The sequence below is a fragment of the Zea mays genome, chromosome 7 (assembly GCF_902167145.1).
Source record: "Zea mays cultivar B73 chromosome 7, Zm-B73-REFERENCE-NAM-5.0, whole genome shotgun sequence".
NCBI classification, from domain to species: Eukaryota; Viridiplantae; Streptophyta; class Magnoliopsida; order Poales; family Poaceae; genus Zea; species Zea mays.
The window spans coordinates 31,006,374-31,077,586 of NC_050102.1; the positions used below are offsets into that span (position 1 = coordinate 31,006,374).

The following is a 71,213-nucleotide window of genomic DNA, read 5'->3' on the forward strand; positions in this document are numbered from 1 at the left end:
GGGGGAGAAGCTTAGGATGAAGATATGGAGATCAGCCTAGGAAACTGTGTTGTCTGTTCTGCGGTGAAGATAAGGGGCATACCACAAGGACGTGCCAAGTTACAATTCAGAAGCAGAAAGAAATTGCCGAAGCTGAAGCACGGTAGAATCAGCCGAAGCAGGTTCTACATACCGCTTCGTGCTACTCTCCCTACATCCCGGAGTATGTAGGCAATCAACAGCCTACGACCTCTGTCGCTTCGGCAAGCCATTCTCAAGCTTCCTGGGCCCAGTTGCCACCACCACCACCCTTAGCACCTGCCTTGGTTCGCAGTCAACAGCCAGAAGGGCATCACCACACTCAGCAACAGCGTGACCTTCGGGAGGAGTCCGAAGCTCGCACAGTTAATAGCATTGTGCCTGAGTCGAAGCACATCTATTAAAGGTGCCACGGTGATTCAATTAAAGAATATCCTAACCTGGTGTATCTTTGTTTTTCCACCATTTTCATGAAAAACAATTCACCAAGGATTAATCTCCAACATGATGTAATAATATTGTGGACACACCATCGAGTGTGGAGCGCATCCCCTTAACAATGCTTCCGAAGCTACAAAGTCGTTCCTAAGGGAGTGCAGAGTAAGTTTTGAAGCTACAAAGTTGTTCCTAAGGGAGCGCAAAGTAAGTTCCGAACCTCAAAAGTCGTTCCTAAGGGAATGCAGAGCTAAGACGCCACCGAAATAAAAGGTGAAGAAGCTCCAAAGTCATTCATAAGGGGATGCAGAGCTTAAATGCCACCGAAATAAAAGGTGAAGAAGCTCCAAAGTCGTTCCTAATGGGATGCAGAGCTTAGCTCCAAAGTCGTTCCAAAGGGGATGCAGAGCTGAAATATCACCTAAGTAAAAGGTGAAGAGACTCAAAAGTCGTTCCTAAGGGAATGCAGAGTCTGGGTGTTTTTTCGTGTGGGTGTGTGTCTTTGGCACAAACATCATGCTGCATCATATCATCGCATCATATCGCATAAGCATTACATCATACATCATATTGCATCAACAACAAAGCTACGAAGAAGGAAAGATGCTTCTTTCAAAATATTTGATGAATGGAACAATGTGCTAAAGCACAAAGTGTACCTTCGGCACTCATAATTTTACATACCAAGAAAATCTTCGCCGACAACAATATTATATAACAGCCATGGCATAGAAGGGGTGATTTTTTCTTTGCGAAGCATGAAAAGAAGGGAATGTGTTTTTCACCGAAGGCTAAAAAATGGTATGTACACAACTTTCATGCGTCACAAAGAAATATATTATATTAATATACATGTGTGTTGTTTGACTCATACATAATATTATATTTTTTGTAGCAAAACAAGAATCTAGTCTTCTTTGTGTATTTTCTTGGCAGCCTCATTCAGTAGCTTGTCGACAACTTCGTCGACGATTGTATTAGCAACATTCATCACATCCAAAGCTTCTTTCATACTGGGGTCTGCCTCAGGGTTATATGGCTCCGGAGGTGGCGAAAGGCCAGCTGCAGCAAAAGTATATGATAATAAGGTTTCGAAGCTAGGAATGAATAACAAAGCAAAAAGGCGTTAAATAAAAATACCTATAATTAATGCACGTTCATCAGCTTCTTCAGCTTTCTTTGCTTCTACCCGGGCATCATGGGATTCTTTTTCATTTTTCTTTATTGCTTCACCGGCTATCTCGTGGCCGCCCTTCATCCAAACGTTGGAATAAAATTTTCCACCCATTACAGTAGCTTTGGCTGAAGGTTCCTTTGTATCATCTATGAAGAAGGTAACTTCTGCCTGGGCTGCAGCTTTAACATGTTCACAGCCAGCTTTCTCCAAAACTGCTGCAACCCCTCGAGCACCGGCAAAGGCACAGAAATCCCCATGGTCGTTAAGTATTTCGTCAAAAGCTTCAGCTTCTTCGTCGATCCATTCAATGACTCCTTCGGAATCGCCTCGAATAAACTTTTGCTCCGATGAGTATGCACCCACCTTTGCAAAACTATCTTTCAGTTTCTTTGCGCAATCCAAGGATTTCTCATAACATCTCTCTTTTGATTCACGAAGCTCATCCACATTCTTTTGCAATCTTGAACTAGTACATTCGCTTATTTTTTGCTTCGCTTTCGCTACTTCAAAATCCTCATTCATTTCGGCAAGCTTTTTCTTTAGGCCTTCAACTTCGGCTTTATGAGCTTCGGATTGTGCATTAAGTTTTGCTTCGCTGCTCTTCAGCCTATCCACTAAGGAAAGTAGTATTTTATCTTTTTCAAGGGCTTCGTTCCTTAGCGTGATAACTTCTGACCGAAGGTTCCCAAGGGCTATTTGGCAGTTTTCGTCTTCCGCATTCTTTTGTGCCCTTAAGGCCTTGTTTAGGATTAATCCCTACAAAAAACGAAGGATGAGCACACAATAATAAGAAAAGATACAAAAAGTAATCTGCTTACAAGCTAAAACATCCTAACCTTCAGACTGTTATAGGCAAGGTTGTCTGCAAGGTCATCCTTCGACATTGCAGACAGGCCAAGCTCTAGCTTCGGGAATCCTTTATTTTCTGCCATCTCCCAGAAAACAAATATCTCCTTGTTGTCTGGAAGGCAATACAAAAAACCGTCTTCGTCAGTGCCATTAAACACCAGGGATCCTGGGGGATACTTTAGATCCTTAGCATATTGCCTAGCTTCGGCAACCTGGTCCTCTGATAGGTTTTTCCCTGCCGTGTGACGCACTATAAATTCCAATCCCTCAGTAGAAGCTTCATCGGCAGGGATTCAGATTCGTTGCTGGTTCCCTCTTTTTCTAACGGTAACGGAGCTTTTACAGCATCCGAAGGTTCTGGTTCAGTATCCTTTTCAACAAGCTCCGCAGGCCCTGTTTCTGCGGGAACTGAGGGTCCAGCTTCAGCTTCAACCCGAGTTATGACAGCTTTGGCAGTTTCCTTTGTATTTTTCTCACCCATGCTAGGTACTTCTGTAGAGACAGGAGTTAGTACCTTTGTCGATTCCATGACAACATCTAGTACACTAGCCATTCTCCTCCTTTTCGGAGTTATCAAAGTAGTTTTTTGAATCTTCGACAATTCTGCCTCTAGCAGTGAAAAAGTTTTTGTCTGCTCCGCTGCTGTCTTCAGAATTGGCTCTTCGGCTGATCCCACTATGGCTTCGGCAGTAGCGGGATGATTTGGTTCAGCGGCAGAAGAAGACCCTTCAGCAGGCTTCGGCACCTTGGCCGTTTCAGAGTGCCTGGGCCGGTGTGTCAAGACTTTAACCTTTTTTCCCTTCGGCGTGGCAGAGATTGCCGAAGCAGCACCCTTTATTTTCTTTTCCTGCTTTCGCGAGTGATAACAATAGTCTGGGTACACAAAACCAATTACATCAAAAACCATGTTTAATCACTTCTTGCCTCGTCCTCCGAAGGCCAATGTCATGGCATCGTCTTCGGGCCTTGTGTAGGCCCCGAGCAATTCGTCACTAGTTGCCTCAATACAATCCAACCAATCATCGTTCGGCTCATCAAACTGATCTTTGTATCTGAAGGTGTATTTTAGATAAACTAAGTTGCCTTGGCTGGACCCAGCAGCAACTTCCTTCGTCATCTCCCAGTCACTTCCAAGAGGCCACACTCTGTAAGCAATATGCTCCTGGACTAAGTCCCTGGTGCCAATATAAGTACATACAGTGTTAAAGGCCATCTGACATGCTTGAATATCATTTCCAAAGGCAGTGGCTGGCCTCCTAATGCCGAAGCGAGACCAGATAGGGCGTTGAATGATCCCCTTTATATCTTCTCTTTCCACTAAGTCGTTCTTCACATAAAACCACTCTTGCATCTAGGCTTCTGGCCACCTCTTCCAAAATGTTGGGACTAGATAGCTCACTTCAGAGCGAGGCATGAAGCCGTAACAACCAAAATTATTATGATATTGTTCTTTGCCAGTAGCCTTCGTCTCATAGGACAACTCATGCATGTTGCAGAAGCATTTTGCATTCGGCTCTAAACCCTGGCTTCTCATGGCCCAAATGAAGATCCCCATTCTAATGATAGCTTCAGGGGTAATCTGATGAAGGTAAATTTCAAAAGTCTTCAAAACTTCAACTAAAAATTTGTCCAGGGGGAATCGAAGCCCTGCTTTTATAAAACTTCTATAGACAACAACTTCGTCTGCTTCGGGCGCAGGGGCATTGCTATCTCCTCCAGCCCTCACGATAGAAATATCGTGCAAGTATCTTCCTTTCATTGCATCAATTTGACTCTGTTTGATGGTTGATTTCCTGAAGATGGTATGACTCGGCCACCAGGGCCGATCTTCGGCACCTTCGTTTCCACTTTCTAAGTCAAAACTTTCACTATCGCTGGAATCTTCAGATAACCCAGCTAGCATCTCATTGGTAATCTTCTCTATATCTGTCTTCTCCATAGCTTCATAAAACCCAGCCAATGCAGGGTCAGCAATCTTCTTCTTTTCAGCCATTTAGACAACGATTGCACGATTGCCGAAGCTTAAAACTCAACCAAAACTCGGTAGAGCAAGAAAATTCAGAATGCCAAAAATAGCGCAAGTAACTGAAATGGCACAACAAATGCTCTTGATGCAGGTTCCTATTTAAATGCCTACTGCCCCACGATTTGGTGGGTCCTTATGTCAGTGAATTCGCTATTGTAGCGAAGGGAAGGTGTTTTTTCGAACCTTCAGCTAAAGGCCCTCGTTCACGTCGCAGTTTGAATTTGTTACAAAGAAACAAATTAATACTGTGAGGGACTACTGTTGGGGGCCTTCCTCTTCCGAAGGTCCTCAAAAACATGACTAATCATATGTTTTGTGTAACATAGACTGTTACAGGAGGCTTCAAATTTGGGATGAAGGTTTTCTCCTCTGGTAAAGGCATGCGTGATATGAAGATACAGCCCGAAGGTGATATGACTGAACGCTGAAGCTATTGCTTAAGGAGCTTCGGCTTGATATGATAGCAAGGATGAAGGATGGAACCGACCTAAGGAGGAAAAGACTACTTTGTCCTTGATAACTCACATTATAATTAAGAGTAAATGTCAGGGGCATGGATGTAATCTTATCTGGGTTGCGTCTCGTGCCTATAAATAGATGAACAGTAGCACCGTACTGTTCACGCTGAATTGTAATCTCTCTCTCGCATCATCTTTGCATCCCTACCTTCTGGCGAACCGAAGGTACCATTGTGCTATAAATTTCATTAATGTTAATTTTGATATATGAATACGAATATAAATAAATTGTGAGGACTTGATCATTGTCTTTCATTCTTTAACATTCTTTTACATTCTTATTTATGTATGTATTCATATTTTATATACTGAGATGATGAAGGCATGTCCTTCATGACCTTCGTCTAAAGATCATTTTATTCGAAAGGAAATAATGCTTCGAAGGACGAAGGTCTTTAACCATTAACAATCGTGTTGCCTTGTTCTTGATCTATAGCATTTGAAAACAAGTGACCAACAAGACTCATCTCCATTGCTTCGAACCCCCAAGTGCTTAATAGAATCACTCGATGATTAGCATATGTGTTTTACAAAGTGCTTAGGCTAGCGCTTGCTCTAGGTTGTTCCTAGTAGATTGAGTGAGGTTAGAAAACCCGCACAAATCACTCCTCTTGCGTAAGCTGTTGTACTTGTACCGAGTGAGGCGAGAGTCTTGCAAGACCACATGTCACACCCGGTTTTAGAAGGCAAACCGAATGCGAACCATGTACGTGCCAGGATCAGTTATTCACGTACACAGCAGTTACATAATATGGACATCATCACACAGTGCTCAAAATAGTATTAAAAGGGAATAATAGTCGATTACATCGTACGTCTGAGACGTCCATATAGTTCTTACAATAAATCAAAGTGCGGAAAAGAAACGTAGATAACTGCGGCCTTCACAGGCAGCCGACTGGGGGTTGCCGCTAACCCACGCCTAGAACTCGTCGTAGTCTTGGAACTCCTGGAAGTCTCCTTCCACAGCTTCATCTTCGCCTGAGCAGTGGTTGCAATGCTGTCAACCTGGGGGGGGGGGGGGGGGGGTTTGGTGTGTAGAGCAAGGGTGAGTACACATCAACATACTCAGCAAGTATCCTGTTTGGCTGTAGTGGACTAGCTGTATGTGGGGATGAGTCAAGCAGTTGCTTTTAGTTGGTCAGATTATTACTTACTAGTAGAAAGCCAAGTTTTAACATTAACCCAAGTTATTAGCCCGATGTACCCTTTCCAAACGGAAAGAATACCACTTACCAGCACCATAGTCATAACCAGAACCATCGATCTCATAACCACCTGTACCACAATGTCTCTGATCAAGTACCACTAATCACTGGAGCTCCCTTGGCCGCTCATAACCGCGAGCACGGCTGATATATCAGTTTTCAAACACTCTGCAGAGGTTGTGCACTTTACCCACAAGCCGTGATTCCCATTCTGCCCGGAGATCATGACTCTCCATTGATCACTACCAAGGTGACCCAGCAGGGCATCACTACGTAGCCTTTACAAAGATTCCCCGGGGCTGTAGCCACCCGTTAGGTTTCCTAAATGTACCGCACTCCTCCCCAAGGGACAAATCAACCTTGGCAGAGCGAGCCGCATACACCGAGCCCCATTGACGGCACGACGGCTAAGTGAACTACACCCCGGATCCTCTAATTATTCAGCTAAGGGCACCCCATTCCACCCTCATGGTTGCACTGTTTTCCCGGGCGGTCATCCATAGAACAGGTCCTTACGGAGAGGCACTCGAGAAACCGCTCGAGCCCCCTTGAAGGTCACAAGTACAACATCATAATAAGAGAAGGGAAAACAGCGTATCATAAATAATCTCATCATGTTCATTGATTAGAGTTGAGCAATAGCATAAAGCTAAACAATAATAATCCAACCCAAATAGGTAATCAAGGATATGGATAACAAAAGCTAGTCAAACCTTGGGTATAAATATGTAAAGCGGGAGGTGAATTAAATAATGAGTAGGACATGGATAGGTCAAGGGACACTTGCCTCCACCAACCGACTGCTGCTCAGGGGCTTCTCCTGCGAGTTCCTCGGGCTCTTCAACCGGATCGTTCTCTAAGCGGGTGCAAACATACATACATCCATCCATTGAAATTAGGAAACCAACAGCACACCATACAAGAGAACAAGTAAAGCAAATATGCACAGAATACCACATACGATAATGAATTTACCTTGGTTAGAAAGAAACGAGGGAAAGTCTCGCAAGGGTTGAGGCTTATGCTCGAGGGACACTACGGGTAAATGAAAGACTAGGCGTCACGTGCTCTAGTTTTAATCAGTTCTAACAAAAGAATTAGCTACATGCACTACTGTAAACGCAATCACTTTTAGTAGATTAACATAGAATAAGATAGACGATTGAATATACAAATTAACTATCGTAACCAATTTCCAAATTAAGATTCCTACCTTATTAATATAAACGACGTGATTAGCGCATATAGGAGACGGGGGGGTAGACGAGGGGTTAGGGGGGTAGACGAGGCACGACGAGTCGTGCCAAGGCACGCGCACTACGCGGGCACGCACGCGAGGCCGCACGCACACGCCACGGACTAACCGTACGCACGTCGGGGCCGTGCGCTAGCCGAGCTCAAAGCCGCGCGCCATAGGCACGCTGGGCCGAACTCCAGGCTACGTCGGGGCCGACACGACGCGAGCAAGGCACGGCGGGCGGGCGGGCAAGCACGCCGGGGCCAGCGAGCGCGAGCGAGCGAGGACGCGGCCGGACGAGGCCGAGCGCGGGGACGGGCGGCCGAGCCGGGGCACGGGGCGGTTGAACCGGGGGGGCGCCGAGCTCGCCGGGAGGCGGGCGCGCGCGGGCGGCTAGCCGGAGCGGGCGCGAGGGCGGGGCCGAGCGGGGCCGGGCGAGGGCGGCGAGGCAGGGCCGACGCGGGCGCGGGGCTCGCCGGGGGCGAGGCAGCCGAGGGCGGCCAAGCCGGGGGCGGGGCCGAGGGGCGCGGCCGAGCGCGGGACGGGGCGGGGGCTCGCCGGAGCGGCCGGGCGCGGGCTCGCCGGAGGCGAGGCGGGGCGGCGCGGGGCAGCCAAGCTCGCCGGGGACGGGCGAGGGCGGCCGGGGCGGACGAGGGCGAGGGCGGCCGGGCGCGGGAGGCCGCGGGCAACCGGGGGAGAGGCGGCGCGGGCGAGGCCGAGCCAGGGGAGGTCGGGGCGCGGGCTCGCCGGGGCTGGACGGGGCGGGGGCGGCTCGCCGAGGCGGGGCGGGCGCGGCGGCGCCGGCCGAGGACGGCGCGGGGGAGGCCGGACGCGGGACGCCGGGGCGGGGGCGGCCGAACCGGGTGGCCGGGCGGGCGAGGGAGGAGGAGGGAGAAGGGGGGGAAGGAGAGGGGAGGAGGGGGGCCTCACCGGAGGGGGGCGGCGCGGCGGCGGCGCCGGGGAGGGGAGAGGCGACGGCGGCGGCGGCGCTAGGGCAAGGGCGGCGCGATTAGGGTTTGGGGAGAGAGAGAGCGAGAGAATGACGGGCGGGGCCCGCGGGGGGGATTTTTGGGAAAAAAGAAAAGGGTGGGGGGGCGGCTGGGCCGGATGGGCCCAAAGTGGGGGAAGGGGGGGGCGCGCGCGGCTGGGCCGGCCGGGGCCCACGCGGGAGGGGAGGGGGGGAGGGGGGAGGGGGCGGCTGGGCCGGCCGAAGGGGGGGGCTGGGCCGAAATGGGAAAGAGAGGGAGGGAGAGAAAAAGAAAAAGGTTTTCTTTTTCTAAAATCTAATTTTCTCGGGATGAATGCTTTCACATTTTAAACACCCAAAAAAATATGCATGGTTCGGCATGATGCTTCACACAAAATAAAGTAATTTAGGTTTTTTTTCTTTACACGGGAAATCCAAGCCAAACCCCGCTATAACTTTGGAAAAAATCAAGGTTTAGCGAGGGAACGAGAAAAAGAAAAGGGTAACGCCTAAATTTGGTAAGAGAAAAGAAGAAAAAATTCTACCCCCAAATTCAGGGCGTTACAAACCTATCCCCCTTAAAAGAATCTCGCCCTCGAGATTCAGGGTTGGCTAGCAAAGAGCTCAGGGTATTTAGCCATCAGATCATCTTCACGCTCCCAGGTTGCTTCTTCCTCAGAGTGATGATTCCATTTGACTTTGCACATTCTGATGGTCTTCCTTCGGGTGACTCTGTCTGCAACCTCAAGGATTTGCACTGGCTTCTCAACGTAGGTCAAGTCCTCTTGGACTTCAAGACCTTCCACTGGCAACTGCTCTTCTGGCACACGCAAGCACTTCTTCAACTGAGACACATGAAAGACATCATGCACAGCTGACAAATTCTCTGGCAAACTGAGCTGATAGGCCACTTCTCCACGTCTTGCAAGAATCTGATACGGACCAATGTAGCGGGGTGCTAGCTTGCCTTTCACTCCGAATCTTCTGACTCCTCTGATCGGTGACACTTTCAGATAGACAAAATCTCCGACTTCGAAACTCAGCTCTCTTCTTCTTGTGTCTGCGTAGCTTCGCTGTCTTGATTGCGCTATCTTCAGATTCTCTCGGACCATCTTGATGTTCTCTTCGGCTTCAAGCAAAATGTCTGGCCCAGACACTTGCTTCTCTCCAGGCTGATCCCATTGCAACGGAGTTCTGCAACTCCTTCCATAGAGCGCCTGAAATGGTGACATCTTCAAACTGGCCTGGTAACTGTTGTTATAGGAAAACTCTGCATAGGGCAATCGCTTGTCCCATCCGGACTGATCTTGCAACGCACAGGCTCTCAACATGTCTTCAAGAACTTGGTTGGTCCTTTCGGTCTGGCCATCTGTCTGCGGGTGATAAGCTGAACTGAAATTCAGATGCGTGCCCAAAGCTTCATGCAACTGCTGCCAGAAATGAGAGGTGAACTGCGTTCCTCTGTCTGATACTATCTTCTTTGGCACACCATGAAGACAAACGATCCGAGACATATACAATTCTGCCAATACGGCACTGCTATAGTTGGTCTTGACAGGTATGAAGTGGGCTGACTTGGTCAAGCGGTCCACTACTACCCAAATGGAATCGTAGCCGGCTCGAGTGCGAGGCAATCCGACTATGAAATCCATACCGATTTCATCCCATTTCCACTGAGGGATCTGCAACGGTTGCAACAATCCAGCAGGTCTCTGGTGTTCTGCCTTAATTTTTCGGCAACTATCGCACATAGCCACATGCTCTGCGATTTCCCTCTTCATTCCGTACCACCAGAATTTCTTCTTCAGATCCTGATACATCTTCTCACTGCCAGGGTGAATCGAATAGGCTGTCTCATGAGCTTCCTTAAGAATCAACTCCCGAATAGACTGGACATTGGGAACACACAAGCGGTCTTTGAACCATATCACGCCTTCTGCATCTTCTCGAAAATCTTTGCCTTTGCCATCTAGAATCAGTCGCCGGATCTCACTGATTTTCTCATCATTCTTCTGCGCTTCTTTGATTTCGCGCTCCAAGGTAGGTTCCAACTCAACTGTGACTCCTCGCGAATTGTTCAGAAATCCGAGACTCAACCTGTCAAACTCTTTGGCCAACTCATAAGGCATCGGACGAGCGGCCGTTAGATTGACTTGACTCTTTCTGCTCAAAGCATCTGCCACAACGTTTGCTTTGCCTGGATGGTAATGAATCTCCAACTCATAATCTTTGATCAACTCCAACCATCTTCGTTGCCTCATGTTCGACTCTGACTGAGTGAATATGTACTTCAGACTCTTGTGATCTGTGTAAACATCGCATTTCTGTCCATACAGATAGTGCCTCCATGACTTTAGTGCGTGAACCACTGCTGCCAACTCTAGATCATGGATTGGGTAATTCTTCTCATGAACCTTCAACTGTCGGGACGAGTAAGCCACAACTCTTCCCTCTTGCATCAACACACATCCCAAACCTGTGTAGCAAGCATCACAATACACCGAGAAGGGCTTGTGCACATCAGGCAAGACTAGGACAGGCGCTGTAGTCAACTTCTCTTTCAGCGCTTCAAAGGCCTCTTGACATTTCTGGGTCCACTTGAACTCAACCTTGTTGCCTAGCAATGCGGTCATTGGTTTCGCAATCTTCGAAAACCCTTCAATGAATCGCCGATAATATCCGGCCATTCCAATGAAACTCTTGATTCCTCGAGCATCTGTTGGCGCTTTCCAGTTCAAAATGTCTGCCACTTTCTTCGGATCCACAGCCAATCCTTCCTTGTTGATTATATGACCCAAGAACAGGACTTCATTGATCCAGAACTCACACTTGCTCAACTTTGCGTACAACTGGTGCTCTCGCAATCTCTGCAATACCATCCTCAAATGTTCTGTGTGCTCTTCTTCGCTTTGAGAGTAAATCAGAATGTCATCAATGAATACCACCACAAACTTATCAAGGTAATCCATGAACACACTGTTCATCAAGTTCATAAAGAACGCTGGCGCATTAGTCAAACCAAAAGACATCACTGTGAACTCATACAAACCATACTTGGTAATAAATGCCGTCTTCGGAATGTCCGAAGGTCGGATCCTGAGCTGATGATAACCTGACCTCAGATCAATCTTAGAGAACACACTGGCTCCCCTCAACTGGTCGAACAGATCTTCGATTCTGGGCAAGGGATACTTGTTCTTGATCGTGACCTCATTCAAAGCTCGGTAATCGATACACATCCTCTTGGTGCCATCTTTCTTCTCCACAAATAGGACAGGGGCGGCCCAAGGCGAGGTGCTTGGCCGAATGTAACCTTTCTCTGACAGCTCATCAATCTGCTTCTTAAGCTCAACCAACTCTGGTCCAGATATTCTGTAAGCTCTCTTGAAGATAGGGGCGGTTCCGGGAAGAAGCTCTATGGCAAACTCAACTTTCCGCTCTGGTGGCATACCCGGTAAGTCCTTTGGAAACACATCTGGGAACTCGGACACAACCTTGATACTCTCAATTGGGTCTGCTTCACTGCTATCAACAGCTAGCTGATAACAACTTCCTTTCTTTGGCTCAGGCGGGACTAACTCGGTCACCACTTCCTCTCCTAGTGGGGACACCAACTTGATTGTCCTCTTATCACAACTGATAACTGCCTGATACTTATCTAGCCAATTCATCCCTAGGATGACATCTATTCCCCGAGTACCCATTACTATAAGGTTGGCGGGAAACGCTATCCCCCTTATTTCCACACTTATATTCAAACAAATGCTATCGGCTCGAATTCTACCACCGGCTGAGTCAATTTGAATGGGGGTTGACATGGTAATAATTGGAAGATTATGTGCTTCTACCCATGATGCAGCAATGAAAGAATGTGTTGCTCCAGTATCAAATAACACTTCTGCAATATGGGAGTCGACTGGGAACATACCTACTATCATGCCGGGGGTCTCCTGAACTGCTTCAGCCTCCAAGTGGTTCAGCCTTCCATGATTATAGCGCGGCTGAGAACGGTTGCCTGCTCCAGGCTGAGGCACATTCTGCTTTGCTGGGGCATTGGGGCCTGACTGCTGCTGGGCTGCCTTCTTTGGACATTGCATCACCCAGTGGCCTTGCTCTCCACAGTGGAAACATGCCCTGTTTCCAACCTGAGCTGGTGCTGCCTGACTGCTCTGCTGGGCTGCTGGGGCAGGAAGACGAGGTGCTTGCTGATTCTGCCTCTGAAACTGACCTCCTGACTGATTGCTCTGACGGTTCTGGTACTGATGCTGAGGATACTGCCTTTGGAACTGCTGATGCTGAGGTGGACGCTGGTTCTGCCTGAACTGCTGAGGTTGATTGCCTGAGAAACGAGGACGACTGCTGCTTCCAGGCTGGGGTCCACTGATCTTGCGTTTACGATCTTCCATCTCCTTACGCTTCCTTTCTGTCATGATTGCTCTGTCAATCAGGTGCTGGAATGTTGGGAAGGTGTGATTCATCAGTTGGTACTGCAGAGGGTCAACCAAGCCTCTCAGGAAACGGTACTGCCGCTTGGCGTCAGTGTTGACATCTTCAGGAGCATAACGAGACAGCTGCAGAAATCTGTCTCGGTACTCACTGACAGACGATGACCCTTGCTTGAGGGCCAGGAACTCCTCCTTCTTCACTGTCATCAGACCTGCAGGAACATGGTACTGACGAAAGCTACCTCTGAACTCTTCCCAGGTGATGGCGTCAGGGTGGGCATGGGTGGCGAGGTAAGACTCCCACCATGACTGGGCTGCTCCTCTCAACAGACGGGGACCATACAGAACTTTCTCCCTGTCATCGCACTGAGCGGTATGCAACTCCCGCTCCACAGTGCGCAGCCAATCTTCAGCATCCATGGGGTCAGAAGAGTGAGCGAACGTTGGTGGATGACCTCTCATGAATTCAGCACGCTTGTCTCTGGGCATCTGAGGCATCTGAGGCTGAGGTGGGGCCTGCTGCTGTTGCTGCTGCTGCTGCTGAATGGCGGCCAAAGTCTGACCGATGGCTTGAACTGCCTGAGTCTGCATCAGAAACATCTACTCGATGGACATCGGGGGCGGGGGCGGCAGGTGCTGCTGCTGGGGCACCTCATCCTGCGGAGCGGCTCGCTCCTGCTGAGCACGCCTTCCTCCTCTGCGCCTGTTCTCTGACATCTGCAGAATGCAACCACACATCAGAACTGATCTGGCAAATCTTGCAGCATAAGAAAAGAGTAGAGGATTCTTCAACAGCACTGAACAGATGAGCATCTTCACTGATCTCCAACACAGACCACACAGCTTCTCAGATAAAGAGGAAAGTGGAATAAAAGGTTTCCCAACTATATAACTAACTTTATTAACATAATAGGTAAACCAAAATGCAGGGGATACCCACACTCTGGTGACAGTCATTACAAAGATCCAAACCAAACATAGTTCATCATGACAAACATAAATGCACAGGATATAGCAAACTACCCTGTCTAACTAAGACTAACTAAAACTGAGACTAACGCTAAGACTGAAGCTTCTATGTATATATTTTGTATTAATTACAAGATCCAACTCTAACGAGCTATAGTTCTAGAGTTATCTTGGTCTTGCAGTCGGGATTGCCATAAGACTGGTGTCCACGCTGAGGTGAGCGGTACGGGTGCTGAGTCCCGACGGGAGCGGGGGAACCACCGTCCAGGTGACGACGTTCCGCGCGCTCAGCCCGCAGCAGGGCGATCTCAGCACGAGCCCTACTCAGCTCGTCTAGTGCATGGTCCAGCTCCGTGTTTAGCACGGCGGCTAGGTTGACTGTGCTGCTCAACCTAGGATTGCCCTCACCGATAGGTGAGACAATCACGCCTCCTGTGCTGCCAGATGGACGGCGGGGGTAATACTTCAGGTCAAGACCGTCAGCTGCCCCACCGAAAACCGAGCAGTAGTGCGAAAGCGCACGCCGTGCAGCATCTTGCATGGCTGCCTCAGCTGAGTCCCGCTCAGAAATAGAATAGTGCTCTGAGCAGGCCTCTGCACCCTGGAGACTGTTCTCCGGACGGCGCACCAAGCAGGTTGCCTCCCAGCGGTCCGGGTAGACCCCGCGACTGTGCTGGTAGACCACACAGCGATACTCGACGGACCAAGTATGCCGGTCAAATGCCCGACGTAGCAGGGTGTCGAGCGCATCGTGGAAGTGACACCCGCGAGCAGCGTCGCGAGTGATGGGTCGAGCAACCCATCCTTCCGGCTCATGGTTAGCAGAGAAGTCGGTGTCGTGGCTCGAGCTGTCGTCGCCACCTCCGTCGTCTGGGTCTCCTCCAGCAGCTACTCCAGAAGCTGGGACGCCCAGTGGTGGTGCAGGGGGCGCCTCCAGGGGAAGCACAGGGGAGCAGCTCCTCACAGACTCTATCTCCTGGTGGAGCGAGAAGGAAGAGCCCTGCTGCTCCTGCTCCTGTCGTCGACGTTCCTGCTCCTCATGCAGGCGGTGGTGTAGTCTCTCCAAGTGGCTGGACTGTCCGGCCACGGGACGGCGAAGCGGACGCTCAGCAAGGCGGGAGGGTAAGAAGGGGATGACTGACTTTCGTGCAGTGTGTCTAAGTCGAGCCATCTACAAAAGACATCGCAAGCAAAAGGGTGAGAACAGAATTAATATGACCAGCAAATAATGAATCATAAGTAAATGAAGGATTAGAATAAAACATGATTTTCAGCAAGGTATAATATATAGTAGAACATAGGTTTGGTCGGTATGACCAACTTTTGAAGGGATATCAAAGTCAAGGCAGAGACAGAGGTCTATAGTCCTTAGAACGACCATTCTACTCTAGGCTAGCGGTCCTACAGTCAGCACGGCTTTGATACCACTTATGTCACACCCGGTTTTAGAAGGCAAACCGAATGCGAACCATGTACGTGCCAGGATCAGTTATTCACGTACACAGCAGTTACATAATATGGACATCATCACACAGTGCTCAAAATAGTATTAAAAGGGAATAATAGTCGATTACATCGTACGTCTGAGACGTCCATATAGTTCTTACAATAAATCAAAGTGCGGAAAAGAAACGTAGATAACTGCGGCCTTCACAGGCAGCCGACTGGGGGTTGCCGCTAACCCACGCCTAGAACTCGTCGTAGTCTTGGAACTCCTGGAAGTCTCCTTCCACAGCTTTATCTTCGCCTGAGCAGTGGTTGCAATGCTGACAACCTGGGGGGGGTTTGGTGTGTAGAGCAAGGGTGAGTACACATCAACATACTCAGCAAGTATCCTGTTTGGCTGTAGTGGACTAGCTGTATGTGGGGATGAGTCAAGCAGTTGCTTTTAGTTGGTCAGATTATTACTTACTAGTAGAAAGCCAAGTTTTAACATTAACCCAAGTTATTAGCCCGATGTACCCTTTCCAAACGGAAAGAATACCACTTACCAGCACCATAGTCATAACCAGAACCATCGATCTCATAACCACCTGTACCACAATGTCTCTGATCAAGTACCACTAATCACTGGAGCTCCCTTGGCCGCTCATAACCGCGAGCACGGCTGATATATCAGTTTTCAAACACTCTGCAGAGGTTGTGCACTTTACCCACAAGCCGTGATTCCCATTCTGCCCGGAGATCATGACTCTCCATTGATCACTACCAAGGTGACCCAGCAGGGCATCACTACGTAGCCTTTACAAAGATTCCCCGGGGCTGTAGCCACCCGTTAGGTTTCCTAAATGTACCGCACTCCTCCCCAAGGGACAAATCAACCTTGGCAGAGCGAGCCGCATACACCGAGCCCCATTGACGGCACGACGGCTAAGTGAACTACACCCCGGATCCTCTAATTATTCAGCTAAGGGCACCCCATTCCACCCTCATGGTTGCACTGTTTTCCCGGGCGGTCATCCATAGAACAGGTCCTTACGGAGAGGCACTCGAGAAACCGCTCGAGCCCCCTTGAAGGTCACAAGTACAACATCATAATAAGAGAAGGGAAAACAGCGTATCATAAATAATCTCATCATGTTCATTGATTAGAGTTGAGCAATAGCATAAAGCTAAACAATAATAATCCAACCCAAATAGGTAATCAAGGATATGGATAACAAAAGCTAGTCAAACCTTGGGTATAAATATGTAAAGCGGGAGGTGAATTAAATAATGAGTAGGACATGGATAGGTCAAGGGACACTTGCCTCCACCAACCGACTGCTACTCAGGGGCTTCTCCTGCGAGTTCCTCGGGCTCTTCAACCGGATCGTTCTCTAAGCGGGTGCAAACATACATACATCCATCCATTGAAATTAGGAAACCAACAGCACACCATACAAGAGAACAAGTAAAGCAAATATGCACAGAATACCACATACGATAATGAATTTACCTTGGTTAGAAAGAAACGAGGGAAAGTCTCGCAAGGGTTGAGGCTTATGCTCGAGGGACACTACGGGTAAATGAAAGACTAGGCGTCACGTGCTCTAGTTTTAATCAGTTCTAACAAAAGAATTAGCTACATGCACTACTGTAAACGCAATCACTTTTAGTAGATTAACATAGAATAAGATAGACGATTGAATATACAAATTAACTATCGTAACCAATTTCCAAATTAAGATTCCTACCTTATTAATATAAACGACGTGATTAGCGCATATAGGAGACGGGGGGGTAGACGAGGGGTTAGGGGGGTAGACGAGGCACGACGAGTCGTGCCAAGGCACGCGCACTACGCGGGCACGCACGCGAGGCCGCACGCACACGCCACGGACTAACCGTACGCACGTCGGGGCCGTGCGCTAGCCGAGCTCAAAGCCGCGCGCCATAGGCACGCTGGGCCGAACTCCAGGCTACGTCGGGGCCGACACGACGCGAGCAAGGCACGGCGGGGCGGGCGGGCAAGCACGCCGGGGCCAGCGAGCGCGAGCGAGCGAGGACGCGGCCGGACGAGGCCGAGCGCGGGGACGGGCGGCCGAGCCGGGGCACGGGGCGGTTGAACCGGGGGGGGCGCCGAGCTCGCCGGGAGGCGGGCGCGCGCGGGCGGCTCGCCGGAGCGGGCGCGAGGGCGGGGCCGAGCGGGGCCGGGCGAGGGCGGCTCGCCGGAGGGCGGCGAGGCGGGGCCGACGCGGGCGCGGGGCTCGCTGGGGGCGAGGCAGCCGAGGGCGGCCAAGCCGGGGGCAGGGCCGAGGGGCGCGGCCGAGCGCGGGACGGGGCGGGGGCTCGCCGGAGCGGCCGGGCGCGGGCTCGCCGGAGGCGAGGCGGGGCGGCGCGGGGCAGCCAAGCTCGCCGGGGACGGGCGAGGGCGGCCGGGGCGGACGAGGGCGAGGGCGGCCGGGCGCGGGAGGCCGCGGGCAACCGGGGGAGAGGCGGCGCGGGCGAGGCCGAGCCGGGGGAGGTCGGGGCGTGGGCTCGCCGGGGCCGGACGGGGCGGGGGCGGCTCGCCGAGGCGGGGCGGGCGCGGCGGCGCCGGCCGAGGACGGCGCGGGGGCGGCCGGGGGAGGCCGGACGCGGGACGCCGGGGCGGGGGCGGCCGAACCGGGTGGCCGGGCGGGCGAGGGAGGAGGAGGGAGAAGGGGGGAAGGAGAGGGGAGGAGGGGGGCCTCACCGGAGGGGGGCGGCGCGGCGGCGGCGCCAGGGAGGGGAGAGGCGACGGCGGCGGCGGCGCTAGGGCAAGGGCGGCGCGGTTAGGGTTTGGGGAGAGAGAGAGAGCGAGAGAATGACGGGCGGGGCCCGCAGGGGGGATTTTTGGGAAAAAAGAAAAGGGTGGGGGGCGGCTGGGCCGGATGGGCCCAAAGTGGGGGAAGGGGGGGCGCGCGCGGCTGGGCCGGTCGGGGCCCACGCGGGAGGGGAGGGGGGAGGGGTGAGGGGGCGGCTGGGCCGGCCGAAGGGGGGGGGGGGCTGGGCCGAAATGGGAAAGAGAGGGAGGGAGAGAAAAAGAAAAAGGTTTTCTTTTTCTAAAATCTAATTTTCTCGGGATGAATGCTTTCACATTTTAAACACCCAAAAAAAATATGCATGGTTCGGCATGATGCTTCACACAAAATAAAGTAATTTAGGTTTTTTTTCTTTACACGGGAAATCCAAGCCAAACCCCGCTATAACTTTGGAAAAAATCAAGGTTTAGCGAGGGAACGAGAAAAAGAAAAGGGTAACGCCTGAATTTGGTAAGAGAAAAGAAGAAAAAATTCTACCCCCAAATTCAGGGCGTTACACCACACGAACCGCGTTTGTGGTGTGGCTGCCACCATATACTAAGGGAACAAGGCCTACGGTGTTTCGGCCGAAAGCTCGATAGTGAAGACGGCGGGGAGCGTCCAAGAGTAGGCCAAAAGCAGAGCACCAATTGTGCGTAGAGAAGGCCTACGACTCTCTACGGAGTCACTCGACTAGGTGCTTGGCCCTCGCGTGGGCTTCCCTTTACGTAGGGGCACCAACGAGGATTAGTTAGAACCTTACGTGGTTCTAGATACCTTGGTAAAAATATTGTCGTGACAACGGGAGTTTGCATGTCTACCTTTATCTTTAAGCTTCCACATTTATTGTTTACATGAGTTGTGATATTTACTATTCCTAGTTTAGAATATAGGCAAGTCGGTAGGATTGGAACTTCGGTTGCTAAACTCCTTTTTGCTGTAGAGATAGCAACACTCAGACAAAACCTTAGTGCACACTCGTGTCCGGCTATTTGCATAGGTTTTGTTTCAGGGAATTATTATTGGCCTAGTTTAGAGTGCGAAAAATAGAAGTCATAATTCATCCCCTCTTAAGCGTCTACATTCCTTTCACAATGCATATAAATACAAACACCTAGTAGCACTAGATGATCGAATTATCTAATTAATCTCCCCTTAATAGTATGGCCACCTATCCTAAATCTGGTCACACACTTTATAAAGTTTTGATAGGTAAAAAATGTCTTAGCTTATATCTTTGTCTTGAGCACTTGCATTTTACTTTAACCCTTCCTTTTATCATGCTTAGCACATGATCAACCCTTATGAACATCATCATCATTTTCATAGTTGTTATACTTGCTCAAACTTGGATATGGACTTAGCCTATCTTATGTATAGTACTTAGAGTAGAGGTTAGTCCGCTAGTTTAACAATTACTAAAACCATACATAAAGCTTTCAAAAGGAAAACGAAAGGATTTCATGTGTGGAAACATTGCATATGATTGAGCCTTTGCTTCTTGGATTCTCTGATCATTTGGGATGAATGGTGAAGAGATTATGAAGATGAAAAAGGATTTGGAGCTGAGTGAAATAGAAAGGAAGTTTTTAGGGAAAAAATAGACAATAAAGATGCTTATTTTCTTCGCTCAGTTGATCGCTTATAAGAACTTAGCAGAGATTGTTATAACAATTTTGGAGTTATGCCCGAAGACGCTTATTGGGAGAAGGGAGATTTTAGTTTAGTCTTCGGCTAGCTATGTTCTCATTACGAGGATCTGCCAACTATGCTCTAGACGACTGGTAAGCTAAGTTCTATTTGACTTGGGCTTCGTTTTATCAGATGAAGGAAGCCAATGATTCGTTGTATGCGAAGCTATAGATGAATGTTATAAGTTTCCTCATGTTGAGTCTTAAAAGTTTCTGTAAAGGTTAACAAACTAGGAAAGAAAGTATTATCACTAATACTGGAATCTCGGGGGCGAGAGCTTTCCATTACAAAAGCCAAAACTAGAATACACAAGTGTTTTGTGAGTTGTTGGATTTGTTATTTTTTCAATTATCTCTTGTTGTCATCTTGTGATGTTTCCTTCTTACTACAGCTTGAGGGAAGAATCGACACTAGCTGAATCATGTTAGAAGAAGGCATACAAAGCTATTGTGGATCTCGCAATGCAAAGTGATGATGTTCGTGACCATATTATATAGTTTGTTTTGTAATTATTGAGGGGTGAGAATAAAATTGTAAATACTTAAACTTTAATAAACCTTGTGTTGGTTCCTCCTCTCAGGCCTGTGCAGGATGATGCAAAGATTATGCCTCTTTTGATGTATACGAGAAACTTCATTGTTGAACCTTCGAAATTAGTTGAATATTACGTTTAATGTTAGTGAAGATTTGTTTGATTCTCACATAAGGATTGTGTATTTTTAGCTTAGAAATGGTATTCTTACATGTTTGTGAGGATGAGTTTTTCTTAGATTGTTGTGAAGATATCCATTTGCATTAGCAAAACTAGGATTTAGCGTGATCATGTTGTTGATCTCTCTAAGGCAACCTGATGAATGATAGTTTTTGTCATTCAATGGAAGTAGACTTCCTTAATTTGTTTTGCTTTCCATGTAGTTGGAAGACTTGAGTCCTATTGACATGTCTGAAGATTTTCTTTGAACCAATGCTAACTGATAGTCGCCTAGAGAAGGCTAAATAGACAAAACTTAAAATTTAACTTAAAACAATCCAAACTCGATCTGAGATTATTATATTAAGTGCTTAGAACAAGATGAGTGGGTAGTTTAAGTACAATGCTTGCACAAGGTTTTAGTGAATATAAATACATAATTGAACTTTGCAACTCAATGAAAAATAAGATTAGTGCAAGTAGCTAAAAGACTAGGAAGGAAAGATGTAGAATAAATTGCAACACAAAAAAATTAATACACATCAATTATTAGCGGAGTTCGATTTTTTTTAAAAAACCCTACGTCTTCGTTGATCCACTACTAAAATTTAAACAGACGATAAAGTTTAATGGAAACAAACGGACCCTTCGGTTTGCTCTCGGGTCTCTTCCCCTTCGTCACTCTCTCTCTCCCCGACTCACTACTTATCTCCCGTCGGGCCTCGGCGGACGGCGACAGTGGCCGCGCGGAACGGCGAGAGGACGACGAGTGGAGGTTCACGTGGGGGGTGCCGCTCTGCTAGCGGGTGGACGGTCGTCTTGGACTTTGGAGGTAAATACCCGGAGCACGACGAGGGCAGCTGTTGTGGGTTTTGGTTGGGGTTTTGGAGCAAATAGGTTTCTCGATTTTCCTACGAAATTTCTGATCACGATTTGCACGGTTCCACCCAGTGCTTCTTGTGCTGCAGTGGACGCGTGGTGCCGCTATGGATGCAGGAGCCAAGAAGAAGAGGAGGAGGCTGGAGGAGGGGCAACGTGGTGGTCAAGAACTGCCGGTGCTGCCCCGGGGCCCGGACCTGATCAACAGCCTCCCCGACGAGATTCTTTGCAGCATCATCACCCTCCTCCCGACCAAGGACGGCGCCCGCACCCAGATCCTCTCGCGTCGGTGGCGCCTCTTTGGCGCACTGCGCCTCTCAATGTCGAGGTTGATATCAATTACGTTGGGCACATGTCGTCCTACTGCAGCCGTCTCTGCAACCTGTTGAGCACGCACGAGGGCCCTCTCTGTCGCTTCTCACTCACCTATCAGCTATTTGGCAACAACTTCCAGTTGGTCGACTCATTGCTGCAATCCCCCAGGATCAATGACTTCCCGGAGTTGGAGATTTGTTCATACAATGTACTTCCACCGTCTGTGCTCCGTCTTCTGCCTCTAGTCTGCGCCCTGCACTTAGGCAAGCGGGCTCCACCACGATATCGCGATCTCATTTTTTCCCAGACCTCAACCAGCTCAAGCTCCTAAATTGTAGTCATTTCCCCAACCTCAAGCACCTCACACTTGCTAGGGTCCATATATCTGACACTGCTCTCCATGCCGTCCTGTCTGCATGCCCTGTCCTAGAGAGCATGGTTCTGGATGGTAACATCGGTTGCCACAGTCTACATATCAGTTCGCCGACCCTTCGGAGCCTTGGTGTGTCGGATGGTGTTAAAGTCTTGGAGGGAAAGCTGCAAGAGCTCATTGTTGAGGACGCCCTTCTCCTAGAAATGCTTATCCCACAGCCTCCAAGTTATGGTCTGGTGATCTGGGTTATTCATGCACCCAAACTGAAAACATTGGGGTATCTTCATGATGACATCCCAACATTTCAGCTTGGAACCATGTTTTTTGAGGTATAGCTACATCGTTCACTTAGCCCAATGCATTTCCATGTACGTGTATTGTTCACCAGATCATATGGTTTATGTTCATACCGTTATTTCAGAAAATGGTGCCTATTATTAGCCTGCCCAATGTGATGCGTACTGTAAGGACTTTAGCCCTCCTCACCACTCCTGATCTGGATCTTGTCATTGGCTTCTTAAAATGCTTTCCATGCGTGGAGAAGCTATACATTGTGGTGAGATTTTCTTCTTCTTTTTTTGCGCAAAGCTACTTGTTTGTTGTACTAAATAAACTGAGCAGTCAAAAATCATGTTGCATCTCAATTGATGGTGTGTTGTTTCACTTCACTCTTCCCTTTTCAGTCATATACTCGGATGCTTATTAAGAACGAACAAGGCTATGTTCCACTTGAATGCCTTGATCGGCATCTCAAGAACATGCAGATAATAAATTATGAGGACAATAGTGCAGATGTAAATTTCGTCAAGTTCTTCATCTTGAACGCCAGAGTGCTTGAATCTATGAAGTTTGTGGTTCGTCAAGGCCAGTGTGATACAAAATGGATTGCCAGACAACACAAGAAGCTAGAGGTACATGGCAGAGCTTCTCGAGGTGCTACATTTTATTTTGAAGCTGATGCTACACGTAGGATGTCTAGCTTGGTACACACGAAGCACATCCATGATTTGGCTTCAGATCCATTTGATGAATCATTATGTGGGTGCCCTGGTGATTATTTCTTTTGAAGATGTCTATCAGTCAGACAGTTTGGTAAGCCAAACGCACTTGAATTTTTTACATACCTGAAATTTCTAAGGTTATTTTTTGGTGGCCAGTGCTATTGTCAGAAAGCTATGCCTTTTTTGTGTTTATGTGGAAACCTGCAACATTTTTCTTTGCAATAGAAATTTGAATCATATTAACCATTTTGTGTAGCTTATTGCTGCTGTTTTCATAGAGTATGATCTTGAGTGCCTCCTTGCCTATTCATGACTAAACTTGACTGTGTTGTTCATGTTACTATTGCATTGATTACATACAAAGACATTATTTATTGATTATTAGAAGTATTAGTGCTTACTGGAATACAAAAACAGAAAAAAACCCATCCTTATGTCTTTGTATGTCTTGCAATTTATTTGGATGACTAGCATTTGTAGATAGATGTGGCCAGAGTTGATTGTGTAAGTACCTTGTTATAGTAATGTTGCAGATTGTTATTTTTCGAGGTCATATTACACAGGAGTTGCATATTCGATTCACCCCCTTAAGAAAACATCTTTGATTCCATCTTTTATGCCAATGTGATTAAACTCGAGCTAATAGCCTAATACTGCTTAAATATTTGTATTAGAGAATCTGTTTTCATGATCTGTTTTACAGAACCATTGTTAGCAGCGATATTATTGATCCTTCTCGAATAAGGGAAACAAAAAAAATACAATTCTGTTATTTAGGGCTGTGTAGAAACTAGTGGAGACATGTTGGGCCTATTTGGCACAGCTTATAGGCTGCGTATGGCCAAAATGTGTGGCAATTAGAAGCCAAACTGCTCGGAATTTTGCAGCCTTTTCTGGTTACATTACTCCACCACAGTTCATTTGTACTAAAACACAGAAGCTTGGTAACCACACTTTTCCTTGGCACCACATTCATTGGCACCCAAGCATTCTGATCATCCTATTCAATGCAAGAGCAAAAGACTCCACTCCTAGACACATTCAAAAGATCAAATTCTCTCCAAGCCATCAAATCAACTCAATTCCATTAGGGACTTGAGAGAGTGTGTTTTGTGTTCTTTTGTTGCTCTTGTCGCTTGGATTGTCTTCCTCCTTTCTCATTTCTTTTCTCAATTGATTTGTAAAGCCAAGCAAGAGACACCAAGTGTGTGGAGGTCCTTGCGGGGTCTTAATGACTCGTGTGATTAAGAGAAGGCTCACTCGGTCTAAGTGACCGTTTCACCTATTCACCCCCTCTAGGCGACTTTCATAAACACATGACATGTAGGAGCACTCCGCCCCCACACACATCAACCGTCCTCATCGATTCCCTAGCAACAGAATAGGGCCCATTGTCATTGCATACAATGCTCCACTTACCCCGACCGTCGCCGTGCAGTGACCGCACTTGTACCCACCATAACCGGAATGGGAGACCCTATCTCATGAACACATGGGGAGGTATGTCTGCGGGCAGATTCACTCAGGTACTAGGCTTACCGATTTACCATATTTCTCGGCATGTGTTTAGTACTTTCAAACGCTTGACACAAGTATCCACACATTAATCATTATTCCAATTTCGTCTCGAAGACCATGCATCCCCATGGATCCGTGTCCACAGACCATTATAATTCCATTATCAAAATTAGATACAATCAATTCCTAACCTCGCGCGAGTGCTAGAAAAATCACTCGACTTCTACTGAGATCATGAATTAGCATAGCAGCTACTCAACCTAGCATACTAGTATCCATCTCAAAAGGAATCCTGAGTTCATGCAACTAGGGTTTCAAACAACTACTACACTTAAGTGCACAGTAAAAGTCTACAAACATTAAGTGCACAGTAAAAGTCTACAAACACTAGGGTTTAAAACCAGGGCTTGCCTTCAATTGTTGGGCGGCAGGTAGATCCTCAGTAGGAGCCTCTGCAGCTAGCTCCTGAGTTTCCTCTTGGTCAGCTCCTTGCTCGAGGATGAGCACGTACTCTCCGTCAACGAGGTTGCAATCTATTTAATATGATCCATGTACATTTATAAAATGCAGATGATAAAATGTGATGCATGGTTGAGTAACACTGGGTCATTTAGGGTTCCTCCTTTATTCTAATTTTCCCCTAGGCTTTTAATGGTGATTTGAACTACAAAGGTTACATAGAATTCTCCGAAAATTCTGAAATTTTTTACAGTAGCTTAACATTGATGAAATTAATCTGTTCTAGAAATTTGAGGTCAAAACTAATTAGAATCAGGTTTAAACAAAAATAACTAAAATTAGGGTAGAGGGGTCACTTTACACTAGACCTTCCATTTAGAAATGACCTTTGTTCCAAGGGTTGTTTTTGACTAGTATCTAGATGCAATATCATGGTCTTGTGTGAAAATATACTTAATGATACTTAGTGAATAATTGTTTATGATTTTCTAAAGTTGTGGGGCTAAAATGTGCTTTTAACTAACTTTTCTTTTGAAAAACATCAAAGAACAGATTTGGCATTTTCCCTACCCTTTTCTTTGCGCAAGAGCAACCATTCCTAAGTTTGGTCATTTTTCTTTGTAGGGGATGGGTTGTATGATTTTCTAAAGTTTCTTATAAATTCTCAGGGGCACAGAGAAACATATTTCCTAGTCATACTTAGGTCATTTTTATATTTTTCCTTGAAATCTTGCTGCTATATTAGTCTAGAAAAAATAGGCTGGTCTTGTGGTTCACAAGCATAGGTCCTGATTTTATTTTCCAAGAAAATGAGCAGAAACCTACTTTATTTTATAATCTCTTTCAAATGAGAAAATTGTGGTGTACAAAAATTTTGTGGGACTCTACTATTGATTGATTATCTCCTAAAAATTTCTCAGCTTCAGTACTATAGTTCTACAAATTTTACTTCTATTTTTGCATATTACTTAATATCTCAATAAAAATCTAAACTTCCAAAAACAGTACTATACTAGTGAGTTTTCTATTTTTATTCTAAAGTTCACCCTGTCCAAAATCTAGTAAAATTTGTTTGACTAAATTTGGTCATATTTTGCCTAAGTTATGAATTTTTAAAGTTTTCTACTGATTATTTAAAATGGATTTTCAGAAAAAAGAAAGGGAAAACCTTCTTTCAGACGGGTCCCTGGCATTTCCTCCCTCTTTTCTTACGGACTGGTCCCTAGCGCACTATTCACCTGAGTCTAGACCTTTGCGCATAACCCCCTGGGTTTTCCTAACCTCTAATCTGCGGTGCCTAGCTAGGTTACATAGTGTCCGCGGCGAAGAAGACGGTGGAGCGTCTTACCGGCGTTGGTAGGGTTCCAGCGAAGGGTAGGGTGAGGATGGGGATCCTCTAGTGGTCACGTCGAGGTATGGGTCGGCGTCTTTGGTGCCCGGAGCTGGTCTGGCCACGGATCCAGGCGGCGGAGCTTATCGACGATGTCTGCACCGGCCATACCACAACAGTAGAGCTCAATCAGACCGCACATGGAGGTTCACTGATTGGCAGGGAGTGTGTTTATGCAAGGAATCGACGAATGGATGGTTAGATTACCTGGACCGAGGGAACCGGTGGAAGGGACAAGTCCCGCGAGGTGTTCTGGCTTCTGAGGCGAGGTATCGTTCGGTCTGAGCAACTGGTAAGCTTCGCTAGCCTCTAGGGAAGCTGGGAAGCTTCGCTAGCCCCGTTGGATCTATGTGCTTCGTGCATGATGCAAGACAATTATTGAAACTAGTGCTTTAAAGGAGTAGATAAATCTTTACTACTCTACAAGACACTAGCGAGGGCGTCCACCACTCTACGCCATGCCCCCGCCCCGCACATCACAGCCCCGTCCTCTCACCGGTCATCCCCGCCGCGGAAATCTCGCCCGCCCGCGAGATCTCCTCGTCCCGGCGCCCTCCCACGCTCATCCTCCCCTCGCTCGCATATGGCGCCGTGCAACCCGGCACGCTCGGCTGCCTCACGGCGCTGCAGCTGCTCAGCCTGCGCTCCAACAACCTGTCGGGCCCGCTCCCCGCCGACCTCCTGCGCCTGCCCGCGCTCGCGGGCCTCCACCTCCACCGCAACGCCTTCTCCGGCGCGCTCCCGCCCGGGCTCGCGGGGCTCGCCGCGCTTTAGGCGCTCGACCTCTCCTCCAACGGCTTCGGCGGCGGCATCCCCGACGCGCTCGCCAGCCTCACCCGCCTTGCCGCGCTCGACCTCTCCAACAACTCGCTCTTCGGCCGCGTCCCGGACCTCGGGCTCCCCGCGCTCCAGTTCCTCAACCTCTCCAACAACCGCCTCGACGGGCCCGTGCCGCCGTCCCTCCTCCGCTTCGCCGACGCCGCATTCGCGGGCAACGACCTGACGCGCCCGCCCGCCCGCAGCAGCTCCTCCCACCATCGCGGAGGCGGCGGGTCAGGCTCAGCGAGGCGGCCATCCTCGCCGTCGCCGTGGTGCTGCTCCTCGCATTCTGCAACATGGAGGGCCGCGACGACGACGACACGGGAGGGGCCGGCGACGGCGCGGGTGTCGGGAAGGGCGGGGAGAAGAAGGGGAGGAAGTCGCCGGAGTCCAAGGCCGTCATCGACAAGGCCGGGGAGGGCAACCGGATGGTCTTCTTCGATGGCCCGGCGCTGGCGTTCGACCTGGAGGACCTGCTCCGCGCCTCCGCCGAGGTTCTCGGCAAGGGCGCATTCGGGACGGCGTACCGGGCCGTGCTGGAGGACGTCACCACGGTCGTCGTCAAGCGGCTCAGCAAGGAGGTCAGCGCCGGGCGCCGTGACTTCGAGCAGCAGATGGAGCTGGTCGGCCGGATTCGCCATCGCAACGTCGTCGAGCTCCGCGCCTACTACTACTCCAAGGACGAGAAGCTGCTTGTGTACGATTACTACACCAGCGGAAGTGTATCCAACATGCTTCATGGTATGTATGATCATTTGACCATCTCCTCCTCTGTCTCTCCTTCGTCCTGTCACTTTGATCGTTTTCAGTGCTCAATTTGGAATTACGGGCTTCATAACTACAAGCGTCGGTCTGTTTGTGCGTTAGAATTTTAGCAATCATGATAGCGAGACAGACGTGGCGATTTTGAAAGCAAAGGAAGAAACTTTGTAACGTCTGATTGATCCATGGTGACCTGGAGATGCAATGTTGCTTGTTGTTTGGAAAGATGCTCATGGGTTGATATGCTAACTGGTTGTTTAGTGCAAGCAACAACCTTCTTAAGGAGAAGATGAACTTTAGCGCTCTGTGCTTGGTTCACCGGAAGTCCGGATGTAGCATGTGCTGCCCATTTCTTGCTTATTTTTTTGTTTGCTAACTTGTTGTCATGTATTGAATCTCACGCGTTCATTTAAGTTCTCTAGCTGCTTGGTGTGATGTGCTTATTAGCTGTCTTCACTTGCGACGCGTCTTCTAACATTATGCCGTTTCAATTCAAGTTCACATGGCATGCTTGATGTGTGGTGGTCACTGGTCAGCTCTGATCACATCAATGTCGTCTTAGGAGCAAGATAATATGTTTCCCATCTCATCCTATGAGGTTAAGCGGGCCATGCTAACAAAGCGTACTTAAATCACATGATGTCATGGAATTTGAATAGCAAACTGCATAGTTAGTTAACTACTAATTAATTTGTAGCCATCAACCATGTGACGTTGTGAATCTTTACCCACGTCGCCGTCTAAGAAATAACGCACAAAGGGATTCACTACCGTGACACTGACATTCCTCTATGCGTTATTTATAATAATATCTGGGTCGAAATATTTATAATAATATTACGTATTTATATTGTTATGTATCTATGTTTAATCGTGGATTTTGTCGTTATCATTGTAATCACGTTCCGTGGCATCGCACGGGCACGTACCTAGTAGATATTTATTTATGGTTAGGTGAGAAGGGGAGGAACATATCACACACTCCGCACGTGACGCACGACTATAGTCGAAACGGTGAAAACTTATGTTTTATAGGATCAGTGATTAAAGTACGGTTGTCAATCAGGCGGTTCAGAACGGGTCCCTACAGGTTTATACTTTTTCCCACGGTGTCACGGGTTCGGGACCTAAATATGTCGAGTTTGGGACGGTTTTTGATTTCTAACCACGGTTTTATCACGGGACCCGAAACCTGAATCCGTCGGCTAGCCCATCACTTCTACACTCGCACGCAGCCCAACTGACAATAGTCAATAGCCCAAGTGCCCTGTCTAGAGATGGCAACGGGTACAAACCCGCTGGGTTTTGCTATCCCAAACCCGTACCCGTGAAAAATATTTACACCCATTAAAAAACCCATACCCATGACGGGTTTGAATTTTTGCCCAAACCCGTACCCATCGGGTTAGCGGGTACCCACAGGTTACCCGCGGGTTTTATCTCCAATATGCCTTTTCTTCTTATAATCAATAAGTATCGTAATGATTAATAAGATCATGGTCCAAAATTTATGTAATGAACAACAAGTTCATGATTTGATATAAAAAATATTGGTAGAGAGAATTAAATACAAATAATAAGTTGTATAATCAAGTTACCTTACACTAAGTTATCCATCCACCACATATATAACGCTAGTAATAACTATAATAGCAAGCAAGCAACACTCTCACCAACTACTTGTACATTCACTATTTGATAAAAAATTGGAAGTAAATAGGAGGATAACAAGTTTATTGTTTGTTTATAAAATAAAATGACAATATGCATAAGGTTTGGTCGGGTTTAAAAAACCCATGGGTTCACGGGTTTGGGTACTCTAGGAACAAACCCGTATCCATGAACCCGTCGGGTATATATTTATGCCCATTAATAAACCCATGGGTACGGAATTTGACCCAAACCCGTACCCTAATGGGGTAAAAACCTATCGAATTTCAGGTTTTGGGTACCCGTTGCCATCTCTAGCCCTGTCGTCCTGTCCACGCCCTCAGCCAAACCCTAGCACTCGGTCGCGCACAGGCACAACGCAGCGCAGTCGCGCCGTCGGCATTCAGCCGTCGCGGACTCGCCGCCCACCCAGGTCCCAGGCTGGGAGAGTGGCAGACACCCACTCCGCCACTCGTCCTCAGCCACCGACCACCGTCCGTGGTTCCCCGTTCGCCACCGGCCACCGCCAGTCCACCACCCCCCCGGCGCGGCGGCGCCCCTCCTCCTCCCACACAGCACACATGCGCACGGCTTCAGCTGCAGTTCATGAACACGACTGAAGGATTGCAATGGTTCTGTTTTTTCTGAATAGCACCATGCCAGGACTGCCATCCGAGAAGGAGTCGATACCCAACCTCATCTTGCGAGGCTTTGGCACCATCGACCGTGTGAAGGCGAAGCTGGAGCAGGCCTGCCCTGAAGTGGTGTCATGTGCCGATATCTTGGCTCTGGTAGCAAGGGACGTCGTTGTACTGGTAAGAAGCTAGTAGGATTAATCTTGATCCTAAAATTTTGTCCTTCAACTAGCTTAGGATGATTGTCCCTAATTATTTCCTGTGCTGTGCAACAGACCAAAGGGCCTCACGGGGATGTTCCAATCTGGCGGAGAGATGGTAGAAGATCGGTGAAGCAAGATGCACTGGACAACCTCCACGCGCCCTTCTTCGATGTTGGTCGGAACATGTGCCAGTTCTTCATGCCCAAGGGCCTCAACGCCAAGGACCAGATTGTTCTGCTAGGTAACATACTGAAATTTCTCTCTACTATGTCTTTATATTAGTTGAAAAATGCAAGGCATGCACCTGTCCCGATGCATGATTGATACTGCTGGATCTCGCCCGGTTCTTGAATGCAGTGGCAGAGGACGAATTTTTTTAGGTATGGCTCTACACAACTGGGTTGTATAATATTTAGCACACAACCAATCAACTTGTAGAACAATTCGCGATATATATAAAGAAATAGAACATTGTCTAAAATGAGACTAAATTGCTACAAAACATGTAACTGTCATACTTCTGATTTTGCTATATATGTCTTGGAGACCTAGGCAATTGCATTTGCCTATCCTTATTCTTTTGAAATGCCTTCTTAATATTTTGAAGATCAAGCCCTTTGAACAGTTCCCTCTCAATGTAGATCACCATTAAATCGTTAAGCCAATAATCACCCATTTTGTTGCGCAACTCAGTTTTGATAATTTTCGTGGCAGAAAAAACCCTTTCAACCGTGGCCATTGCTACTGGGAGTAACAATGCTAACTCAATGAGCCGATAGACCAAAGGAAATACAATATCCCTGCCAATTTCAACCATTGTTTTTGCTAGGCTTGCAAGATCATGACAAGCTTTGAATTCATCAACTCTTCGCACATGAACAATAAATGTCAGTAACTGATCTTTGATTAACTTGCGATCATCAAAAGAGAAATCCTCCAAATATATCTCCGTAAGACGAGCAAGCTTATTCACATCAAACTTGCTGAATGAATCTCTTGGATCAAGACAAGCAAAACGAGTAAGCAATTCGGAGGATACCTCATTGAATCGATGATCCAACTCTGCTATAAGAGAGTCAATAGCAGAATAGAAGATGTCAACACGATAAAAATGATCTTGAGTGATATTATTTCTTCCTCTTCTTGACTGACCAAATCTTGGTATTGGACCATCCATATCTGGTATATCAATACCAGCTTCCACACAAAAAGCTTTGACTTCTTCAAACAATGGATCCCAACCTTCACTTCCCAAATCATTCAAACGAATTCTCACATCAACTAAAAACATGGCCTGAACAATATTTTGATCCTTCTTTTGCAACAGAAGTGACAACTTATTTGTGATGCGAAGGATTTGCAACATCATCTTCATGATTAACACAAAACAAAATGACTCCATATTAGCAACCAAACCTCCACCCCTTGATGGATTTCGCTGTCCTTGATTCACAATTCCTAGAACTTCTATTATTGACTCCCACATTGTTTCAATACGAAGCAAAGTCTTGTAGTGAGATCCCCATCTTGTATCTCCAGGTCTAGCCAATGAAGTTTCTTGGTTTTGTCCTCTTCCAGATGAAATCTCACCATCATTCAATTTATCCACTAGAATTTTACGATGTTTATCAAGCAATACATCCATCCTCTTGCAAGATCCACAGACATTGTTCACAATCAAGGTGACATTCAAAAAAATCCTCAATAGCTGGGCAACATCTTACGACAGAAACAACAACCAACTGCAATTGGTGAGCAAAACAATGGACATAGAAAGCATAGGGGTTGTCATCACGAGTTAGCTTTTGAACACCATTGAATTCACCTCTCATATTTGAAGCTCTGTCATAACCTTGCCCTCGTATTCTTGCAATAGCTAAACCGTGGTCACTAAGCACCTCAACCACTCCTTTCTTTATTGCCTCAGATGTAGTATCTTTGACATGCTTCACACCTAGAAACCTTTCAATCACTTGTCCTTTTTTGTTGACATACCTAAAAATGGTACACTCGTTAAATTAGAAACTTTGTAATGATATAATTGATCAATGAAACATAAGGTATAAAATTAGAAATGTACCTGATAACTATGGCCATTTGCTCTTTGACCGATATATCACGAGACTCATCAACAAGAATAGAGAACAAACAATCACTCATGTCTTCTTTTATTGCCCTCGATATTGCCTCGGCGCAACAACTTGCAAGTTCTTTTTGAATTGTTCCCGAAGTCATTTTTGCATTCTTAGGACAAAGCTCATCAAATGCCTTTCTCACTTCCTCATTTCTAATTTTGTACCACTCAAGAGTCTCAAGAAAATTCCCTTTATTTAGTGAAGTAATCGTTTCATCATGGCCACGAAATGGTTCACCTTGCAATGCAAGTAGACTTACAATACCCAAAGAAGTTTCCAATCGAGTTTCATACTTCACAAGTGCATCTTTGCTATGAGTTATGACTTTATGTTTTAAACTTGATCTTTGATTATCAAAATCCTCAAAAGTCGATCTTGCCCGATTGTGCAAACTACTCGGACCCCCCAACATGTTTTCTAAATATCAACAGGCCATTCTTCCATTGCTTGAAGCCCGTTTTTGTGGAAGTGTCATGACATAATTTCTCATCTTTGCAATCATCTCTAAAAAGATAGCAATAATAGCAATAAGCACTATCCTTCACCAAACTATATTCCAACCAATTGTGTTGCTTAAACCAATGTTCCTGAAATGACCTTTTATCATGTGCTTTGGGAAAATTATGACCAATGGGTTGTGTTGGACCTTTTTTTATGAATGCCCTCCTATCTTCACTTCTAATATTAGGAGCAAATTGGTCAATTGGAATGCGAATACCGGGATCAGAGATAATATGATCCATATGAAACTCATTGACTGTACTACCTGTTCCTCTGACATCTTGTTCATATTGGACCTCTTCATTGTCCTCTAATTGAGATCCAATAGCTCCCTTCACTATTGGTGGATTGTCCACCTCTTGGCCAACTCCACTCACATGAGTACTTGGGTTTGTACTACTAGAAGCCCGACTAAAATAGCTCTTCAAATCTACAAATTCGCGACTTCGTCCTCTTTCCCTTTGATTTGGCATCATTATCATCTGCAAGTTTGTGACAAACATCAACATTCAAACAATCAAATTATCCAACAGACAAGCAATTGTTTGCTTACCACTTACAATTACAGGCGTGGGCGTCTGCCGTGTGCCGACTACTGTCTGGTGGCTGGTGTCCAGCGGGGTGGAATCCGGTGGGGGCGTCAGGTCGGACTCCGGTGGACGGAGGGACGCAGTCCGGTGGCCGACGGGCTGGCAGGTGGAGCTCGACGCGTCGCGCGGGACAGGGACGGGGCGAACGACGGAACAGGCAGATGACACTCGACGCCGACAGAAGCTTGGCGGCCGTGGCTCGGGGGTCGGGACTCGGGGCTCGGGCAGACCGCAGATGGCCTCACGGCCAGCCGACCAGGCACAGCGGCGTCGCGGCTTAACGTGGGTGAGCAGGTGAGGCTTCAGGCGGCGACTGTGTTCTGGAGACCTGAGGGAGTGAGGGTTAGCGATGGATTGGCTGGGACTTGGAGCCGCTTAGGCTGGGCCGGCGGACCTGCTAATTTTTTTTGGTATGGCTTGGGCCATAATGGGCCCTCCGCCCCTGCTTGTATGCAAATGTAATATTTTTGATTGTCTGCTGGTTATATATATATATCTGTCTGTGCTGAAAAATGGAAGCAAAACGTCTCATTTTTTTTTTGCAATTTGGCTCTTTTTTCGAAACAATTTCATGTTTGGACCCCTGAATAACTTAATGTCATTTTTGGACCCTTTACTCGGCGTCATGGCTCATGGCGCTGAGGTAACACATCTCGGCGCCATGGCCTATGGTGCCGAGGTATCTAGTGCGCTGGCGACTCAGATGGTGGCCTAGCACGCTGATGTGGCCTAGCTCGGCGCCACAGATCGTGGCGTCGAGCTAAGAGATGGCTTCCGCCGTGTAAGCATAACTGGCATTGGCAGGTACAAGATTATTGATTCTCGTGCTGAAAACATCCATTTGAGACTTTGGGTCACATCAAATGGAACGGGAAAAAATATCACGTTAACAAATGCATAGAAGTTAAGGCTTTGTTTGGGAGTAAGTGGAATGAAGAGAATTGAGGTGACTAGAATCCCTCACTATTTAAAATTGAATAGTAGGGGATTCTAGCTCCCTCAATCCCCTCCATTACTCTTGCTTCCAAACAAGCCCTAAGAGAAACGAAAGCATACATGGTCCTATCTCCCTCATTAAAATAAGCATTCACAACTTCATTTAGATCGTGACCATGTTCCTGAGTAAAAAAAATCGGCTATCCGTTGTAGCTGATGAGTCGAAAAGGCAATCATATTTGTAGTAAACAATGATTATGTGTAATATCTGCTTCTTCAGTCATACTACTTGACGAAGAATAACTTATTATTTAATGAAGTTAAAACCACTACGGGTTAATATGCCACACACTGAATAGTAAGTATTTCCTTATTTTAAATAACATTCTTTCCGTATAACTGGCTTGAACAACTGACGGATAGAAAACATTTAATATTCAACAATAAAATACCATTGTGTCATTGTGTGGCTGGATTGGATTGCTCTGCGGCTGCGACAAAAAGTGGAACCAACCATCATTGCATGCATGCAGATGCTTGATGCTTTTGGTCATGACTCATGAGAGAGAATGGTCAATGGTGTGTGTATGGCTGTGCACATGCAGATGCACTTAGTCTGTTGGACGCGGGGACCTGAATTAACCGGTTGGCTGTTGTGTGTGTGCGAGTCAAGCGTTTGAAGTGTTGGCAGGGAGCTCGGCGCCATGATCTACGGCGCCGAGCTCGGACATGTAGGCGCCAGCAAAGCATAAGGGGTCCAGGGCATTCAGTATCTTGGCGCCATAAGTCATGGTGTCGTGACGTGTTACCTCGACGCCATGACCTATGGCGCCGGCAAATGGTCTAAAAACGACATTAAGTCGTTCAGGGGTCCAAACGTGAATTTGTTTCAGAAAAGGGCCAACTTGTAAAAAGTTCGGCAAAATGTCCAGGTCTGTGGCCCTGTCGTGTTTCGGGTCTCCTCGGGTTCGAGTCTGGGTCTAGGGCTTTCCCAGTAATATAATTCATGTTTTCGTCGGGTCTTTAATTCGAGTTTTGGGGGCGGGTCTGCGGACGCTGCACCTGACTCGAACCCACACCATTGCCAACTCTAGAAAGTGACTAAGGCTTCTGCCAAAAGTCACGATATGCCGTTTGACCAAGGCCGTGAGGCGAAGGAAACCATAAAAAAAACCAAGCAAACTAGAAAATGCGTGAATCAACGAACACGTAAACTACCCCATAACATCAGAAGGGATTTGCCAAAAAAAAGTTTAAGAAACGTTTGAAATCATTTCGAATTTATGTCTCAAGAACTCACGGTTGTCTTAAATCTTATGCTTGTTCAAATATTGTAGACTTCAATGTACTTAAAGGAAGCGCAAAATTCTAGTAACAAGCTGACGTGCCCTTACTAAATTTGGTTGGAGAAGGATCCTTAATGGCCTCTAGGTAAGGGTTGACTTTTGGGGCAACACCTCACTTTTGATTGAGGTAGTCTTGGCTCTCAAAGATAAGAGAATGTCTTTTGTGGCATCTTTTGCGCCAATGAAACAACATTCATAACATCCATAGAGCTCCGGATTCTCTGAACATTCAACTGATCTTTCATCTTCTCAATAAACTTCTTAAACTTCATCGTGTGCATGTGCTCCATCCGCATCATCCTCGTCACCATCTACTTCCTCTTTGGCCTCTTTCTCCACTGGGTCTGCTTCTTTTTCTTTATTATCTGTTCGCTCCTTGATTTCTTCATCTTCTTCGATTTCTCTGTCTTCTTTATCTACTTCAGGATATCAATCCTCTGATAGGTAAGTAAAAAAAGATGAGAGCCTTCATCTCCTCCCCTCTCTGCAAATTCATGCAATTTCTTACATTGCTCCCTTCTCCCTTATCGTTTTCTCGACCGCTTGCTGCCTGCTTTAAGCCTTTCAGAGAATTTCATTCTATTATAACAGTCGTCTGAATCCTCAATCATTGGAGGATTCTCCTCATCTACACCTTTAGTACAAGCATCTCGTAGAATAATCCTGATCTCTCTGAAAACTGCTATTGATGTTCTTACGTTAACACCTTCAAGATCTTCTATCCATGGAGTAGCTAACCCAGCAAGTATGTTTTTATATTTTTCATGCTCTTTTTTTCAATAATACCCATATTCTCGGACCCAGAATGAGTTTTTTCTATTTAGAACTGACCCGGATGAGTTTTCGACTATGACATCCAATGTAGGCTGGTCAGAAGTCAAAAATGATCTGCAAACTGCATTGTAGACACATTGGATACGTGCTGTCTCAGAAATATGAACTACGAAGATTCCAATAGCACGTTTGATATCCCTGGACTTTTTTCTTGGCAATTGTATAGACTCTCAAACGAATCTCTTAGAGCATCAGGGCCCATCCTAGTTTGCCCAACGTCCGTATCTGGATTGAGAAACCTATAGTTCTCTGCAATATATATATATATATATATATATATATAACAATGACATCTTATAGCATTTAACTTTCTATTTCAAATGTTCCATACATTCCACCCCTCCAACCCTTAAAATACAGGTTTCTTCCCGCCAGTAACAAAGTAATATATCGCTGCTTATACTCAATGGTAAGAAAAAATGTTCCACCCGCTGGAGTGGTATAGATCATGCGATCAGGATCACAAATTTTTGATATGTCAAAATGTAAGCCATATTTTAGCCATCATGCACGGATGACCTCAATCCCACACCCAACATTTTTTAGAGAATGATTTTCAGTTCCATCATCAGATTTATCTAAGTATATGGTGGCTTTTTTACTCACTTCTATATCCTTGATGATCTGAATCGATCGCACCTCAAACAAAAGACCATCTAACAGATCAGTTATTTTCCAGGTTTTCTAAAAGATGAATATAGTCAATATGTCTTTTGCTTAGAAAACCTGAAAAATATTTGATCTGTTAGATGGTCTTTTGTTTCAGGTGCGACCGATTAAGATAAAGAATATGGAAGCGAGTAATAAAACCATCATATGCTTAGATAAATCTGATGATGAAACTAAAAATCAGTCTCTAAAAAATGTTGAGTGTGAGATTGGACCATCTGTGCATGGCGCCTGAAATATGGCTTACGTTTTGATATATCATGAATTTGTGGTTCTGATCGCATGATATATACCACTCTATCCGGTGGTACATTTTATCTTACCATTGAGTATAAGCAACAATATATTACTTTGTTACTGGCGGGAAGAAACCTGTATTTTAAGGGTTAAAGGAGTGGAATGTATGGAACATTTGAAATAGCAGTGTCAAATGAAAGGTACATGCTACGAGATGTCACTGTTATATATTGCAGAGGACTATATGTTTCTCAGTCCAGATACGAACGTTGGGCAAACTAGGATGAGACCTGATGCTCTAAGAGATTCGTTCGAGAGTCTATACAAGTGCTAAGGAAAAAAGTACAGGGATATCAAACGTGCTATTGGAATCTTCACAGTTCATATTTCTGAGGCAGTACGTATCCAATGTGTCTACAAGGCCGTGTGCAGATCATTTTTGACTTCTGACCAGCCTACATTAGTTGCCACAATCGAAAACTCATTCGGGAATATGAGTATTGTGGTAAAAAGAATATGAAAGATATAAAAAACAGACTTGTAAGGTTAGCTTCTTCATGTGTAGAAGATCTTGAAGGTGCTAACGTAAGAACATCAATATTAGTTTTTAGAGAGATCAAGATCATTCTACGAGATGTTTGTACTAAAGATGTTGATGAGGAGAAGCCTCCAATGGTTGAGAATCTAGACGACTATTATAATAGAATGAAATTCTCTGAAGTGTTTAAAGCAGGAAGCAAGCGATAAAAAAAAAGACAAGGGAGAATGGGTCAATGTAACAAATTATATGAATTTGCAGAGAGGGGAGGAGATGAAGACCCTCATCTTTTTTTACTTACCTATCAGATGATTGATATCCTGAAGTAGATAAAGAAGGCAAAGAAATCGAAAAAGATGAAAAAATTAAGGAGCAAACAGATAATAAAGAAGAAAAAGAAGCAGACCCAGTGGAGGAAGAGACTAAAGAGGAAGTAGAGGGTGACGAGGATGATGCGGATAGAGCACATGCACACGATGAAGTTTCAGAAAGTTTACTGAGAAGATGAAAGATCAGTTGAGTGTTCAGAGAATCCGGAGCTCTATGAATGTTGTTTCATTGGAGCGAAAGATGGTCACAAAAGATATTCTCTTATCTATGAGAGTCAGAACTAACTCAATCAAAAGTGAGGTGCTGCCCCAAAAGTCAACACTTACCCAGAGGCCATTAAGGGTCCTTCCTCAACCAAATTTAGTAAGGGCAAGCGAGTTTGTTACTAGAATTTTGCGCTTCGTTTAAGTATATTGAAGTCTACAATATCTGGACAAGTCTAAGATTTGAGACAACCGTGAGTTCTTGAAAAATAAATTCGAAATGATTTTTATTTTACTACTGTATACGATGGTTAGATTGATGTTGGTAACTGACTAACTGTTATGAATACTGCGATATATATTTCTATGTGCTACTGATCTTATGATATGTTTTGTGTTTATCTTTCGGCTGTGCATGAGCTATAGGTACCCCTCCTTGGAGAACATAGGGCTTTTGCTGATGGTGATGCTGTATTCTGGGATAAGGAATATGCTCATGCATTGAAATGTTACACTCTAGTACGTCCTTGGTTATCTCCTAATATTTAACCTGCATTTATAGTTACCAGTTTAGCACTTCAGAATATATCTATTGTCAAGCCGCTGCATGTCGAGAATTCTGATGAATTTGATAACTAGTGCTGGTTTTACCTTACTATAAGGCCTTGTTCGTTTCCGTCGGATTGCACCCGGAATCGTTCCAACTAATCAAAATTTATATAAATTAGAGAAGCAATCCGGTCAGGAATCGTTCCGACCCACCAATCCAGCCGAAACGAACAAGCCCTAATGATTTTCCTTATCTTTAACAATGTGCACTCATACATTAGTGTTCAAAAAGAAGCACATAAAAGTTTCTTCAAACATGCTATGAAATTTGGTATCTTATTGTTAAACCTTGCTTTACCTGCTAGTGTTTATGCGCAAAATTAGAACTTACTGCCTAATGTTTATGATTTTAAGATTATAATATTTTTGTCAATATGTGCCAAAATAAGGTAACGTTCATCCTGAATCAGCGATTGTCTAAGCCTGCAGAAGTGTTAGTAGGAACCGTGCTGGGGCTGTATGAGGACATCAGATACAAGTCTGAGTAAAAAAAAGTGCACCTGAAACAGGTTGATATTATTGGACTGGGTTCTGGGGGTTGATATTATTGGACTGGGTTCTGGTACCGAGGTGGACCAGAAACTTAAGTATGCTAATGATCTTTCCTCGGGTGTGATACTCGGAAGAGAGCTTGTGAAATAAGTGCATGCACCGCTGGTGCCCAGGTAAGGGGTCAGCGCCTTTTGTTTTCTGCCACCTCACATACGTTTCAGTAGTTTTGATTGGGTAATCATCTGTATAGACTTCACCTTGTGATTCATCCTGATATGTAATAACGAATTTTGCACGTAAAGACACATAGGTTTGTCAGGATGCATGCTTGTTAGCTGTTTGCTTATATGATCCTGAAAGCCCTTAAGAGGCTTTATTTATGGTTAAAAGCTCGAACAATTAAGGATGTCAGTGCTGGTTCTGATCTCTTCGAGGTAGAACCAACAAAGTGGTTTCCTGATAGAGCTGCCTCTTGTATGCTTTGCACAATACTTTTTCGTCTAAAATTTTTGCACTTGCCATCATTGCTAATTTTGTGGTTATTTTCAAAGGGTAGAAGTTTGATGCCTACTGGTAAGATACTTTACATCTACTGATTTATGAGCCGTAGACCGGACAGGAGATGAAGATGATGCCTTACATGAATGCCAAGGCACCGAACGGTGAAGCCTGGGTGGCCATCATTACTCACCTATTGATGCATTTGTTCTCACTAAGACGTAGGAATTCTTTGGACTATGTATTTAGCTCAGAAATTTCTGTTTCTGTATGTTGTACCTCTTATACTAACTCATAATTCTTTACCTTACAATATTCAGATGACTATATATAACATTTGATACAAAAACATAATTCTATACCTTACAATATTCAGATGACTATATATAACATTTGACAAAAACAATCTGCGCATGCTCTTCCTAAAAATAAATCATTCTGGACAGATTATAATGGGTGGCCAGCGGTACTCACCTAGCCAGATTGATGCATTTAAAATTCCAGTTTCCGTATGTTGTACCCCTTTACTAATTCATAATGCTGCACCTTACAATATTTAGCTATATGTAATATTTGATACAAAAACAAAATCATTCTAGACAGATTATAATGACATCTCCTGAATAAAATTTTAGCATTTTAGTTGATATTGTTGTACATCGCATCTTCATGAGCAATGCTAAGAAAAAGTACTTGGAAAAAAGTCTTGTGTGCACTGAGTGTTGAGCACCATATGTGGCATCTGAAGAGGCCAGACGGTCCACGGGGTAGCTCGGATAGTTTGTGAGAAGATCTGATCAGGTTAGATAACCCATTTTTCGGTGCGTGCTTATCCAACTAATCACGCGGATTCTATTGAGGAACGTCTAGGAATGGGTCCATACCTTCTCTAGATATTGAAGGGGTACGATCGATTGCTCGACACTAACAATCGAACCAATCAATCCATTTATCAATTCTTTTACTTGCCCTAGGAGAAGTAATCTAGGTCTAGTTTAGCTCTTCCTCAATCCCAAATTTTCACTTCTCTTCGACTCTACGTCGTCCAGGGATGTCCCAGGTGGCCTACCGATCCTGAGGCACTCCTCCCTGACGGGATCCCTACGGCGGGCGAGATCTAGGGTACCATGCCGCCAAAAGACTCCATGCGCCATCGCGGACCATCCAGACCTATGCATGGACTGTCCGGTTTGACGCAGGGGAGGAGCCGCTCCTGCAGCGAGGTCACGGACCATCTGGCCTCGAGCCTCGGATCGTCCACGCTTTCGCAGATAGCACCTTTAGGAGGTACACCCCTAGCATTTGGCTCCAAATCGGAGCCAACACAGTTTTTAGTGACTTCGCTAGGAACAATATGTGTGGCCTAACAAACATCGACCACATACGGTCGGTTCAAAGGACCACTCCGACATCTCCCCAAGCAATATCGTGAAGCCAACTATGGAGAACCTGTCGACCAAAGATAAGCAAGAATTCCAGGAATACAAAAGACGGTTGATCAATGAGGCGAAAGGGAAGTACTAGATGCACTTCAGGGTGGACCGACACTAGAAGATCATCAAGCACGGGGAGATCGAGATGTCATTTCTCCTTCCTTCGTCGGACCCCAATGTAAGTAAATCCAACGACCTCTAGTCCCTCAAACAGTACGTTGATCTACAAGTGAATCAATTGCAACAACGTATTGGGGGCATAGAAGACACACTTAAGAAACTCACGCGTACAATAGAAAAATCAGTTGTGTCTAATTTTCCATCACGCGAGGTCGCAATAAACCTAGCCTCACCAAAAGAATCAGCTATAAATGGGTCCTCACAAACCCAGCTGTTATACGGTATGCCGATGAATACATTCACGAGCAACCGTAGCCTCCACCATTTTGGGGTAAACCCACAAACCTGTGCATGGCCGGACCGTCCGGGTCTGAGCCTGGACCGTCCGTCCAGCGGCGGCTGGTTCCATCCCTCGCAATGAACCACCGAGATCCACGCCAGGACCAACACACTCGGCGCAAGGGCTAACAGACATGCTCGGGCCATTTGACTATATGCACGAACCGTCCGCGTATCATACCGGACTGTCCGCGTATCATACCGGACTGTCCGCAGAGGAGTACATAGAAAAGGATGCAGGTTGTTACCAGCAATCCTTTTACCAACCTCAACAAAACTTTTCCCTACCACCCACGGTGTGATGCAGTGAAGGAGCCGCTCCTGCAACAAGGTCGTGGATCATTCGGCTCTGAGCCGCGGACCGTCCGCGCTCCCGTAGAGACCACCGTCAGAAGTTACACCCCTAGTGTTTGGCCCTAAATCGGAGCCAACATTGTGCGTTCTTGATTTGTGATCAATCATAGGGCAGCAATAGTATTTTCTAAACTTATAAGAGTGAGCAGACAAGCCATAAAATGTGAAGAAAACAGTGGAGGGGCATAAATATCCATTCTATTTTTCGGTATCCATTAAAAATAATCCAAAATATGTAATAAACCGTAGTGCGATACTGGGGTATTTTAAAGCGCAATGAATTTTAGAATATATTAGCGAGTGGCAACGAGAGCAAAAAAAAAAAATCCCAAAGCGCGCAGCAGCAGCAGCTCTGCTATCCTCTGCTTAGCCTAAGCCCAAAATACTAGCCGGGCCAACTTCTAAGCCTAATTGTGATATAAATGAGCTCTCGTTTTGGGGTCCCAAATGCAAATTCCATTGCAACTTCTAAGCCCAATTGTGGTACAAACTTCACCAATTCCCTCCGTCCCTCCCTCTTTGCTAACCTACGGTTTTTTCCTCCTCAGACCAGGTGCAACGCCTATGTCTGCCGCCGCCCGGAGCATAGCTCCGATGATCGATGGGGGCATCTGCTCTAATTGCAATGGACTCGCGAGCACGCGGGATCGAACCACAACAAAGCTCACGCACGTCTCAAGCAACCAACAGCTCGCCAAACGCAGGTTGAAGGACAAAGGGGATAACCCGCCATCAATCCCCATGTGGCGATGCCACCGCAGTGCCCAAAATCTCGGAGAAATGCGCGATTAAACAACGAAAATGCAACCGATAGATCAAAGTCCGACCAGAAATTAAAAACGAAGGGAGAAATCGCTTCAGGAGAAAAACTACAGAATACCATCAGAATCGGTCGCGTTTGGGTTGCTCCCCATGGCCACGCGGAGCGGCTCGTTGCGCTTGCTCTTGGCGTCTTCGAGGGCCGCTACCGCCACCGCCGCGTCCGGTCCTGTCCTCCTCCTTTCATCCGCGTACTCTGCATGCGCATACACCAAGTATCTAGTAAATGAACTCGATCGATCACATCCCCAGTGTACCCCCAGGACGCCCCGGGCCGGGCCTTCAACGCGCTGCCGCTCTCCGGCGCGCGCGCGTGTCCCTCGCGGAGCGAGGCCGCGCGCTCTACTCGCTCTGCGTGCCGCTCCACCTCACGGTGCGTGCCTCTCCGTCCCTCCTTCCTCCCATCCCAGCTCTCGCGGAGACCAGGTCGTGTGACAGGTTCTTGACTTGGCTCTCTCCCTCCCCTGCCCCTGGTCAAGACGCGGAGGGGAACTGGGACGCGGGCGCCATCGCGGCGGCGGCGGACGACGTGTGCGCCGCGGCCATCATGTCCGTGGAGGGCATCGTCAAGGTCTCCGTCCACTACGACATCTCCTACTTCACACCGGCCAAGCTCCATGTGCGTACACACGACACCGCTCTCCTCTCCAGTTTCTCGCATAAGTCTGTGTCTTTAACACTGGAGTGAGCAGTGAGCGAGAAAAGAAACAATAAGTAGAGGGCATCATGGATGGATGCCAGTCAGTAGAGCATAGTATTGCGGGGTGTTCATGCAGAGTCCAATCTTTTTTTCTTTTTCTCTATTCTGATTCTGATCAAATTACTCCTCAGAAGATGAAACTTGTTGTGGACATCTTTCTTTTTCACGGCACACCTTTCACAGAAATCGGGTCTAGTTTGGTGAGCCTGGTCTTTCAAGTAATATCCGCTTTAATTCCTCGGGCACACAGTTAGCATTAGATGCACATTCTTCAGCACAAGGAAGAAAGGTCTCAGGTCCATTCTATTATATCTAGGAAGTAGAGGGCATGCTTCTTTTTGAAGCTTTTGTTTCCCAGAAGCAACACTGTTACTGCTTTCTGGGTAATGGGGGTAACAGTAGGGCAACCAAAGTTTGGTTAGGTTGGAGCAAAGAAGGGTTATGAACCACACTGAAATGTTGTGCGTCCAAGATGAAGTGGAGATGGATGGTCGGGTGGTGGAGCAGAAAGGGCGGATGACGGCGGTGGCGGTGGAGATCCGGAAGAAGGAATCTGGCGAGCTGGTGGCCATCGGGAGGCAGTGGATGACGGCCTCCAGGCCCAAAGGCGCTACTGCTCATAGCAAGATCTGAACTGAAGCTTCTTCCTTCCTTCCTTCCTTAGGTTTCCTTTCCTACCTCGAAATCTACTTCTCTCGAGTGAATTGAACTGGCTGTAATTACTAATTACTGGGGAAAAGCACGGTTTAGGTTGCTGTGACTTGTCTGCGTATCCGGTTACTGGCACGCCCAGGATCTGGTCTGCGTTGCTGGCATGCCCAGGATCCTCTTGCTGCCGGGCTAGATCAAACTCGCTGAGGCCTGAGGGTTACTACCCATAATTAAAGGCCCTGTTTGTATCCGATAAATCGAAACCAATATCTGAAAATCGAAACAGACAAGGCTTTTGCGGGTACATCTCATAAAAATCCCAATTTCTGAAATACATGACACATCCCAGTCTTAACAAACCACAAAGGCTCAGACACCTAGTCTTAACAAACCTCAAAAGATCAGATGAGTTCTTGGACGCATCTGTCGCTCAAAAAACACCTTTTTAGTAGAAGAAACCTAGAACCCTGCCACCAACATTCTTACGGCGGGCCTCCTCATGGTCCATAATTCCAACATAAGTTGTTAGGACAATGTAGCCAAACTACACACTAGTCAAAGAGGCACATTTTGCATTGGTTTCAGATTGTACAGACAACTCTAATCAGCTTTTGTAGAGACAGCGGACTGGACTAACCTGGCGAGATGGAAGAAGCCTCGTCGTCCATCCCTCGATCTCCTTAACACCTACATCAAATCGTGGGCTAATAACACCACATTTATTCAGCCTGCCATTCAGCTCCATCACGATCTTCCCACCTCTGTGGTCATCAAGGTACTCGAACTCGCTAATGTAGCCTAATATAGAACAATAATAATCAGGGACGTATCCTCAGAATGAAGCAATTCAAATGGGCATAAGGTTGAGGAGGGCTAACCATGGCGCTGCATGACTGTCAGGAACTTGATGATCACCTTGGATGCCGGTCTGATCATGACCTGACGTTTCCCTATCTTTTCAGCATTGTACATGGACTTGAGCGCATCATTGACTACGCTGACCCTCACCATGCTGTCCTTTTACCTGAACAAAGAGATACAGTTGTAAGGGTCTCATGCCGGACACAGGCAAGAATATCAGAGGAAACAACCATTTGCATTTATGTAACACAACCAAAGGTACAAGTAACCATGCCGCTACATCAATGAAAAATGATGTAAAGGTTTGCTTGTTCAGTACAAACATTCATCTAACGAAAAAGACTCATCTGGTGCTATACTAAAAATCATGTAAATAAATGCATTCTAAAGGAGATACCAAGCTTAACCACATGATCATACCGTTGAAAGTTGGTACTCAGAAGAAATGTAACAAAATAGTATGTAGATAATGACCTTGATGTTTCTTTTAATATGGTTTTTGAAAGTCGCCTAGAGGGGGGTGAATAGACGAAACCTGAATATTATAACTTTAAACCCGAACTTGATCCCTCGATTAGCGGTTAGAACAAGATGAACACTTTTCAGAGTATAAAACTAAGTCCTTTGCTTGCAAAGAGTATTGTTTTCAAAGAATGCGGAATTAATACAAAGCAACACAATTGAAATGTTTAAGGAGAATAATGCAAGAGGACTTTAGATAAGAAGAGGAAGAACACTAGTTCTTTCTTGCAAGGCGTTGCTTCTATATATGAGAATGTAACTTGAAGCAACACAAAATAATATTAGCAAGAAATAGTGCAAGAGAACTTAGAGAGGAAGAAAACAAACAAATCAAAAGCAATGAGCACAAGAGACACTGGTTGTTTTACCGAGGTTCGGTTCTCGAGAACCTAATCCCCGTTGAGGAGTCCACTAAGGACGGGTCTTTTTCAACCCTTTCCCTCTCTTCACCGATCACCAAGATCGGCGAGCTCGTCTTATTCTTTGTCAACAAGAGACCGAAGTCTCCGCAAGGCCAACCACAAAGATAAGGGGCTCTTGCTAGCTTTACAATGAATGGGAGTCAAAACTCCACGCTCAAATGATCACAAGATGTAGCATACACTCTTTCTCAATGAATCTCACAAGGCACTATTGCTAAACTCACACGAGTAGCTCTCTTTTGCTTGATCTCTCTTTTGTGGCACTTGTATTGCTTATGGTGGTCTAAATCTTGTGTATGAGATAGATCAATGAATGGAGGTGGTTGGGAGGACTTGAATATGTCAACTATATGACTTGGAATGTTGCTTGGACTCCCACATCTTGAAATGGTCGATTAAGGTGGTATTTATAGCCACCAACCAAATTGTAGTCGTTGGGAAGGCTGCTGGTGATGGGTGCACCGGACAGTCCGATACGCCACCGGACAGTGTCTGGTGTGCCAGTCACGTTACCCAACCGTTAGGGTTCTGATGGTTTCGACCGTTGGAGCTTTGACTTCTTGGGGCACCGGACAGTCCGGTGCCGCACCGGACAGGCACTGTTCACTGTCCGGTGCACCTTCTGGCGGCTGCTCTGACTCTGCGCGCTCTATAGCACTTTTATAGGTGTCCGTTGCAGTCGACCGTTGCGCTGGAGCCGTTGCTCCGCTGGCACACCGGACAGTCCGGTGACACATCGGATAGTCCGGTGAATTATAGCAGAGCGACTCTCTAGCAACCCGAAGGTGGCAAGTTTGAAGTCGTACGACCCTAGGCACCGGACACTATCCGGTGCGCCAGACCAGGTTTCTCTTCGGTTTCTTTTGCTCCTTTCTTTTGAACCCTAACTTTGATCTTTTTATTTGTTTGTGTTGAACCTTTAGCACCTGTAGAATATATAATCTAGAGCAAACTAGTTAGTCCAATTATTTGTGTTGGGCATTCAACCACCAAAATCATTTAGAAAAAGGTTTAAGCCCCATTTCCCTTTCAATCTCCCCCTTTTTGGTGATTGATGCCAACACAAACCAAAGCAAATATATATAAGTGCAGAATTGAACTAGTTTGCATAAGACAAGTGCAAATGTTACTTGGAATTAAACCAATTTTATACTTTCATATGATATGCATGAATGCTTTCTTTTATTTAACATTTTGGACCACATTTGCACCACTTGTTTTGTTTTTACAAATTCTTTTGGAAAAGCTTTTCAAAGTCTTTTTGCAAATAGTCAAAGGTATATGAATAAGATTTGCATGAAGCATTATCAAGATTTGAAATTTTCTCCCCCTGTTTCAAATGCTTTTCCTTTGACTTAAACAAAACTTCCCCTGGAAAAATTTTCTCCTCTTAGTGTTCAAGAGGGTTTTATCAATTGAGAGAAGATCAAATTATTTTTAGATACCAATGTGAAAAATCCTAATCAATTGAAAAACATACCAATTTTGAAATATGTCAATTAAAAATTTTCGAAGGGTGTGCGGTCCTTTTGCTTTGGGCTTAATATTTCTCCCCCTTTGGCATTAATCGCCAAAAACGGAGTCTTTTCACCCCCATTGATAAAAAGAAATATAAGTGAAAGATTAGACCAATTGGAGAGATGGCGGAATACCGGCAAAGGGTAAATAATACCAATGGAGTTGAGTGGAAGCGTTGTCTTTGCTGAATACTCTATTTCCCTTTCAATCTGAGACTAATACAAGAAATACTTATGGAAGCACATTAGTCTTAGCTTTGGCACACAAAGAATAAGAAATATGGATGTGTACCAAAAGAAAGAGATATGATCAAAAGATATGTCAATTAAGCGTTATCATAGTTCTATATAATATAGATTGCTCCCCCTAAATATGTGCCTTGAGAGGAATACATATTTTGGCCTTAAATGCCAAATGCACATAATGAGGTTAATGAGAACATATCTATATCATATACAATGTGAAGTGCATTGTGTCATAATATAAGTGTGATGCTCACGACAGACTATGCACTTACGAAAGCATGTTATAAACATCTTAAGCATTTACCCTTAAGGATTTCAAAGATGCTTAAGGAACCTCCACCTTTGGAACAAAGGTAGCTTATCCTCGTTACAAGATTAAGCTTTAAGCTCTTTGATAATAAAACTACTTTACCTAGTTTTAACAAGAATGCATTAATGCAGGAATGAAAATTTTTTAGAGGTTAAACTAGGTATGAAGCAGGGATAATGCATAGACATGCTTTCTCTTCCTTTTATACAAGATATGCAAAGAATGTATAGGAAGATTTAGGTACATGTGTAAATGAGAGGAAGTAGTTTACCCTTATGTGCCTTCATATAGAGATGCTCTCTTCATTGTGTTTTGTCCTTAGTCTTGGTTACTTAAGACCTATATTCAAAACAATATATGAAAATATTTTGCACAAGAGAGAGTTCTACAACTAGTGATCCTTTTCTAAGTTATAGCTATCATATATCAAGTAGATCACAAATTACATAAATTTATCCTGAATTCTCCTTTTAACTTAGTGCATATCAAGAGAGATATTGATTGATAGTATATGAGGCACTAAGCAACATAAGTGTTAATTGAAGTTATTCATTGAATAACAGATGCGATCAAAAGAGCAACATAATAATATCAAATAAGCTTAGAATAGGAGAATCCAGTAAATATGCTACTTTAACAATAAAAGCTACAATCCTTGATAAAAGTGATATTACTTTACCAAATTGGATTGAAATTGAAGCAGCATACTTCATGAGAAACTTATTCTCATACTTGAGACTTTATGAGATTACTAAGAGAAAATGTTAGTCTTAATAGGATCAAGATATAGAAATGGAGCTCCCCCTAAAGGTATGCATCAAGAATTTGAACGCACTTCTCTTTTAAAAAATATTGGAATACTATGACCATCTTGATCAAGGCATGTAATATTTCCAATAATCAACTTATGCCTAGTCTTCTTAACAATCAAAAGGTTTAGAATACTTACAACCACACCATTGACCATTTGAAGATCTTACTGTCCAAGTGGGTGTTGTTGTTCTTGATATCTTCCTTTTGAGTGTCCTCCCTTTGTAGTTGTCTCTTTTTCTTTTCAAACTTATTGAAAATACTCAAGAAAGATATTAGCAGCACTGAGGAGTATATGATGATTTCTTTTAGATAAGAGATATAAACAATTCATCATCCACAAATCACACATACATGAAGTAAAATCCTTAATATTAGTGCACATCATTAGAAAGGAGAAATTTGCACCTTTTAACATTTTTAATCAATCATAGGAAATTTACTTCTTCATATTAAATTTATTAACATAACTTAGGAGCATATCAATATGAGAACATATATAGCAAAGATATGAGTTAGAATCTAATAGACTAGTGCACATATGAAAGCAAGATTGTATGCACTTTTAGCCATCTTGAGTTAACTAATGAATCTAATCTTCACACTGGTAGATTAAGATAATTTAGAATAAATATCAATTGAATGAGAACTATTATTGATTGAGAGGGTGAGTTCCCATACCTTTGCTTTTACCTTTCTTCCTTTAGGTGAAGGGCAACCCTTGATGCTTGTGTCTTTTAATAAATTGAACATGCTCTTACTCTCTTGTAGATTTTCACAAATATGCTCAAGAGATATGTCATTAGTAACACAAGCACTACTTTCCCTTTTTGTAATCATTTTTTAGATGGAATGAAAAGTGGATTACCAAAGCATGGAAACTTCATAGCATGAACTAGATTATTCCATAGATGATGTTATGCTCAGTTTTAACTCATAAAATAAGCATGGTCAATTTCTTAAGATTATGGGAACAAGTCTAATTCATAACATGGAGAGCGATGAATGTATAAGAATCATGTCCAATTTAAGCAAGAAGAAATACATTATAAATCATCGGATTGATTTTTCTTTTCATGTTAGATTACACATTTCCATAGAGAAACTTATTCTCTCTATTTGAGACTACTTAGGTTAGATAGACAAAAGCATTAGTCTCACAATTCAAGTCATAAAGAGATATTCCCTTTAGAAGTGTCCTAGGGATTTGAATTCCTTATATGACACTTTATTCTTTTAAGAACTTGGAATATGTCTCTATGTCTAGACTATGGCAATAATGGGATGATTAGTGTAAACATACAATATGGTACTTACAATAATTTAAAGCATGTAGATTGCCATAACATTGAAATGATGAAAATTCAATCTACCATATGAGAGGAACTTTCTCCAAAGAACGGTGACATAATTTGATAATATTCTTAAGTGCTTCCTTTTTCTATGTGACTACACAAGACACAAGAGAAATGGTAATTGAAGATACTTGCACTTAAAGACATAAGTGTTACCATCCTTTGGCTTTCCTCCATGTTGTAGGCTTTGGTTTTTCCACATAGGATAATCCTTTAATTCCTACAACTTCAATATCTTGCTCGAGATGATATGAGTAGATATAATAACTCAAAATAACTTTGGGTCAATCTTAAAGATATAGATTATTGTAAGATTGATAGCTTGAGTCAATATGAATTGAATTGATCCTCTCAAGCACCTCCAAAGCTTCATATCATCTCTTTCCCCTGCAAAGCTTGTCAAGTATATTTTGGTCCCCATCTCTTGATGGGTCCATCAAGGTTAGTCAACAAAGATCTAGGAACCCAAATATCCTTTGTGCCAGCACTTTGTAAACTCATTACCTTTCTAGCACAAGTTTCAGTTTTGGGTTGCCTAGTTACATATGAATTAATTGACAAGTTAGGAGCAGGATAGTTACCAATAGGACATTCCTTACATTGATGTCCTTTCTTTTGGCATATGTAGCAAAGGCGATCTTCATGTCTTGAAGATTTCTTCTTCCCTTGTTTCTTGCTGGCTATATGGTTAGTAACTATTTTCTTTTCTATGCCTTTTTGTTTCACATGGGGACAAGACTTAACTAAATGTCCCTTCTTAGAGTATTTGAAACAAAGTTTATCATCCTTGTCAATAATCAAGCCGTTCTCTTTAATATAGGGACATGACCTAATCAAGTGCCCATTTTCAAAGCATTCACTACACTTCTTACTTTTCTTAGCGCGAAGTGTGACTTGATCATTACCTTGGATGTTGCCTTGTATGGAGGCATGGTTGAGGCTTTTGACAGAGGTATTTTTTTTCTTTTGTTCCTTCCTCTTGACAATCCTCAAGTCCTTGACATTTTCTTCAAGGGATTTTGTGCATGCCTCGGTTGTTCCCGTCTCAAGCTTCTTCACCATGTGATCACTGTTATCTTGAGAAGGTTGAGCAGTGCACTTCCCTTTTAGTTGTGGCAAGCTCATTCTTAGCCTCTCATTTTCTTCCTTGAGTTCTTGACATGAATCATCTTTTACTCCTGCAAATTCTAGCTCAAAGGAAGATTCGCTTGCTGACGAGCAACAAGCATTAGCACATGGTAATACAGTTTCAATTTGAATACATGTGCATGATTGAGGTTGCTCGGATTTTAAGTTTTCTATCACAACCTCATGAGCAATGTTTAACATGATATGATCATCCATAAGATTTTCATGAGAATATAGAAGCATATTATGTTTTTCTTGAAAGGCTAAATTTTTTAAGTTTTAGCCTTTCTACTTGGTCCTTAAGTAAGGCATTCCTATTTACTAATTGAGTGATACAATATAAAGAGTTATCTTGCTCAATTGAAATAGTTTCATACTGTCGGCGTTTCGACCCCGGGGGGTCTCTAGACCGACGAGTAAAATTGTCGCTGCGTGTCCCAGCCCAGATGGGTTGGCGTGAGATGGAACACAAGGGGGGAAAACGCGACTCGTGTTATCCTGCGTCCGGGGGGTGCGCTTGCAGTAGGGGTTACAAGCGTTCATGAGGGAGGGAGAGAGAGTGAGCCCGTTCGTCAGCCCGTCCTCCCGCACGACGACCCCCCCGCATGAGGGCCTTGGACCTTCCTTTTATAGATGCAAGGAGAGGGTCCAGGTGTACAATGGGGGTGTAGCTATGCGCTAATGTGTCCGACAGAGAGGTGCCAGAGCCCTGTGTACATGCCAACGTGGCTGTCGGAGAGGTACTAGAGCTCTGTGTACGCGGTGTCGTGGCCGTCGGAGGAGCGCTTGAGCCCTGTAGAAGCACAGCTGTCGGGGCTGCTGGGACCTTGCTGACGTCTCCTTGCTTCCGTAGGGGGCTGAGAACCGCCGTCGTCATAGACACACGCGGGGAGCCATCATTACTTGTTACCGGGGCGAGCCTGGATGGGACGCCGGTCTTGTTCCCCCGTAGCCTGAGCTAGCTAGGGGGTAGGGTAATGATGCATCCCCCGCGGCGCGGTCGGTCCGAGCCCAAGGTCGGGCGAGGCGGAGACTCCTCCTGAGGCCGAGGCCGGGGTTGGGCGAGGACGCGATTCCTCCCGAGGTCGAGGTTGAGGCCGAGCCTTAGGGTCGGGCGAGGCGGAGACCACCTTCCGAGGCCGAGGTTGAGGCTGAGCCCTGGGGTCGGGCGAGGCAAAGACCACCTTCCGAGGCCGAGGCGGGGGCTGAGCCCTGGGGTCGGGCGAGGTGGAGATCTCCTCCTGAGGTCGAGGCCCAAGGTCGGGCGAGTCAGAGCTTCCTGTTGCGCCTGAGGCTGGACTTAGCTGTTGTCAGCCTCACCCTGGCAGGTGGCACAACAGTCGAAGAGGGGCGAGCGGCGCTGTTTTTCTGTCAGGTCGGTCAGTGGAAGGGCGAAGTGACTACGGTCACTTCGACCTTGCCGACTGAGGCGCGTGTGTCAGGATAAGGTGTCAGGCGATCCTCACATTGAATGCGCCTGCGATACGGTCGGTTGGTGATGCGAGTTGGCCAAGGTGGCTTCACAACGAAGCCTGCCCGAGCTGGGCTTCGGGCGAGTCGAGGGCGTGCCCGTTGCTTGAGGAGGCCCTCGGGCGAGGCGTGAATTCGCCTGGGACTACTGTTCCCGCCCGAGGCTGGGCTCGGGCGAGGCGAGATCGCGTCCCTTGAGTAGACGAAGCCTTGACCTGAATCGTGCCCATCAGTCTCTGCAGCTTTTGCCGATGGTGGTTACCAGCCGTGTTTAGGAGTGTTGGGGGTACCCCTAATTATGGTACCCGACAGTAGCCCCCGAGCCTCAAAGGGAGTGTTGGTACTCGCTTGGAGGCTTTTGTCGCACTTTTTTGCAAGGGGACCGGCCTTTCTCGGTTACACTTTGTTCCGGTGGGTGCGCGCGAGCGCACCCGCCGGGTGTAGCCCCCGAGGCCTCGGAGGAGTGGTTTGACTCCTCTGAGGTCTTAATGCCTTTCGTGATGTCTCGGCCGGTCTGGTTGTTCCCTCATGCGATCTGATTGTAGCCCGGGTGCATGGTCAGGTTCCGAGTTTTTAGGCTGGTTTGTTGACGCTGTCAACGGTTTGGCCGTAGCCGGGTTTGCGAGAGCAGCCCTCGAGCCTCTGCACGGAGCGAGAGGACGATCAAGGACTGACTCGACTTTTATCATACGCCCATTCGTCGCCTTTCCGCAAGGAGGAAGGGGGGGAAGCGCCATGTTGCCCTCGGAGGGCGCCGAACATGGTGTCTCTAGTGAGTTGCTAACGGGTGATCCGAGTTGACGCCCGTGCCCCGTTCGATAAGGGTCGGCTAGTGGCCCAAAGGCGCGCTCCAAAAGTACCTGCAGGTGATTTGCTGGACCCGGTCCCATTCGATAGGGTTCGAGGGCTCGATGCCTCCCTCTGGTGGGATTCCGTTACAAAATCGCTCCTGCCGGTCTTGGAAATGTCCTAGGGTACCTCGGGAGCGTAGCCCGAGCCTCGGCCATGTAACAGACGTACCCAGAGTCATCCCTCGCTCTGCGTGCTCTGGGGCGGCTGTCGAACCCTTCCGAGGGGCCGGCCTTCGAACCCCTGATCAGTAGTGGGCGCGGAGCCCGAGTGCTCTGAGGCGGCTGTCGAACCCTTCCGAGGGGCCAGCCTTCGAACCCCTGATCAGTAATGAGCCTGAAGCCCGAGTGCTCTGGGGCGGCTGTCGAACCCTTCCGAGGGGCCAGCCTTCGAACCCCTGATCAGTAGGAGGGCTCGGGGCCCGCTTCCTTCGCAGAGAAGGATCCCTTTCGAAATATCCCCTTTCCCAGTCCCTGTAGCAAGAGAGAGAAAGGGGAGGAGGAAAAGGATATGAATTTAAATGGTGTGGCGCACCTTTTTTGACGCGGTCATCATGGTGGAGGTGAAACGACGCCTGCTTCGCCTGCCAAAGGTGGCGCTTGCCCTGCCGAGGAGTTAATGTGACGGAACGGGTGGTTCGCGGGGCGGCCGCGTGCGCGAGCCGTTCGAGGAACGGAACACGGGTGCGTCGTCTTCACGCCTTGGGAGATGGCTCCCCTGCTGCTCCAGGAAGGGACGTGAGCCTGCAGACGATTTGACCGCCGCTTCCGCTCGTCTGCTGCCGCCATTACTGTTGGTCCACTTTTGGCCATATCGGCTGTCGCCTCCTCCCGCGGCTGACTGTCCTGTGATCGATGTGCTCGATTGGCACTGTTGGGCCACGCACAGGGTTGCCTCGAGTCGTGGCACTGGTTCTGCAGTCGAGAAGGCGCGACATTGGCGCAAGTGGCGGTGCAGTTTCTTGCACGTAGTAACCGGCGCGCCGGTTACATGAGGTGTGGGCCTGGGCCTCCATGCTGGATGCGACGAAGCCGAAGGGGTGCGCCCTCGTGGTGTGGTTGCACGCCACCTGCATGGCGGTCCGCCCTTTCGACCGCTGGTTTCGGCGAGGATGGAGGAGTGCCTGTAACCGCGGGGCGGTTACACGCTCCGCGTGCGGCGGTTTGGCTTCTTCCGTTTCGGGTCAGCTTGCATGACGTGTGGGACCCAGCCCCCATGTCGTAGGGGGAGGACCCTGAGCACATTGGTGAAGACTTTGCCCGCGACGCCTGAGGACGCGAGTGGGGAGAGCCGCCTTTAAAAAGGGGTCGATCCCCCAGGCGGTAGCCATGCCTTCGCACTCCCTTCATGCATCGCGCCCTTCCACCTTCCGAGCCCCCAGATGGGGAGCACCCGCGTTGCCTTCGTCTTGCTGCCATTGGAGGAGCGCAACTTCGCAGGGGCTGGCACCCTTCAGCCATCGCTCGGCTTCAAGGATTTTTATCATGCAGCCCGGCTGCATTCCCTCACCAATGGTCACCCAGGATGATGACCACCAGTTCGATGGTGGGGAGAAGCAAGCCGGGCTGCGGCCTCTGCCCCACCCTCAGCTTCAAGGATCTTCATCATCCTTGCTGGGGAGGAGGGCGGGGCGAGCCGGGGCCTGCCTCCGCGTGGTCTGGCGACCCGCTTCTTCCTCCGCGATCGGGGGAGAGGGGCGTTCGCCGTCCGGGGAGCTGGCAGCTGTCGCGTGTCTGGCTCCCCGGTCTGAGCGGCTCTGGCGCTGCTTCCGGTGCCACCTCCCACCGCTGGGGCGGAGCGTGGCTGTCCGCCCACCGTACGGGCGGCTGTTGCACCGTGCGCACCGGGGGACCGTCCAAGACGTCGCACGCCGCTAGGGCGGTGTACGTGTTCTTGGATTGTCTTGTCCTCACTCTGACACGACGCCTCCGCGCGGAGGTCGGTGCCTGCCCGTCCGCGAGGACTTGAGTGGGGATCTGCCGGTGCAGGCTGGGGTGGCCACCATTCGTTGGCGTAGCGCCGGCGCGCAGGTGGCCGCTGTCGTCGGTGCTGAGGTGGTGGTCGCTAGAGGAGGTTTCTCCGCCGACGAGACCGTTGGCGCCACCCGCGGACAGACCTCCGGCTCTTTGGCTTTGATAGCTTGTCCTCGCCCCTCGAGTGGGGACATGGGCGAGGGCCTTGTCACAGCAGTGTCTGCCCTGAGTTCATCGCTGCTGCTGTTTAGCCGCCCGGAGCGGAGGTCGTTGTCGCTGCTGGTGCAGCGGTCGGCGGCGAGCCAACTGGAGTTTGTTATCCTGCAGACCCTCCGATGTGGAGGTTGTTCATACCCGCGGGAGTGGAACCAGAGTTCCGTTTGTAATGGCACCTTGAGTACCGGTGTATGTTCATTGTGGCTGTCGGGGCCTAAACATCTGGGTATTCTGGCGTGGAGCCGTGTTTCTTCCTCATTTTGAGCACTAGGACTTGCTTGTCGGCTAGCTGAACCGCTTAACCGAGTGTGAGTTGCACTGCGCGGAAGGTGACGAGTGAGGTATCCGTATCCCGGAGGCGTAGGAGTCCCTCGGCTCGGTCGGCCTTGCCACTCAAGGCTTCTCTTGCTCAGTTTAAGAACCCTCGGCTGCTCTGCGATGAGCTGGAGCCGGAGGCAGCGGTGTAGGCGTGGACAGAGGCGGAGTCGGCTCGAAAAGGGGCTTTGTCGGCCCAGAAGCAGGTGGCTTCCCAGGCCGAGGAGGTGCAGCAGCGGCGGCTGGAGCTTGGCCAGGTCATCCGTGAGCAGGACCAACCTTGGAGTCACGCTGCCGAGGCCGTGAGCCGGGCCGATGTCCTCGGGGGACAGCTGGCTGAGGCTACGGAGCGGGCAGCCAAGGTGTCCGCTTGGGCCGAGACCCTAGAGGAGACCCTGGCTGTGATGGCCCAAGCACGGTGCTGACGTCCTCCTTCGAGGTGGAGATCCTTCCGCCCGTGTTGCCGTCCGAGGCCGGGCCAGATCCCGCCGAAGGTGGAAACGACGCCGAGGGTGCTGTTGCTCCCTCTGTCGATGTCTGAACCTGCAGGAACAGTTTGTCTATAGTATGCGTATGCTTGTCGCGGCCGCCGAGGCCCAAACATATTACTGTCGTGTTATCAAGCTGCGTTTCCTTTCCTCTTGTTTCTAGTATTAGGACTTGTTCGTCGGTAGCAGAATCGCTTATCCGAGCGAGAGTTACTTTTTGCGAAAGGTGATGAGTGAGGTATCCGTATCCCGGAGGCGTAGGAGTCCCTCGGCTCGGTCGGCCTCGCCGCTTACGTGTACTCTTACTCGTCCGCAGGATTCTGTTATCGATATAGTCGAGAAGGCACGAAAATCGTTCTGGTAGAAAAAGTTTTCGAGCGTTTAGGACTTGTTTGGTAGCAGAATCGCTTATCCGAGCGTGAGTTACTTATCGCGGAAGGTGATGAGTGAGGTATCCGTATCCTGGAGGCGTAGGAGTCCCTCGGCTCGGTCAGCCTTGCCGCTTACGTGTACTCTCGTCGTTTTCAGGATCCCGCTATCGAAGCTGTCAAAAAACGCAAAAGATGTTCTGGCAGAAAGACTTTTATCGAGGAAAATTTTAACGCAGAGGGGGTCCCCCCCTTCTAGCCCCGAGGGAGGGTCGGGCTTTGCCGAGGCAAGGTTGACCCTTCCTTGACGGTTAGACTTAATTTGTGTATGTAAAGAGAACGAGGTATATGAACGACTTGAAAACATCTTACGGGTAAAAGCGACGTAGCTGTCGGATGTTCCAAGCGTTGCTGTAGACCTCGCCTTGATCGTTGGCCAGCTTGTATGTTCCGGGATTCAAAATCTTGGCGATGATGAACGACCTTCCCTGGGAGGAGTAAGCTTGTGGCGCCCTCGGGCGTCCTGCCGCAACCGAAGTACCAAGTCTCCCACCTGGAAGTCTCGGGGTCGAACCCCTCAGGCGTGATAGCGTCGCAGAGACTGCTGATACCGCGCCGAGTGTAGTAAGGCCATGTCCCGAGCCTCTTCCAGCTGATCCAGTGAGTCTTCTCGGCTGGTCTGGTTGCTTTGGTCATCGTACGCCTTTGTCCTCGGGGAACCGTATTCTAAGTCTGTGGGCAAGATAGCCTCGGCCCCATAGACTAGAAAGAACGGCGAGAAACCCGTGGCTTGGCTTGGCGTCGTCCTCAGACTCCAGACCACCGAGGGTAGTTCCTTCATCCATCGCTTGCCGAACTTGTTGAGGTCGTTGTAGATCCTCGGTTTAAGTCCCTGCAGAAGCACACCGTTGGCACGCTCCACCTGCCCATTCGTCATGGGGTGAGCTACAGCGGCCCAGTCCACACGGATGTGGTGGTCCTCGCAGAAGTCTAGGAACTTCTTCCCAGTGAACTGGGTGCCATTGTCGGTGATGATGGAGTTCGGGACCCCAAAGCGATGGATTATGTTGGTGAAGAACGCCACCGCCTGCTAGGACCTGATGCTGGTTAGGGGTCGGACCTCGATCCACTTGGAGAATTTGTCGATGGCGACCAGCAGGTGCGAGAAGCCCTCGGGTGCCTTCTACAAGGGACCGACGAGGTCCAGACCCCACACAGCAAACGGCCAGGTGATGGGTATTGTTTGCAGGGCCTGAGCGGGCAGGTGCGTCTGTCTTGCGTAGAATTGACACCCTTGGCAGGAGCGTACAATCCTAGTGGTGTAGGCCACCGCGGTCGGCCAGTAGAAGCCTTGTCGGAAGGCTTTCTCGACGAGGGCTCGAGGTGCTGCATGGTGACCGCAAGCCCCCGAGTGTATCTCTTGCAATAGCTCCTGTCCTTTGGCGATAGATATGCATCGTTGGAGAATGCCCGAGGGGCTGCGGTGGTAGAGTTCCTTTTCATCACCCAGTAAGACGAATGACTTGGCGCGCCGCGCCAGTCGCCGAGCTTCGGCCTTGTCGAGGGGTAGCTCTCCTTAGTGGAGATATTGCAGGTATGGGGTCTGCCAGTTTCGATTAGGCGTGACCCCATTCTGCTCTCCCTCGACGCGCAGTGCCTCACCTTCGGCGGCCGAGGATACCTCGGGCTGGGCCGAGGCCTCCTCGGGCTCGGGCGTGTCGTCGGTCTTGACGGAGGGTTGATGTATGTCTCTGGAGAAGACGTCTGGGGGAACTGTTGTCCGCCCCGAGGCTATTTTAGCCAGCTCATCCGCAGTCTCGTTGTACCATCGAGTGATGTGGTTGAGCTCGAGCCCGTAGAACTTGTCTTCCAGGCGCCGAACTTCGTCGCAGTAGGCCTCCATCTTCCGGTCGTGGCAGTGGGAGTTCTTCATGACTTGGTCAATGACAAGCTGCGAGTCACCACGAGCGTCGAGGCACTGAACCCCTAGCTCGATGGCGATGCGCAACCCGTTAACCAGAGCCTCGTACTCGGCCACGTTGTTTGACGCCGGGAAATGGAGGCGCAACACGTAGCAGAGATGTTTCCCGAGGGGTGAGATGAAGAGCAGGCCCGCGCCGACTCCTGTTTTCATCAGCGACCCATCGAAGCACATGGTCCAGAGTTCCGGTTGGATCGAAGCTGTTGGTAGCTGGGTGTCGACCCATTCAGCCACGAAGTCCGCCAAGACTTGGGACTTTATGGCCTTCTGAGGAGCGAACGAGATTGTCTCGCCCATGATATCCACCGCCCACTTTGCTATCCTACCCGAGGCCTGTCAGCACTGGATGATCTCCCCCAGGGGGAAGGATGACACCACAGTCACCGGATGAGACTCGAAGTAGTGTCGCAACTTTCACCGCGTCAGAATTACTGCGTATAGTAGCTTCTGAATTTGCGGGTAGCGGATCTTGGTCTCGGATAGTACTTCACTGATGAAGTAGACCGACCTCTGGACGGGTAGTGCATGCCCTTCTTCTCGTCTCTCGACTATGATCGTGGCGCTGACCACCTGAGTGGTTGCAGCTACGTAGATCAAGAGGGCTTCTCCCGCAGCGGGGGGCACCAAGATGGGCGCATTTGTAAGGAGCGCCTTCAAGTTTCCAAGGGCTTCCTCGGCGTCGGGGGTCCAAGTGAAGCGCTCGGTCTTCCTTAAGAGGCGGTACAAGGGTAGGCCTTTTTCGCCAAGGCGCGAGATGAAGCGGCTCAGAGCCGCAAGGCATCCCATGACCCTTTGTACTCCTTTCAAATCTTTGATAGGCCCCATGTTGGTGATGGCCGCGATTTTCTCCGGGTTGGCCTCGATGCCCCGCTCGGAGACGATGAACCCCAGGAGCATGCCTCGGGGGACTCCGAAGACACACTTCTCGGGATTGAGTTTCACGCCCTTCGCCCTCAGACACTTGAATGTCGTTTCAAGGTCAGAGAGGAGGTCAGAGGCTTTCCTCGTCTTGACTACGATGTTATCGACGTAAGCCTCGACCGTTCGGCCGATGTGCTCTCCGAACACGTGGTTCATGCACCTTTGGTATGTCGCACCTGCATTCCTCAAACCAAATGGCATAGTAGTATAGCAGTACATGCCAAAAGGTGTGATGAAAGAAGTCGTGAGCTGGTCGGACTCTTTCATCTTGATTTGGTGATACCCTGAGTAGGCGTCGAGGAATGACAGGGTTTCGCACCCAGCAGTGGAATCCACAATTTGATCGATGCGAGGCAGAGGGTTGGGAACCTTCGGACATGCTTTGTTTAGACCAGTGTAGTCTACACACATCCTCCATTTCCCACCTTTCTTTTTCACAAGCACAGGGTTGGCTAACCATTCAGGATGGAATACCTCTTTGATGAACCCTGCAGCCATCAGCTTATGGATTTCCTCGCCTACGGCTCTACGCTTTTCTTCGTCGAAACGGCGCAGAGGTTGCTTCACGGGTCAGGCCCCAGCTCGGATATCCAGCGAGTGCTTGGTGACATCCCTCGGTATGCCTGGCATGTCCGAGGGACTCCACGCAAACACCTCGGCATTCGCGCGGGGAAAGTCGATGAGCACTGCTTCCTATTTGGGGTCGAGCTCGGAGCCGATCCAGACTTGCTTGCAGGCGTTGTTGCTGGGGTCGAGAGGGACGGACTTAACCACCTCAGCTGGTTCGAAGTTGCCGGTGTGGCGCTTCACATCTGGCACCTCCTTGGAGAGGCACTCTAGGTCGGCGATGAGGGCCTCGGACTCGGCGAGGGCCTCAGCGTACTCCACGCACTCCACGTCGCATTCGTACGCGTGTCGGTATGTGGATCCGACGGTGATGACCCCGTTGGGGCCCGACATCTTGAGCTTGAGGTAGGTGTAATTGGGGATGGCCATGAACTTGGCGTAGCATGGTCTCCCCAGCACCGCGTGGTAGGTTCCTTGGAACCCGACCACCTCGAACGTGAGGGTTTCTCTGCGGAAGTTGGTGAGAGTTCCGAAGCAGACGGGCAGATCGAGTTGTCCAAGGGGCTGGATGCGCTTCCCGGGGATGATCCCGTGAAAGGGCGCCGCACCGACCCGGATCGTGGACAGATCGATTTCCAAAAGCCCGAGGGTCTCGGCATAGATGATGTTGAGGCTGCTGCCTCCGTCCATGAGGACCTTGGTGAGCCTGATGTTGCCGATGACGGGGTCGACGACGAGCGGGTACTTTCCTGGGCTCGGCACGCAGTCGGGGTGGTCGCCTTGGTCGAAGGTGATGGGCTTGTCGGACCAGTCTAGGTAGACTGGTGCCGCAACCTTTACCAAGCAGACCTCCTGGCGCTCCTGCTTGCGGTGCCGAGTCGAGGTGTTCGCCACTTGCCCACCGTAGATCATGAAACAGTCGTGGACCTCGGGGAACTCCTCTGCCTTGTCGCCCTCCTTCTTGTCGTTGTCTTGGCCTTTGCCACCTTCCGCCGGGGGCCCGGTCTTATGGAAATAGCGCCGAAGCATGACGCATTCCTCAAGGGTGTGCTTGACGGGTCCCTGGTGGTAGGGACACGACTCCTTGAGCATCTTGTCGAACAGGTTGGCCCCTTCCGGAGGCTTCCGAGGGTTCCTGTGCTCGACAGCGGCGACAAGATCTGCGTCGGCGGCGTCGCGCTTTGCTTGCGACTTCTTCTTGGCCTTCTTCGTGCCGCGCTGGGCGGACGCCTCGGGGACGTCTTCCTGCTGGCGTCCCTGAGGCTGCTTGTCCTTCCGGAAGATGGCTTCGACCGCCTCCTGACCAGAGGCAAACATGGTGGCGATGTCCATCAACTCGCTCGCCTTGGTGGGGGTCTTGCGACCCAGTTTGCTCACCAGGTCGCGGCAAGTGGTGCCGGCGAGGAACGCCCCGATGACATCCGAGTCGGTGATGTTGGGCAGCTCGGTGCGCTGCTTCGAAAACCGCCGGATGTAGTCTCGCAGGGATTCCCCTGGCTGCTGGCGGCAGCTTCGGAGATCCCAAGAGTTCCCAGGGCGCACGTACGTGCCCTGGAAGTTTCCAGCGAAGGCTTTGACCAGGTCGTCCCAGTTGGAGATCTGCGCAGGAGGAAGATGCTCCAGCCAGGCTCGGGCGGCGTCGGAGAGGAACAGGGGGAGGATGCGGATGATGAGGTTGTCATCGTCCATTCCACCCAGCTGGCAGGCCAGTCGGTAGTCCGCAAGCCACAGTTCTGGCCTTGTTTCCCCCGAGTACTTGGTGATAGTAGTCGGGGCTCGGAACCGGGTCGGGAACGGCGCCCGTCGTATGGCCCCGCTGAAGGCTTGTAGACCTGGTGGTTCGGGCGAGGGGCTCCAATCCTCCTCACTGTCGTAGCGTCCCCCACGCCTGGGGTGGTAGCCTCGGCGCACCTTCTCGTCGAGGCGGGCTCTACGGTCGTGGCGGTGGTGCTCGTTGCCGAGGCGACCCGGGGCTGCAGGCGTCGCGTCCCGCGTGCGCCCGGTGTGGACCGAGGCTTCCCGCATGAATCGGGAAGTCGCTGCGCGATGCTCCAGGGGGTACCCTTGCCTTCGGGAGGCAGAGCTCTCGGCCCGTCGGACCGCGGCATCCTCCAGGAGATTCTTGAGTTCTCCTTGGATACGCCGCCCCTCGGTGATGGACGGCTCCGGCATCGCTCGGAGTAGCATTGCTGCTGCAGCCAGATTCTGGCCGACCCCCACTGGAGGCCAGGGGCAGCCTTGCCCTGGCATCGTCAGCGATACGGCGCTGGACGTCCTAGGCCTGATGACGCGCTTCTCCGGCGGGTGCTCGGCCTGCCCACTCCTGCTCGATGTTTTGCCGGAGCTGCACAAGTTGTCCTGCTTCCTCGTCGAGCTTGTCCTACATCTCGCGGATTTGCTCGAGCTGTGTGTCCTGACCCCCCGCAGGGACTGGGACCACAGCTAGCTCCCGCAGGATGTCAACGCGAGGCGCAGGCCCAGGGGGATCATCATCCTCTGGCATACCAAGGTGGTTGCCTTCGTCGTGACCCCCTAGATCGACGTGGAAACATTCGCGACTTGGGCCACAACCCTCGTCGTCAAGGCTATGGCCATCATCGGAGCAACCCGAGAGGCAGTAGTCACATGCGGTCATGAAGTCTCGCATGGCACTGGGGTTACCGAGCCCGGAGAAATCCCAACCAGAGTCGGGCTCGTCTTCTTCCTCGGAACCCGGGGGCCCGTAGGTCGAGACGACCATCAGTCGGTCCCAGGTTAACCACATATGGTACCCCGGAAGGTTAGGATATGCCTTTACGAAAGCGCTCACCGAAGCGGAATCGCTTGGTGGATCGAAGCTGAATCTAAAAGGCACAGGGTGGAAAACGGATGGTACCTTTTGATCTATGGACGGTGACGAGGTCGCTTCGGGGACGGACTGCACCGTTATCTCAGGTACGAGGCTAACGCCCAACATGCCCTCCGCGAGTGTGCTGGCGTCATCTGTCCGCTTGGGGTTGGCATGTTGCGGGGAAACGACACTCGTCGTTGTATCAAGCGCGAGGAGAACGCCCGACATGTCCCCCGCTGGGGTGCCGGCGCCGTCGACTCTCTCGATAGCCGACGAGGTGCCACCTCCTGCCTGGCACGGTTGCCCTGCCTCCTCCTCCTGCGGTGAGGAAGGCGGCGGGACAAACCCGGATGCTGCTCTTCCGCCACGGGGGAAAGACGTCGTCGATTCCGCCGCCGCCGGGCGGGCTGATGGCCGTCGTTGTCGCTGTCGCGCTGTGGAGGAAGGAGTACCATGTCGTAGCTGCCGTCGAGGGACATGAACTCGAGGCTCCCGAAGCAGAGCAGCGTCCCAGGCTGAAGAGGTTGCTGGAGACTACCCATCTGGAACTCAATGGGAAGTTGTTCGTCAACACGCAGTAGGCCCCTACCTGGCGCGCCAACTGTCGGCGTTTCGACCCCGGGGGGTCCCTGGACCGACGAGTAAAATTGTCACTGCGTGTCCCAGCCCAGATGAGTTGGCGCAAGATGGAACACAAGGGGGGAAAACGCGGCTCGTGTTATCCTGCGCCCGGGGGGTGCGCTGGCAGTAGGGGTTAAAAGCGTTCGCGAGGGAGGGAGAGAGAGTGAGCCCGTCCTCCCGCGCGACGACCCCCCGCATGAGGGCCCTAGACCTTCCTTTTATAGATGCAAGGAGAGGGTCCAGGTGTACAATGGGGGTGTAGCTATGCGCTAACGTGTCCGGCAGAGAGGTGCCAGAGCCCTGTGTACATGCCAACGTGGCTGTCGGAGAGGTGCTAGAGCCCTGTGTACGCGGTGTCGTGGCCGTCGGAGGAGCGCTTGAGCCCTGTAGAAGCACAACTGTCGGGGCTGCTGGGACCTTGCTGACGTCTCCTTGCTTCCGTAGGGGGCTGAGAACCACCGTCGTCATTGACGCACACGGGGAGCCATCATTACTTGTTACCGAGGCGAGCCTGGATGGGACGCCGGTCTTGTTCCCCCGTAGCCTGAGCTAGCTAGGGGTAGGGTAATGATGCATCCCCCGCGGCGCGATCGGTCCGAGCCCAAGGTCGGGCGAGGCGAAGACTCCTCCTGAGGCCGAGGCCGGGGTCGGGCAAGGATGCGATTCCTCCCGAGGTCGAGGTTGAGGCCGAGCCTTAAGGTCGGGCGAGGCGGAGACCACCTTCCGAGGCCGAGGTTGAGGCCGAGCCCTGGGGTCGGGCGAGGCGGAGACCACCTTCCGAGGCCGAGGCGAGGGCCGTGCCCTGGGGTCGGCGAGGCGGAGACCTCCTCCTGAGGCTGAGGCCCAAGGTCGGGCGAGGCGGAGCTTCCTGTTGCGCCTGAGGCTGGACTTAGCTGTTGTCAGCCTCACCCTGGCGGGTGGCACAACAGTCGGAGAGGGGCGAGCGGCACTGTTTTCCTGTCAGGTCAGTCAGTGGAAGGGCGAAGTGACTGCGGTCACTTCGACCTTGCTGACTGAGGCGCGTGTGTCAGGATAAGGTGTCAGGCGATCCTCGCATTGAATGCGCCTGCGATACGGTCGGTTGGTGAGGCGAGTTGGCCAAGGTGGCTTCACAACGAAGCCTGCCCGAGCTGGGCTTCGGGCGAGTCGAGGGCGCGCCCGTTGCTTGAGGAGGCCCTCGGGCGAGGCGTGAATTCGCCTGGGACTACTGTTCCCGCCCGATGCTGGGCTCTGGCGAGGCGAGATCGCGTCCCTTGAGTAGACGAAGCCTTGACCTGAATTGTGCCCATCAGTCTCTGCAGCTTGTGCCGATGGTGGTTACCAGCCGTGTTTAGGAGTGTTGGGGGTACCCCTAATTACGGTACCCGACACATACCTTTGGACTAAATCAACATGAGAGCACTTTAGCTCCTCATGTTCCTTAGTCAACTCTTCAAAGCATTGCATTTTTATGGTGAGAATATCTTCTAGCATGTGAAGAGCTTCGCTTTGCTCTCTCGCTCTTTTTAGAAGTTTGAGCATGACCGCCTTATCTTCTTGGCTTAGATGAGCGTAGAGTTGCATTAGGCTTCTTTCATCCTCCTCATCCTCATTTGTGCTTCCACTATCATTTTCATTAGCCACACAACATATGTGGGAATCGAAATGGGAAGACAAACCTTTTGGAGAGGTGGATTCATCGTTTGGTCTCCCACGTTCATTTTCTTCTTATTCCTTCAAAGAGTTAGTTTCACAAGGACTAGAGGAAGTAGAAGCATCATATGAACTAACATGTTTGGACTCATCAAATTTACTTCTAATTCTAGTCCAAATATCATGCGCATCATGAATAGATTCATTATAATTCATTATGAAGGCACGATAATCTTCTTTGCTAAGAGAATTACTTAAGATGTCATAAGCTACGTAGTTTAAGCGTATACATCTTTGATCTTCCTCGGAAGCATTTTTTCCATTATAACTAGAGGGTATAATACTCTTGTCTAAAATTTGTTCTAATTGTGAATCTACGGTTCTAAAAGCATTTATCACACTAGTAGACCATGAAACATAATTAGAACAATCCGAAAGTAATATCTCAAGAGTTACCTCATTGTTTTCCTTCGGAGGTGTCTTCTTGTTCTTTTGGGATCTTCTACGAGCCATCACTTCAAGTTGTTAGACTCAATATGAAGTGCCTGACTCTGATACCAATTGAAAGTCGCCTAGAGGGGGGGTGAATAGGCGAAACCTGAATATTATAACTTTAAACCCGGACTTGATCCCTCGATTAGCGGTTAGAACAAGATGAACACTTTTCAGAGTATAAAACTAAGTCCTTTGCTTGCAAAGAGTATTGTTTTCAAAGAATGCATAATTAATACAAAGCAACACAATTGAAATGTTTAAGGAGAATAATGCAAGAGGACTTTAGATAAGAAGAGGAAGAACACTAGTTCTTTCTTGCAAGGCGTTGCTTCTATATATGAGAATGTAACTGGAAGCAACACAAAATAATATTAGCAAGGAATAGTGCAAGAGAACTTAGAGAGGAAGAAAACAAACAAATCAAAAGAAATGAGCACAAGAGACACAGGTTGTTTTACCCAGGTTCGGTTCTCGAGAACCTAATCCCCGTTAAGGAGTCCACTAAGGACAGGTCTTTTTCAACCCTTTCCCTCTCTTCACTGATCACCAAGATCGGCGAGCTCTTCTTCTTCTTTGTCAACAAGAGACCGAAGTCTCTGCAAGGCCAACCACAAAGATAAGGGGCTCTTGCTAGCTTTACAATGAATGGGAGTCAAAACTCCACGCTCAAATGATCACAAGATGTAACATACACTCTTTCTCAATGAATCTCACAAGGCACTATTGCTAAACTCACACGAGTAGCTCTCTTTTGCTTGATCTCTCTTTTGTGGCACTTGTATTGCTTGTGGTGGTCTAAATCTTGTGTATGAGATAGATCAATGAATGGAGGTGGTTGGGAGGACTTGAATATGTCAACTATATGACTTGGAATGTTGCTTGGACACCCACCTCTTGAAATGGCCGGTTGGGGTGGTATTTATAGCCACCAACCAAATTGTAGCTGTTGGGAAGGCTGCTGGCGTTGGGCGCACCGGACAGTCCGGTGTGCCAGCCACGTCACCCAACCGTTAGGGTTCTGACGGTTTCGACCGTTGGAGCTTTGACTTCTTAGGGCACCGGACACTGTCCGGTGCCGCACCGAACAGGCACTGTTCACTGTTCGGTGCGCCTTCTGGCGGCTGCTCTGACTCTGCGCGCTCTATCCGCGCACTGTAGCACTTTTGCAGGTGTCCGTTGCAGTCGACCGTTGCGCTGGAGCCGTTGCTCCGCTGGCACACCAGACAGTCCGGTGAATTATAGCGGAGCGGCTCTCCAGCAACCCGAAGGTGGCAAGTTTGAAGTCGTACGGCCCTGCGCACCGGACACTGTCCGGTGGCACACCGGACAGTCCCGTGCGCCAGACCAGGGTTCTCTTCGGTTTCTTTTGCTCCTTTCTTTTGAACCCTAACTTTGATCTTTTTATTGGTTTGTGTTGAACCTTTAGCACCTGTAGAATATATAATCTAGAGCAAACTAGTTAGTCCAATTATTTGTGTTGGGCATTCAACCACCAAAATCATTTAGGAAAAGGTTTAAGCCCTATTTCCCTTTCAGTTTTAATATGTTGAAAGTAACTTACAAAATTTGCATTAGCTATCTGCCATCCTATTTTAATATTAGCCACAGTCCAATTTCCATTATAACGAAGGCAGTACTTGTTGGGGACTTGTTCTCAAATGCTAAGAGTTAAGAACAAGGCAACACAAAAAACGTTAAATATCAAAGTCCTTCGTCCTCCGAAGCATTATTTCCCTTGAGATATAATGATTTTCGGACGAAGGTTATGAAGGACATACCTTCATAAACATTACATATCATAATGAAAAGGGAATTACATGGAATATAAAAGATAACATGAATAATTATGTATTATTATCAATTCATTTTTATTTTATTGCTATAGAAGAATAGGAATGATGATGGGTTACAAATATACCTCTGACTTGAAAGAAGGTAAAAGTACAAGAGTGATGCAAAAGCAAATGCCAAGTAGTACTGTTCACCTATTTATAGGCACGGGTCACAACCCATGTAAAATTACATCTAGGCCCTTTGCTTTTGATAATAACTCTATAGTAATCTATCGGGGTCTGAATAGTCTTTTCCTCTTTAAGTCAGTTTCCTTTTTCCTGTCATCATGCCGAAGCTCCCTTGCGCACAGCTTCGGCTCTGTTCCATCCTTCGTTCCCCTTTGTTTCTTCATACATCAATTTTGACTTGTCTGAAGGGTTCGTATCCGAAGGTACCTGCTCATGTATTATACTCCAGAAACATTGTCAAATCGCGTTTTTGAGGACCTTCGGAAGCCGAAGGCCCCCAACAGTAGCCCCTCGCAATATTAATTTGTTAGGATAATAAATTCAGATTGCGATATGTACGAAGGCCCTAAGCCGAAGGTCCGAAAAAACACCTTCCACTTGCTAGAATAGCAACAGTCAATGTCAAGTGGGGCCCTCCTGTTCTCAATGCGCCAGATGTATAAATAAGAGCACACCGCAATGTCATTTGGTACGCTTTCTTTGCCATCTGCTTCTTGCTTACTCAGTTTTTTAGCTCCTGCGCAACAAGATTTGCTTGATTTGTAAGTTTTTTAAGCTTCGGCTTTTAAAAGCGGTTTTTAGTGCTTCCGAAGATGTCTGAAGATAAGAAAGCTGTTGCTGAAACAAAGCTGAGCCTTCTTGAGGAGAAGAATCTTGGCTTTCTTGAATCAATATCAAAGACAAATACAGAAAATATTACAAGGGAAATTTTGGAAGGTTTATCTGAAGATACTGGTGATAGTGATAGTTATGATGCCGAAAGTGGGGGGGAAGACTCGGAATATCGACCCTGGCGGCCAAGCCGTGCAGTTTTTGGAAAATCAACCATTAAACAAAGCCATCTTGCCAATATGCGAGGTAGATATTTTCGGGATTTGTCTATTGTGAGGGCAGACGAGGGAGAGAAAACTTGTCCTACTCCCAAGGAAAATGAAGTCGTGATCTTCCGAAGCTTCTTCAAGGCTGGGCTTTGGTTTCCTCTAAGCAATTTCGTGGTTGAAGTTTTGAAGATATTTGAAATCTGCCTTCATCAAATTACTCCCGAAGCAATCATAAGGATGGGAATCTTTGTATGGGCCGTGAAGAGCCAAGGTTTAGAGCCAAATGCAAAAAGTTTCTGCAATATGCATGAGCTATTATATGAGACGAAACCCTGGGGTAAAGAACAATATCATAACAATTTTGGCTGCTATAGCTTCGGTGCTCGATCTGGGTCAAGCTGTCCCGTGCCAACCTTTCGAAAGAGATGGCCCGGAGACTGGATGAAGGAATGGTTCTATGTGAAAAACGATTTGAAGGCACGAGAAGATATTAAAGGTATCATCATGTGCCCCATCTGGCAGCGTTTCGGCCTCCGGAAACCGAAGGTGGAAATGGATGAAGCAGTCGAAGAGTGCCAGAGGACCTTCGGCATAGTCTGCTCTTTCATCGGGACTAGGGACTTAGTTCAAGAGCATGTGGCCTACAGGATATGGACATTGGTAGCAAACTGGGAAATGCCGAAGGAAACCATCAACAACCCACACGAAGGTGGCCTGGTTCGACTAAAATATACCTTCAGGTTCGTAGACCAATTTATCAAGCCAGATGACGATTGGTTGAAATGCGTTGAAGCTACAAGCGATGAACTGCTTGGGCCATACTCGAAGGCAGAAGATACTGCACTATCTGCGGCCTTTGGATGCCGGAAGAAGAAAAGACTCAACCGAGTTTTTGATGCTATTGGGTTCATCTATCCTGACTACCGTTACCCAATACGAGGTCAGAAAAGAAAAGGTACGACTTCTGCGAAGGAAGTTGCTTCGGCCGCTCCTAGTGAGCCAGTGCCGAAGAGAAAAAAGATAAAAGTTCTTACGCACCAGCCACGCTATATTGAGCCGGCCACAGTGCCTGAGTTTGTCGGTGAAACCTCTTCAGCCATTGAAGCCAAAGAGCCTACTCATCTACAGAATATTGAGGAGCCGGCTGCAATGCCGGAGACAGAAAAAATGGAAGAACCGAGGGCTGAAGAGACAAAGACATCAGAAGTTTTAAGTCCTTCAGCAAGAGTTGAAGTGCCAATGCCAACGTCGAAGGCACAAAAGGACCTTACAACAACTCCCAAGAGAAAGAGAATGGTTAACGTGCTAGATGTGCTAGAAACAATAAAATATTCAAGCTCTACTTCGAAGATAGCTGTCGAAGCTCCAAAAACAGAAATTGAGGTCGAAACTGCCAAAAGCCAAGTGGAAACCGAGATTGGGCTTTCAGAGCCTGCCAAGAGGGAATTGTAGAAGAAGAATCTGAGAAAACCACTATGTCTTAAGCCAAGTGGAAACTGGAAAAGAAATAGAAAAAGAATCTGTAGAAGAAATTTTATCTGAGAAAACCGACATCCCTATTCTCGAAGCATCTTCCGAAGCTCCCAACTATGTCTTACGCCATGCTTCGGGTAAAAATCTGACTGAAAAAGAAAAGCGAGAAGCTCAGTTCTATGCGCAA

The 71,213-nt window shown here is 48.0% G+C and overlaps 2 protein-coding genes and 3 pseudogenes across 6 annotated transcripts; 4 read left to right on the forward strand and 1 right to left on the reverse strand.

Moving 5' to 3' along the window:
- The first annotated feature begins 21,462 nt into the window (after positions 1 to 21,462).
- Positions 21,463 to 23,110, forward strand: LOC103633808 (putative F-box/FBD/LRR-repeat protein At5g56810; annotated as a pseudogene).
- Positions 23,111 to 26,934: 3,824 nt separating this feature from the next.
- LOC103632210 (proline-rich receptor-like protein kinase PERK2) lies at positions 26,935 to 28,352 on the forward strand (annotated as a pseudogene).
- Positions 28,353 to 29,942: 1,590 nt separating this feature from the next.
- Positions 29,943 to 40,764, forward strand: LOC103632211 (peroxidase 1). Of its 5 annotated transcripts, none has more exons than XR_002263385.3 (4): positions 29,962 to 30,457; positions 30,553 to 30,721; positions 39,226 to 39,318; positions 39,831 to 40,764. XR_002263385.3 is itself a non-coding variant. In XM_008654032.2 (3 exons), the coding sequence occupies exons 1-3, from the start codon at positions 30,272 to 30,274 to the stop codon at positions 39,246 to 39,248; spliced, it is 378 nt and encodes a 125-aa protein (XP_008652254.1). In that variant the 5' UTR covers positions 29,943 to 30,271; the 3' UTR covers positions 39,249 to 40,764. The 5 variants fall into 5 exon arrangements, 2 of the variants coding, with proteins under 2 accessions (XP_008652254.1, XP_008652253.1); XR_002263386.3 differs by having other exon boundaries at positions 40,452 to 40,764; XR_002263387.3 differs by having other exon boundaries at positions 40,457 to 40,764.
- A 2,444-nt stretch (positions 40,765 to 43,208) lies between these two features.
- On the forward strand, positions 43,209 to 44,830 carry LOC103632213 (uncharacterized; annotated as a pseudogene).
- A 281-nt stretch (positions 44,831 to 45,111) lies between these two features.
- On the reverse strand, positions 45,112 to 45,859 carry LOC103632212 (40S ribosomal protein S15a-1). The gene is made up of 3 exons (XM_020541328.3): positions 45,693 to 45,859; positions 45,452 to 45,612; positions 45,112 to 45,358 (listed from the first exon to the last, which is right to left on the reverse strand). Exons 1-3 carry the CDS (start codon positions 45,823 to 45,825, stop codon positions 45,260 to 45,262), a joined length of 393 nt encoding a protein of 130 aa, XP_020396917.1. The 5' UTR covers positions 45,826 to 45,859; the 3' UTR covers positions 45,112 to 45,259.
- Positions 45,860 to 71,213: the final 25,354 nt, after the last annotated feature.

Bases quoted from the DNA above. Each gene is read 5' to 3' on its own strand.
- LOC103632211 (XM_008654031.4), top strand. From the start codon at position 30,272: ATGGTTCTGTTTTTTCTGAATAGCACCATGCCAGGACTGCCATCCGAG. The intron at 30,458-30,552 runs GTAAGAAGCTAG...GCTGTGCAACAG, and splicing joins CAAGGGACGTCGTTGTACTG to ACCAAAGGGCCTCACGGGGA. The intron at 30,722-33,684 runs GTAACATACTGA...TTACAATTACAG, and splicing joins GGACCAGATTGTTCTGCTAG to GCGTGGGCGTCTGCCGTGTG.
- LOC103632212 (XM_020541328.3), bottom strand. From the start codon at position 45,825: ATGGTGAGGGTCAGCGTAGTCAATGATGCGCTCAAGTCCATGTACAAT. The intron at 45,613-45,692 runs GTTAGCCCTCCT...GTTCTATATTAG, and splicing joins GACAGTCATGCAGCGCCATG to GCTACATTAGCGAGTTCGAG. The intron at 45,359-45,451 runs GTTAGTCCAGTC...ACTAGTGTGTAG, and splicing joins GGCTTCTTCCATCTCGCCAG to TTTGGCTACATTGTCCTAAC.